At 34.7% G+C, this 72,089-nt stretch overlaps 5 protein-coding genes and 1 pseudogene across 7 annotated transcripts; 1 reads left to right on the top strand and 5 right to left on the bottom strand.

Moving 5' to 3' along the window:
* Window positions 1-23,879: 23,879 nt before the first annotated feature.
* On the bottom strand, window positions 23,880-24,149 carry LOC120141801 (precursor of CEP5-like). Its single transcript, XM_039156587.1, has one exon. It carries the CDS (start codon window positions 24,147-24,149, stop codon window positions 23,880-23,882), a length of 270 nt encoding a protein of 89 aa, XP_039012518.1.
* Window positions 24,150-29,074: 4,925 nt separating this feature from the next.
* On the bottom strand, window positions 29,075-32,121 carry LOC120141735. The gene is made up of 6 exons (XM_039156532.1): window positions 31,950-32,121; window positions 31,192-31,427; window positions 30,833-31,091; window positions 29,803-29,982; window positions 29,524-29,679; window positions 29,075-29,365 (listed from the first exon to the last, which is right to left on the bottom strand). The coding sequence occupies exons 1-6, from the start codon at window positions 31,977-31,979 to the stop codon at window positions 29,198-29,200; spliced, it is 1,029 nt and encodes a 342-aa protein (XP_039012463.1). The 5' UTR covers window positions 31,980-32,121; the 3' UTR covers window positions 29,075-29,197.
* Window positions 32,122-36,271: 4,150 nt separating this feature from the next.
* On the bottom strand, window positions 36,272-42,140 carry LOC120141682. Of its 3 annotated transcripts, XM_039156477.1 has the most exons (13): window positions 42,123-42,140; window positions 41,426-41,785; window positions 41,201-41,302; window positions 39,876-39,956; window positions 39,671-39,780; window positions 39,418-39,553; window positions 39,162-39,260; window positions 38,678-38,765; window positions 38,181-38,584; window positions 37,946-38,104; window positions 37,637-37,834; window positions 37,215-37,541; window positions 36,456-36,548 (listed from the first exon to the last, which is right to left on the bottom strand). In XM_039156477.1, the coding sequence occupies exons 2-13, from the start codon at window positions 41,678-41,680 to the stop codon at window positions 36,456-36,458; spliced, it is 2,052 nt and encodes a 683-aa protein (XP_039012408.1). In that variant the 5' UTR covers window positions 41,681-41,785; window positions 42,123-42,140. The 3 variants fall into 3 exon arrangements, with proteins under 3 accessions (XP_039012409.1, XP_039012408.1, XP_039012410.1); XM_039156478.1 differs by lacking the exon at window positions 42,123-42,140 and having other exon boundaries at window positions 36,272-36,548; window positions 41,426-41,848; XM_039156479.1 differs by lacking the exon at window positions 42,123-42,140 and having other exon boundaries at window positions 38,223-38,584; window positions 41,426-41,848.
* A 5,151-nt stretch (window positions 42,141-47,291) lies between these two features.
* Window positions 47,292-48,753, top strand: LOC120141740 (annotated as a pseudogene).
* A 32-nt stretch (window positions 48,754-48,785) lies between these two features.
* Window positions 48,786-49,484, bottom strand: LOC120141739 (calmodulin-like protein 30). The gene has a single exon (XM_039156536.1). It carries the CDS (start codon window positions 49,461-49,463, stop codon window positions 48,900-48,902), a length of 564 nt encoding a protein of 187 aa, XP_039012467.1. The 5' UTR covers window positions 49,464-49,484; the 3' UTR covers window positions 48,786-48,899.
* Window positions 49,485-67,870: 18,386 nt separating this feature from the next.
* Window positions 67,871-68,504, bottom strand: LOC120141723 (ethylene-responsive transcription factor ERF095-like). The gene has a single exon (XM_039156516.1). It carries the CDS (start codon window positions 68,477-68,479, stop codon window positions 67,886-67,888), a length of 594 nt encoding a protein of 197 aa, XP_039012447.1. The 5' UTR covers window positions 68,480-68,504; the 3' UTR covers window positions 67,871-67,885.
* Window positions 68,505-72,089: the final 3,585 nt, after the last annotated feature.

Raw genomic sequence — 72,089 nt, forward strand, 5'->3', positions numbered from 1 at the left:
TTATTGATAAATATACATGTTCAAGAACCCAAGTTTTTCCTCACCATAGACAGGCAAACAAAAAGGTGTTGGGTGGTTTTCTGGCTGAGTTAATGTTTTTAAATGGCAGGGTATATCGGAGACATGAAATTATGAATGAAATGAATGCTCGGTTCAAGATTAGTATCTCATATTCTCAAGCTTGGAGAGCCAAATGTTATGCCTTGGAATTGTTGAAGGGGTCTCCAGAAGCATCGTTTGCCCAACTGCCGGCTTATTGTCATAATTTAAAGCTGAAAAATCATGGGTCGGTAACTCATATCAAAACAGATAAAGATGGAAGTTTTGAGTTGTTGTTTATCACCATTGGTGCTGTGGTTAGTAAATTAATATAATTTTGTTGACTCATTTTTGTTAGTTACATGTATTTCACATTTAAATGATTATATTTCTTGTGTATATTATTTTGTTAACTCAGTTTTGAGTTTCTGTTTATCGCCACTATTGCCCAAATGTTCGTTTATTTCACATTTAAATGATTATACTGGAAGGCTGTAAAAGCTTATCGGGAAGTGGATTTTAATAAGCATATAAATTGTTTAAGACGTGTTTTGCCTCAATGTGCTCAAACACTAGAAGATGTCGGGTTTGAAAGATGGTCAATAGTACATCAACTTGGAGCAAGATATGGTTTCATGACGTCTAATAGTGCAGAATCAATCAATGCTCTAAGTCGTCATTCCCGAAAATACCCATTACTATGTTAATGGAGTTTTTTTAGCCTCTATTCAACAATGGTACTACAAGAAAAGAAACCATGCAAGTATTATTTCTTGAAATTCGTAACTTATCATATTTAATAGATTTTACTAAGTATTACTTATTTAAATTTAAAGGAACATTGGAACGTCGTGTTACACCATGGACTGAAAAAAAGATAACGAAACGTGTTGTGAAGTCAACGTCATGGAGAGTTGAACCATGTTCAAACACTTTGTTTGAAGTCTTGGATAATAACTTAAATGGGCTTGTCGATCTAAATGCAAAGACGTGTAGTTTTATGAAATGGCAAACATCTGGTTATCCGTGTGGTCAAGTTATAAAAGTTTCTCTTCATCTAAACCAAGATGATTCAAGCGCATACGCTATGGATTGCTACACTACAGAAGTATATTTACAGACTTATGCCGAGATTGTCTACCTTATTCCACATCCTTCTGAGTTGGACATACCAGATGACTTACAAACAGTTTTGCCACCAGTCATGGACAGAAGGCTACCTGGCCGACCAAAAAATCACAATCATATACCGTCTAAGGGTGAAGAGAAGAAGATATCGATATGCAGTCGGTGCAAGGAAAGTGGTCATACAAGGTTGACATGTGGATCACCAGTGCCATCACAATCATCTTTTCCTCTGCCAAAATATGTATCCTCATCAAAATCCAAAGCCCATATAGTGTTAAGCAAAAGGAAATAAAAATCGCAATCAAAATAAAAATCCCAATCACAACCGCCTTCACCTTTTGGGACTATTAACTTAGGTGATTTTTAAATGCAAACGTTGTATTATGTGTATTTTATGAGTGAATGCATACATTTTCAGTTAGGCATGCATTAGTGCCTTGAGTTTGAACATTGCTATGATCTGTTCAGTTGTTATCACTTATCATATTGTTGTCTGTTATCTTTTTGAAGGTGTTTGCCTTGAATTTAAACTAGAAAAAAGATGGTTATTGTGAACTTCTCTGATTCGCAACTCAAATTCGTAACGCGAAAATAAAAGTTGCAACGTGAAAATAAAATTCGCAACGCGAAAATCGCAACTTGATACTCAAATTCGCAACACGAAAATCGAATTCGCAACGTGAAAATAAAAATCGCAACACAAATTTTATTTTCGCATTGCAAATTCGATTTTCTTAAAGGTAGTGTGCTTTCAACAGGTCTTTATTGCCTTCAACATAATGCAGATTGAAATTAAACAACAAATCAATTAAACAAAAAAACAATTTTTATTTACACTTTACAACACATTGATACATCAATTTGCCCCAGACAGTACATCCAAATGCTCCTAACAATAGGGAGCTTACTGACATTGGTCAAAAATTAGAACATCTGGAAGGATTAACCTGCAGAAACGTTATGGCCATGAGATTTTCTACACATCCAAAACCAAAAAATATGAGCTGAAATTATTGAATTCTAGGTACTTAACCAAACATTTTCAAACTACTTTTGATCAATATTTCATCTAAAACAAAGAGTAACAGGTTAACAACCCTTGCTCAAACTTACTAATAACAAATAGTTATTTATACACACTTTCAGCACCCGGATGCAGGTAGGCAACGTCTCGCATATATCTCTCTAGCCATAAAATGCCGAAACCACAACCCTACTGTACCTCTATCTCTATCTGTCAGAGGTAGAAATTGTTTACCTCCTCTCATCATACGTTCCAAGCACATGCATACAAGAGGACCACAATCCCCTATGGTTCCCGACGTTTGTTGTGGCGCTGTCTCGTCTCTCATCATTGTAACTTTTAACTTATTTGGCTTTTTATTTCCTGAATTAGTCCAATAAGCAATCACATCCAAGTATTTAGCCAAAAGATCGTTCCATCCCTTACAAATAATATCTTTCAAATCAGACAATGATATGTAATTCAGCATGCTGTCATATACTATCGTCTTCAGGGATGGGAGCTGAAGCTCGACGAGAATCCAATAATGACGTTCTATAACAGGGATAAACACCTGCAATATAATAAATAATACTTCAATTGTGCACATCAAATAAATTTTATGAACACCTTTAAATATACAAAAATAAATACTAACCTTATCGACCTCCCACCACGCAGGATAAAGGATAGTTTTGCCATTACCCAACGCATATGAAGCGTCTCTCTGATCCTGCAAGTGAGATGCGTTAAAGACGAAGGCATAATAGTTCATCGCGTCTTTTTTATTTTCTTCAATTTCCTTAGAATCAGAAGACGTGACACCCATGCATCCATATGTTGTTTTATAAAAAAATACATATATTAGTGAATTTAATAAATTTTAAAAAAATAATCAAAATCAATATAAAAAGAATATAATACTTACCCCCCATTCGAAATAGCCATTCTCTTCAACCCCTAATAAAACACCCCACCAAGACCGCTCAAGAAACAAATCTGTATTGTCAATTTTGCATATATCAATGTAGCACCCCTGGCTCCGATCATGTAGATAAAAATTAACTGCAGTCTTAGCCCAAACGGTATTATCCATAATTATATCCGGTAGTGTGCATATCTCGTGCTGAGGAATGGTACTGGCCGGTAACTGATACGAAAGCCAACTCTGATCCATCATACAGGGCACAATAGGGGGTTTATCAATATGTCGAATGTCATATGGATCCTGAACGGTGGGAGGTTGATCCTGAACGATGGGAGGGGCCTCTTGAATGATGATAGATGAATCCTAAATAATGGGATGTGGATCCTGGACAATGGTAGGTGGATCGGGCTTCTTCTTACGCAGTCTTGGAACTATTGGGGTGAAAGGAGATGTAATGAGACGTCCACGACGTCTGATGCGTGAACCCCGTCGTGTAAGAAAAACCCGACGTAAAGCACCTACCTTATCGGGCCGCTAAAAATAAATTAATACATAAATCATTAAATAAATAAATAATGTCGAAAAAAGGTTATTTGTATTTTTAGTATAGTATTTCTTATAAATTTAAACAAACTTACCTCATTGTGTAGAGTATGAACCTCATTCTGCAACGATAAAACAATCTCACGTAGAGCAGCTACCTCATCACGTAAAACATATACCTCACCACGTAAAGCACCATTTTCATCACGTAAAACAGCTACCTCAAAGACCCTACCTCATCACGCCATGCACCATTTGTCACGTAAAGCACTGACCTCATCACGTAAAGCACTGACCTCATCACGTAAAGCACTAACCTCATCACGTAAAGCACCTAACTTATCCCATAGAGGTGGAGAACGGGAAGATAAATATCGTGGCATCTTTGTCGGTCGCCTATCATGAGGTGATGGTGGAGAAGAGGCTCGATGATGTGATGGAATAGGTGATGGCTCTCGGTGTCGAGGTGTAGAATCGGCTCGATCAGGTGATGGCTCTCGGTGTCAAAGTAGAGAAGAGGCTCGATGAGGTTATCGATCTCGGTGTCCAAGTGGGGGTGCTCATCATCTGTCCCATTAAAAAAACGCCTACTAGCTTGCCACCAATCAGTGGCAAGCTCAGCCTCTGTGGGTGTCAATGTCTGTAATGGATAGTTTGCCTCCTAATAATATAAAAGCCCAAACAAATTCAAACGTCTACTAGTAATAACTTATTTATATATGGCAGTATTTGTGTTAACTTACATCATTCATCGTCGTATATGGTAGTAAATCTTCTCAATCCAACAGCCGGATCCTCCTCCAAGTAATAGCCCTAGGAATATCATTTGAATTATTGATGACATAAGTACGCATGCTGGGAAATGTCTCAAATATCCAAATCTACAAACAATATAATACAAAAGCATTAATTTTAGTAATTGTTAAATAATAAATTTTAGAAACATTATATAGAAATTCTTACCTTAAAGGCCCAAATAAAGTCTGCCAAAGTGTATTTGGAACTATGCCCACGCAAACTACGACGGACTTCAAAGGCATACGACAATTTTTTCCAGGTAGCTTTCCATAGATATGAACCCCACAGAAACACGTTCCATGCATCTAGGTCATCTACCAATAATATTAAATCCTGAGAAATAGGTTGTCTGCCCTCTTTGGCTAAAAAACCAGCATACAAAAGTAACAAAAGGCATACTCGGACAACATCAAGGTCATCCATCCAAGTAAAACCATCTTTTAGAAGTAATCTTCTCAAATCGTTGACGTGTAAAGTGACCTTCACCTTTGCCAGCTCAGGAAAAACCCGAAATAACCATGATAAGCGGGCGATATGACTAGTGTATGGACCTAATTCATCGTGTCATCCAAAACGTAGATCAGTGACTAAGCAAAACTTCTCCCGCCCAAAACGAGTATACGCCGGTGGAAAATGAAACCATATTTCCTCATCACCACGTTGTATCCCCTCGGGTAGATCGTTAGTCATGGTCTGAAGAAACAAATGAGTCAACATAGCATCTCCACCTGGATGTTGTACTTTCAGCCATGGCCCGAAACAAGTATTCTCAAACAAATTTCTTTGGACAAGTGTAAGTGTCGATGCAATTGTAGTGGTTAGGCTTAATTTCTTCCTTAAAGTCAATGCAGCCGAAAAAAATTCCTAACAAAAACAATAAACATACCAAGTTAGATATACTAATAATATACCAAAACTACAAATTATACACAATAAACAGACATGATATTAAACAGGGAAAATATAGCCAAATATGTTTCAAACTAGGTCGATATTCACCCAAGTCATTATTCTATCACGGTTCACAAAATACATCAGATAACATCCTAGAAGTAAGTATAAACATTTAAAAGGACAACATATAGGTTTAGTGTAGGTTCAAAGACAACATTCTAGAAGAGTAGTAGTTTATTCTTGAAACTTAAATTCGCAACACTGTGAAGTTAGTATTTGTCTTTGTTTTTTGGTTGAAGTAATGCAATTCATTCAAGTTTCAATTTGCAGAAGAATAGTAGTTTATTCTTGAAACTTAAATTCGCAACATGAAAATCGCAACTCGAAAATGAAATTCGCAACACGAAATTCGCAACGCGAAAACTAAAATCGCGTTGCGATTTTCGTGTTGCGAATTTAAGTTTCAAACACTACTCTTCACAAGGTTAAAGACTAAACAGTTTAGCATTATTGGCAGCAACCGAATGAATTTACTAAGCAATCTAAGTGAAACGGTTAATCTATATATTGAAATTACGAGTAAATTTATCATCAATTTAAATATGAAAAATCTAATAATAATATAAAATTTTCAAAATAAAAATAATTAAAAAACTAACCCTCGGTAGTTGATTTTCCATTTGTGGCCGTGAATGGTTGTGAGAGGGTAGCTCTGAGAGATGAAGATAGAGGGGGTCGCCGGATATGGGGACGGATATCGCCGGAGATGGGGATGAATGTCACCGTAGAGAGTGATAGATGGAGATGGGACTGAGTTGTGATTTAGGGTTTTAGGTTATGAGTTACGATTTACGGGATATATTGTTTACATTTGTGTTGCGAAATTAATATTCGTGTTTCGAATTCGAAAATAAAATTCAAGTTGTGAAAATAAACGCGCTTTGCGAATTTGACTTCTGTGTTGCGAATTTGGAAAATTGAGTTGCGAAAAAAAAAATTCAAGTTGCGAATTTAGAAACTGTGTTGCGAATTTGTTGGTTATTTTTGCAAATCCAAAAAAAATTGGTTAAAATCGTATGTTATAAGGCATTTTCGGTCACTGAAGTTATTTTCTCTTTTTTAAAAAGTTCCTCTTAACATTTTTCTTACAATAATGAGGAACTATAGCATTTCCTCTCTTAAAGATTAATATATAGTTATAATTTGCATCTGTTGCAACTATTCTTCTCTACGTCCCACCAAATTCAATATTTGCTTCTCATGAACAATATCTTCCCATATTTATGTTGCATATCTTGTATGTATTCTTCTCACTGCCCCACTAGTTGTGATCTTTGTTTATCTTATTCCCTAAGAGTAATACTCAGTACTCTAATAACAACCTCAGGATGAATTATGCAAATTTAAAGATATATGGAATATGCATAAATGTATGTTTTTTAGTTTAATCATTGGTAAACGATTTATTAATTGACCAATTCAAATCAGTTACTACAAAGACCTATTATGGACAACTCCCTAACCCAGTTTCGTACATGTATATTTTAAACTTTTTTTCTTGGTATTTGAATCATTAGACATACTTAACATTAATTTCGAAATACGGATTAGCCAAAAAATGTGAATAAGAACAAATGCCTCGCTTGAAACTTGAAGTTGGATCCTTGACCTTTCATAGTGCTGAAATGTCTGATTTCAGTGAGTAGGGAAATATACTCAATCAAATATTTAGAAGCTGAGGGCGTTGGTTTGTGAACCCTATTCCCTACAGAATACAAATATTGAACTTGCCCCACCATCGAAATGCACCGAGAAGGCAAAGGATTCTCCTGTACTTCTCCACTTGCAAATGCATATATAAATAGTATTATTATATACCGATGGCTGTTGTGAAAGAATAGAACTCTTTTGGTTGTCAAATTATAGTGAAACACATCTGTCCTGTAGTTCTTTTGTCAAAACTCCGTTGTTGAGCATAATTGCAAACTTTCAAATTTCAACTAAATGCGTGGTGGAATTATTGCTTGACTGCTGAACGTTGAAAGGTTTGCTGCTGGCCTGGAAATCAATAATAATTTCAACTAAATGGTTGATAAGCTATCTTTGATTAAGTGCCTTGAAAATTATTGAACCAAGTAATTGTTTTAATGGAGTTGTTAATGTGATAAGAGCCGATTCATTATAATATCATTCTTGCTGATGCAGATGCAACTTCTGGTGAAAGCACTATACTGATTAAAATGTTCAGCATCTCTGAATTTTATGTTCTAAAACAGAATATTTTAGCTTGTAACATAAACATTAATTTAAGAAAAAGTTGGGAAAGCACTATAGTGATGAAAATGTTTTAATTGACAGAACTGAGTTGAGTTTAGCTTCCACTAAAGGCAAAAAGGAAAAGATAGGGTACACCAGTCTAAAGGATGGTTCATGACAGCCGAAATTTTACCAAATATCAGTGTCATAAGTTGATATTGATTTGAATCTTGCTTTTCCTACTTTATGGAATTTGAAGTACTAAAAGTTTCTCTCCTCCTTCCCTATGGCGCGGGGAGCTTGTCTTTATAAAACTCACGCCATCAAAGACATGTCACATCAACAATTTAGAATTGTCCACTATATGACACTTACATACATTGCTCAACTGGGTTACTTAAACAAACTAGATACTAGAGTATATCAAAGACAGTTTTCATGACTGAGAGGGTATAGTTTTACTACTGTTTAATCACATTAATATAATTCTCCACCATAATTTAACAGTGGATCCAGCCGCAAATTTGACTTATTTTCTCAACTACTCCTAGTAACCATCTGAGGAACTTCTTTAATCTAGTTAGCCATGCAATCAAAAGGCAAGAAATTGAAGTAGTTGCTGTTTAATCTGCAGATAAACAGAATCATCAATACTCTTCAATATTAGTTTACATAAACTTGCATATATAGTCTATTGTTTGTCTTACCTATTATGGTTTTAGTTTTTGTGTTTGTGGCAAATAAATCGGGACGCTCGTAATTAATCGAAAGGTGAAGAGCGCCAATCCCTCCACTTGCATTTCTTTATACTAAACACATATTGCATTTGTCTTGGTCGAACAAGTTAAAAATCAAAACCAAGGGGACCAATCCACCGTCCTAAAGCCGCCTTCAAGTTAAAACCCTCTCCTTGGAGAAGAATAATTGATTATAAAAGTAAAGAATCTTTCAAAAGTTTTTTTTCCCAATTAAAAAAAAAGATGGTTGGTTCCTGCATCTAAGGAAGTTCCCATCCTCTGGTAAGTGGTAACCCTTGAAAAACTGCTAGTAACATTTTTAACCCTTTGCAAAGTCACAAGAAGAGAACAACACTCGTTTGATTAATCCTTTCCATTCCATACTAGGCTGTAAATACAACTGTGCCCATGCGCAGTTCGTAATAGTTAAAAAATCATTAAATCAGTTCAAGAAGGAGTCTTCCATGCATATATTCTTTTGATTCCTAATAATAAACTGTTACTGGTATTATATATGGTACTCGGATACTTCGCATATATCACAGCCAAGTTTGTTAATACACAGTATTGCAGTTTATAAATACGCAAAGCAAATGCTAACTTGTGTTAATTAGTTCTCCCTTTAGAATAGAAAACCTTAAGAAACTGTAGATTTTTACATATAAAAGGAATGGAAATCGGAAGGTGGGTTTCTATCAGTTGTTCTTCGATCTTTTCAATCATGCAGTTAAGTATTTTTTGTCGTCTACTAAGCGGAAGAGAGTAACAAAAAGACAGAAAACCCTCGAATTTCTCATTAGCTAATTGACTTGACTAATATTTTACAAAAGTTTTCTTCCAAGATTTCAGCTACAAACATACAAAGTAAAAATGGTTTATTTTCCCAACTTTCAAACCTAAGGAACTAGAACTGAAATTAAAACCAAACACATACCAAATACAGAAACCTAAATGATCAGGAAGAAATCTTTCGTGGATCGAAGTTACTGTCACCGTGAATGATAAAATGATACTCTCTGTTTGCAATGCATAATTAACACGTACGGTGTGATCAAGAACTTTTTGAGCTAGTTTTGAAGGGAATGGCCCGCTCCTGGACTGTGGCCAGGAGCAGTAGGCCTGAAATCGTTTTCAGTTTTGGGTGGCGGGGCTTGGGTTCCTCCTACTGGTGTTGTTGGTGAAGGCGGAGACTGTGCATTGTTAACCGCTGCTTTGTCGACGTTAGTCCCTGTTTCCTTCTGGTCCAATAACAAATGTCTTCCTACATTGAACTGAATTTGTAGGAAGAAAACAAGCACAAGAAGAACTAGAAGAGAGAGTTGTTTGTTTTGTGCCATAATGTGACTTCTTTCCTTTGTAAATGTATGTATGGTAGATGGAGAAAAGCGAGGGAAGATAACCAAGCAATAACTCAACAAAGCTTGCTTGGAACATCTGAAACACTTAAACGAGGGAAGAAGACGCTTGATTAGCAGCTTTGCCTATAGACCTCTTCCTCCCCGGATTGCTATTTATACAAGATCCATGGATGAACAAATTGTAACAATATTTAACATGTTTAAAATTCATATAATAATTTGTAATTATGTTGAAATTACAATGAGTAATAATAAATAAAGCATATTTGTAAATATTGTTACAACTAACCACTCCATTAACCATCCAACTTAGAAGATCTATTTTTCAAAAATATATATCATTTTAATCAATAGTATTTTTATATTTTTTTAATTAATAATTATCACTTACAACAATGTAATATATAATCCGAGCATAAAAAAATGTCATATATAATATTAAAATGAAAATATAATTTATCTTATCAATTCATTCTATACTTATTACTCCATATAAACATGTTTTAAAAATATTATTTTTACACCTTGTGGCATCACACAGGAGTTCTAATAATAAATAAAAGCCTTAAATTACTCGTATCTTAATGCACATGGGCGCACTAATTAAAACTTACTGTCATACTCTCTTTAACAGTACTTTGCATGTGCCATGTAACTGTTCATTATTTATTTTATTCTCATTTCTTTTTCTACATCAATATTTAATCTCCTTTTTGTCTCTTGGTAACATTAAAATTAAGAGCAATATTTTAGTCCAACATCCCCCCTTATATTTTCTGGGGTGGACTTTTACTCCAACTAACAAGATGTCTAATGATGAGATCATTAATATTAGTAAAGGTAAATTAAATATAAAGATAGAATGTGCTTCAAATTTCTATATTTTTCGTGCATTTAATATCTTCCCATATTTTTTTATTTTTATACATTTAATCAATTTATTTTTTATTTAAAAATTTAGATCGAATTATTAAAAATGTTAAAATTTTTTGGTAAATTCAATTATATTATAATGTCAAATTTGTGCTTATATGTGACTATCAAGTTAATATTTTTATTTTAAGAGCTCATATTAAATTATTGATGAATCAAAAAAATTATTCTTGTTAAGAATTATAGTTAAATTGCATGAACCAAACAACTTCAGTGGTTAAGTGATTTGTTGTTATCCCTTGAAGTTTCAGGTTCGAAATGTTCATTGTCAAAAGTTAAAAAATCTTTGAACATATACTACTTTATATTCACCCCATATTTATATAAAAGAAATTGCATATAAAATTTTAAATCTGAAAAATTAAAAAAAATCTTTAAAATACAAAGAGAATAATTAAATTTCAAATATATAAAAAGACACATATACTTGGATTGTATTTTAACTTAAATATCAATATAATTAAAATTATTCACTGATCATCTATCATGATCCCGATTCCCAATATATATTCTAATTTATTAGAGTTTATTTAAATACATATGGAGAAGTATTTGTGTTCTGATTTAACTTAGCCCCTGGTTTGCTTACCAACTGGATATTCTTATTGTTTTAATTAATATTATAAAAATTAGATAAAAATAATAAGATTTTTAATTTTTAGTTTAACCATTTTGATCAATTGAACTATAGTTTGTTATTAAATTAATAGAAAGAGAACCTTTTACAAGTAAATTTGTTACAGTCTGGTTGGTTAAGGTGTTTAGCTCTTTTGTGTGAGTTGCGGGATTGAATCTTAAAAGAATGTACTTCTTAAAGCTTTTTCAATTTTGTAAAAAATAAAACACTTGCAGTCTATTTTATACCTAATTTGTTTTTTTAATTTTATTTTATAAAAGCCGTTAATTTTATTAAAAATAAAAAATATTCAAATTACAATGAAGGTTTACAATCATAATTGTAAACTAAACATATAATAAGAATATTTTCCTAAACACAAGAAAACTAGTCACTTAATATCACATAAGAGCCATACAAGGAAAAGGTTAAAAAGTATAACCAAATAAATTGAACAAGAGATGAATACGAATATATCTGACCGCATCGGTAAACGAACCACAAAAGGGAATAAAACTATTGAAAGATCACCGACATACCGCAAATCAGAATCGAGCGATGTGAAAATACCATCCACGAACACAAATCACATATCCAAATTCAATCCGATGGTCCAAAGCATAGAAGATCATCATGATAATAAATAAGTGTTATCTTGATCAGTCGTGACGATGTTAAATCTAACCCTGAAAAAATAAACCAAACAACCGAAAACGTGTAATAAAGGTAGAGAAAAAAGTGTCATAAAGGTAGAAGAATTCATACCAAAAAGGCAGAATTATTAAGAATAAAAAAAGAATAAACAAAGATACGCTATAATAAAGTAAAGGAAAAATAATGAATACCGACGATTAGCAACCAGTACCAAGATTGATGCCGACCGCTGATCACAAAGATAAAGAAGAAAATAGAGTAACGGTGGCTGTGAAAAAAAAAACACCTTATTTGTTTTCTTTAATGAGTTTGAGTTCGAACAATTGTATTCCAAGATGTGTTATTAATGATTAAGAAATATCATTAACAAATATTATTTTATAATCATCTCATACCAGTAAAAGAATTATATTATTATAGTTGAAAATTTGAATTATATAATATGTCAAATTTAACGATTTACCTAAATAATTAAATACTATTATTTTTTGCTCTTGATATATTAATATTATTTTTAAATTTGATATATATATTTTTAGTTATTTACATAATAAGTAAAATGTGATGATTTGCCTAATTACAAATTTTTAATTTCATATTTTTATAATTAAAATCTTAATGTTTAATAACATTATTAAAATTTATTTTTACCTAAAAATTACTTACTTTATACCATTTTTTCTTCCAAAAAATATTTTAAATTTCAAATTTAATTTTAGAAAACAAAAGAGAAGGTGGTCTTAAGCTTCGACTGAAAGAAAAAGAAAAGTAGGATCAGCATGTGTGGTTCAAAGGAAAGGACAGCCGGAATTTGGACCAAACATCTGTCATAGTTGATACTGATATGAATCTTGCTTTTACTTTTTGCAGGTTTCTAAATGACAAAATGTGACCCTTCAATACTAAATATTGTCGCTCATACTCCTATGGAGTGGGAGCCTCTGTCTTTATATAAAAAAGTAAAAGGCATGTCACATGAACAATCGAGATGTATGGAAAAAGCTGCGTAGATTGCTCTACTAGGCGACTTAAACAAATTCGATAGTACAGTATAAAAAACAATTGTCATGACAGAGTGTAGAGTTTTCTTTGTTGTTCAATTACATTAATTTAATACTCCACTAAGAGTGGAGAATGCTGCAATTAGTCCTAAATAACTATTTGGAACTATCTGTAACATATAATAAAACTTATTTTTGTTAACCTAGTTAGTCATGCAATCAGAATGCAAGAATGTGTCAATTACCAATGAAAAAAATGCAAGAATTCGAAGCCATTGCTCTCTAATTTGCAGAAACACAAAACCATCAAACTCTTCAATGTTAGTTTACATAAATTTGCATATAAAGTCTCTTGTTACTTAACATGGGTATTGTCAAAACATTAATTAAGCAAACGATTAGCACCAATTCACCGTCCTGAACTCGCCCTTCAAAGTCATGAAATCCTTCACTTAGAGAATAATTGATTTTATGTATGAAGAATCTTGCAAAAGTGCTTTGTTTTAATGGTTGGCTACTGCATCCTCTGGCAACCCACCCTTAAAAGACTGCAAATAACTTTTTAACCCTTTCCAAAGTCTCCAAGGGAACAAAACTCATTTGATTCCCTGTCATGCCATGTCATCCTAGGCTATAAAATAACTGCGCCCGTGCGCCGTTCGTAATACTTAAAAATATCAGTTCCAGAATAAGGAATCTTCCATGCATACATTCTTTTGATTCCTAATAACAACACTACATCAAAACAGGTTTTGTAGCGACGTTTTGAGGGCAAACGTTGCTAATTTTATATAGTGGCGTTTTTCATTTAAAGCCACAATTTTTTATAACATTTGTAGCGTTTGTAAATAAAAACGCCACAATAGTATAAATGTGTAGTGGCATTTGTTATCAAATACCGCAATTGGTAACACATTAGTAGCGTTTTAATGGAAAACGCCGCAAAGTTTCAGTTTTTTATCTCCTGACGCCCTAGCACTTTTTCATTTTTTTTTTTTTTTGGTTTCCGCCGTTTACAGTTTACACACAAAGCTACAGCAGGCTGCCACCATTTAACGCTGTCATGACCTTCACCGCACCCAGCCATCCTCGCCTCCAACACCATTCCTGGTGAGTTCTTTCTCCCTTCACATTTGGCAGCTCGTCCTGATCGATCGAATGGGACTCTCACTTTTGTATTTTCGATTTGATCGAATGGGACTCTCACTTTCGTATTTTCGAATTGATCGAATGCGACTCTCACTTTAGACAATGTTTTACTTTTCAACAGATTCAATTTAAATGCAAATGCTATAATTCCCCGTTGATCTGCACGCCGATATAAGTATTCGATTTTGTTTTTAAGTTTCCCGTTTTGTTCCCCGTTTTGCTATAAATTTCATTAGCTATAAATTTGTTCCCCGTTTTGCTTTTGTATATCAGAATTTTAGTAAATTCTTAGTAAATGTTTAAGTAAATGTTTGAATTCTTAGCATAACATTTTTATTTTAAATAATATTTGAATTTGTTCTAAATTATTAACTGAATATCAGCAAAAATTGAGTGATAAAAAGGTGGAGTATGAAGCTACGGCTTCATCTCATGGTTCTATTAATACAAACGAGACTGAAAATCAAGTTATTGATAAAAATTTCGGTCGTGAAAGATATGGTTGAGTTCGTTGTCAGGGATCATTCATTACTCTAACCAAATATTTTGGATCCAACTCGTCTCAGTACATGTCATTACACAGCCAGTCTTCTCAACAAGAAGTTAATCGATTAAAACAACAGTTGAGTCAAGTGGATGTAAAATTTACTCAAATAAAAGCCGAAGCTAAAGCGAGAGAAGCAGATGATGCAGCAGAATCAAACGAAGAATTCATCATCTTAGGTTATTTCTTAGGTTAATGTTTTGTTTATGTTAGTGAAAAATGTTGAACTACATTACATTTCACTTGGATGTTTGTAAACTTTGATTTATTTATGTTTTTATGTATTGTTGCTTAATTTGAATCGTAATTAAATTTAAGGTTGTTATTGATATTGTTACATGTTAAAGTTGGGTAATACAAAATAGGAAAAAATATTTTGAAATCAGTTTTGATTAACGGCGTTTTAGGTGAGAAACGCCACTAATGAAATACATATTTGGCGGCGTTTGCAGAAAATATGCTGTTATATTTTTGTATGATGTGTAAACTATTTATACTAGATTTATACACTGTTAATATAAAATAAAACTGCAGAGCTTGACTGCTTGACATCTGAAGTGGAATAAGTAAATTACTAACATGACCTTGATCTAGGGTGGAGTAGCTTTGGATCTTTTGCCAAAACGTCTATTAATTCCATATGTCCTGATTCATCCTAATTGAGCCATCAATAACGTAGGAATGTATTGTAATAATATAAGTACGATAATAATGAATATAAACTAATTATAAAATAAAAAGTATATAATGATTTGGTATGGAAAATTTATTTTTTAAAAATAATGGAAAAGGAGTAAAAAAATTGTTGTCTTAAAAGAATATCAGAAAAATTTATGTATAAATGTGATTTAGAGTTTTATAAACCTAATTCTAAATCTTAATTTCTAGTATCTATATATAGGGATAAGTGTCTTGTTTACAAAAGACACTTGTATAGACATAAATCTATTCAAACTGAGTTTCTTACTCGTGTAAAAAGGAAAAAGTAAAGTTTAACACGGATTGAATTGCTTTGCTTGTCACCACATATCTCTATTTTAACATCTATTTTAAATGAGTTTCTTTATAATCATCTCGGGCCTAATAAAAAATTTGGATCACACAACTTTAATAACTATCATGGTGGTCAGGGATTGACCGAGGGGGATTGGATGTAGTCACACCTCTGAAAATTTCAAATCCCTGTATAGTTTAGGTGTTTTCTTTTCTTTCTTCTTTTTTTTTTTTGTTGCCCTCCCAGTTCCAAGGCTTCGTCTTGATTAATCCGGACTGACCTGCATCAAACACCTAGCTTTGGAGGCTGAGTCTCCCAATAGAGATTTTTTGCATACACAAGGATTCGAACTCGAGACATTGCTTAAACGAATCAAGCTACTAATTCTGTAATTTCGTATCCCTTAAACTTTTGTAAGACAATTTCACATCTCATAAAATCTTAGGTAATGTCATTATAGTGGTGGTCGTCTTCTAATTTTCTAACATAGTTTGTGATTGTTTTCTTTAAGTATGCTAGAGTATAATGTCAAAAATAAAAACGATTTATGTTCGGGGGAATAGATCTTCTGGTGACAAAATACTATTAGTATTTGCCTGAGACCATATAACGTAGTTGATAGCATATTATTACATTATTTGTTCAAAGTATATAAGGTCAAATTCTTTTCCCGCTGCTACTTCAATGTACATTTTGATTCATGAAATTTAACTCTGTTGAGTGACTAATTATGAACATTGTTAGCAGTCTAATGTAAGTGGTGATGAGTATGAGTGTGCAGCAGATTGTAACAAACTTGTAACTAAGTCATGCATGTGGCATTAGCTGAATGGATCAGCTGTTAGTTAGTTAGTAATGCATTTAGAGTTAACTGCTTATATGTTGTTCATACTTGTGTATATAAACCTGTACATACCTCAGCATTAAATATACAAGTTTTGTAATATTACAGTGTGAAAATTACCATTTCAACATGGTATCTCTCGTCATAGATCTTGGGGTACTTTCTTTCGCTGCTTAAAGCTCTTCTTGATGGAGTTCAACGCCAACACCAAATCATTCACTCACAAGAAAGTGAATGTCATTCTTGATGAGATGAATTTTCTCCTTTGGAAGCAACAGATTCTGCTCACCATTCGGAGCCACCGTTTGGAACGGTTTCTTACCGGTACTGTGACAACTCCACCTGAAACAATTATTGATGATGGTGGCATTACTCGAGTCAATGAAGCCTATGAAGATTTTGTTGCACAAGATAGTTCTCTTGCCTCATGGTTATTATCCACCATCAGCAATCATCTGTTTCCTCAATTTGTTGGGGTTGAAACTGCAGCAATCGTATGGAACACAGTTCTTCAATTTTTTGCCAATCGATCCACGATTGCAGTAATGAGTCTCCATTACAAGCTTCAGTCATTAAATAAAGGAGGTGATAGTATGCACATTTATCTTACTCGGGTTAAGGAGGTATGCGATGCCTTAGCTTCTTGCGGCAGTGTTGTGCCTCAAGTCGAACACATAACAAGCATTTTGAAAGGTCTCCCTCGGGAATACCAACCCTTCATGGCAGTTATAACCTCTATGAGGGAAACACAATCCTTAAATAACATCTACACTATGCTTCTTGATGCAGAGGCTCAACTTACGAGCTTTGATTATCAGTTGGAGACCTTACCTATGAGTGCCAATGTTGCCCAGGGAGAAAATCGAAGTTCTACGATATCGTGTTCAAGCTATGATCATTGACCTGCAACTCGAACTGGTGGCAGGGGTCGTGGTAGGTCACGACGACTGCAATGCCAGCTTTTTTGGAAGATCGATCACCTTGTCAATCGATGTTGGCATAGATTCGATGAAAATTTTTCTTGTGTTACTACTGATCGAGGATCCAATCACTCGGACCGTAAGTCAGCTTCCTCTACTTACAACTCCACGTTATTATTCTCTGATACTGGGTGAAAGTGTTGTGCAAAGCATAAGTCTGGTTTAACTGTGGTCGGGCAACCACAAGCTCATGCATCTTCAATATCTTCTGACCTTTGGATTGTAGACACTGGTGCCACGCACCATGTCACTTCAGACTCCAATAAAGTATTAAATGCAAGTGAATTTCTTGGCCTAGGTAAACTGCTAGTTGGCAACGGTATGACACTCGATATAATCTCTACTGGTCACTCTCATGTTTGTGATCATTCACGTATACTCTTGCTAAATAATTTGTTGTTTGTTCCTCAAATAACCAAGAACCTATTGTCTGTGTCCAAGCTTGCTAAGGACAACAACGTTTTTCTAGAGTTCCATGCAAATAAGTGTTATGTCTGTGATGAGAAAGCCAGAAATGTTCTACTTCAGGGTGAGGAGCATGAAGGCCTATACTCGTTTGCCATGAATAACAACTCCTTAGGAGTGAATCTTGATGAAGCCAATACTAGTTCAGTCTCTTACTCTTTAGAAGATCTTTGGAACAGACGCCTTGGTCACCCAGCTGCTGAAACTTTAATGAAGTTTGTAACACCCCAACCCGTACCCGACCTGGATACGAGTCCGAGATGTCACATTGACTTTTTAAAACGATGTTCTTCTAAAATAACCAAATATTTGAACTCATTTTAAGAAAATATGATGATATATTATTGAATTATGCTTCTTTATAAAAATTTAAGGCAAAAACGTATTCATGAATAGTAAAATACATATGAACAGTAATGAACAGTACCGTGAATAGTGCTACAGTGCGTAAAAACTTAACCGTTCATTACTATACATTTAAATTTATATAAATACGTTTAAAACATTACAAAACTCGATCAGAGCATAAATACTTAATTTATCAACTTTGCTTACATGCCAACCTATTTTCACATATAAGACATACTATTTAATCTACTTCTGATCTGACCTTCAAGTGGAGTTATGTTATTCTGCCAAGCTTAGCTTTGATCTTCCTGCTTCTCAGTACCTACGTGTAAATCATTTACACGCTAAGTCATAGACTTAGTGAGACATATAAATATAATAATAATGTATTCCGTATAAATATGAACATGCCCATTCAATCATGTCATATGCAATTCAATATAAACAATAATAATATGGTAACATATAACTATAATAATGCACTTACCTTTGATAACCTTTTATAGGCCCATGTACATTTTTGAGAACTCAAGGTATTCGAGTACATTGAGGTTGTGCATTATTGTTGTCACCACGGCTCGTATGGGGTCCCACTAGGGGCTATGAAATTTTGTCCCGAATGACCACTCCTTAAGAACCATATACATATTCCAATGGATCAAATATGTCTCAAAAGACCTTGTAAATGTTCCAAATGATACATAGACGTCCCGAACGACCACATAGAACCCTCGACTCTTGGCATGCCAACTATACCTATAACTCTCATATCGTATACCATGGGCATTATTCTTATATTTCATATGTTCATGTATTCATGTCATTTCTCTTGTGATCACATATCTCATATCATTTATCATATCACATGTGCATTTGAATGTATTCACATATATCATTTATCAAATCATACGAACATATATACTTTATGCATATATCATAGTAATTATTATGTATGTATGTTCATAACTATTGTACTATGAAAATCAACATAGGAATTAGACTTATCACAAGTCTTATTCCATTGTACCATACTTATAGTATGCACTCACCTATATCCCTTTGCCTTTTCCTCGATCGATCTTACTTGTCACTTGTTCCGGAACTTGTTTAGGCTCAATATCTACATAAATATAATTTTCAAGACAATTATAAGAAGCCTAAACCTTATAATTCGATACTAATAACTTGAGTTAATTTAATGAACCCAAAAATTCAGTTTGCCTTTAGGGGTGTACCGATGCACTATGGATGCATCGGTACACAAATTGGGTTCGAAATTCCCATGCATCGATACACCCCTTAATGCATTAATGAACCTTCAAAATTTATCTTAGTGCATTGGTACACACTCATAGTGCATCGATGCACCAGCCCAGAATAGACTATTTCATCCGAAAATTCCATAACTTTTCATTAAATTTCCTCATATAAAACTCCTTTTATACCACTAAATTCAACTACAACCATTTTAACTAACTTTTATCATTCCAATACCTTATTATCTTCCATATCTCATCCAAATTCTTAAAGCTAAGAATCATACCAAATTTTCCATGTTATCCAAACTTAATTCTAACACTTATAACTTCTTATTCTCATAGATGACAAGTCAAATCCAACTTTCAATTCTTATTATAAGCTCTATTTCAAGATTTCACTCAAGAACTCCAAATCTTTAATCTTTCCTAACTCATTTATCTTTTGATTTTAAGATAACTTAAGTTTTCCTTAAGCTTAGTTAACATCTAATGATCAAAACCCAATCTTAAAATTAACAAATAATTAGCTAAACCGAAAACTTACCTTTAATGGAGACCTACGAGGAGAAGAAGAAGGAGAAGAAGGAAAAGAAGGCAAGAAGATAAGCTCCCAGATGCTTCTTTAACCCCCCATGCTTATCTCTTAAATAAGATATAAATATCTTTTTAATGAAAAGACCACTTTACCCTTCATACTTTTATTCCTCATAATTTAATCCAATACCAGAATTTATCACTTTAAAATTCTAAACTTTTCAATAAATTCTACTTTAATCACTAACTTTTGAACTTTTACGATTTGGTCACTAACTCGTAGTTTGGGATGTTACAAAGTTAGCTAAATAAATAGGCATCAAAATACATTCTAATGTAAATAAGACTTGTGTAGCGTGTCATATGGGAAAAAGTCATAGACTGTCCTTTGTTGAGTCAAATGCATCAATTGATTCTTCCTTCAATCTTGTGTACTCTGATTTATGGGTGCCACCTCATGTGACATCGAATGGATTTCAGTTTTATGTCTCATTTGTAGATGTATTTACAAGACATACATGGATATATCTATTAAAAACTAAAGATGAAATTGTGCTAGCATTTCGAATGTTTCAAAAACTTGTGGCAAATTAGTTTGGCAGCTCCATCAAAGCCTTACAAACGGGCTGGGGAGGTGAATTTTGCACCCTATCATCTATGCTTGCCGGTGAAGAAATATCACATCGATTAACATGCCCTCATACGTCTGAACAGAATGAGGTTGTCGAACGTAAACATCACCATGTTATTGATCTATCACTTGTTTTATTAGTTCAAGTATTTTTGCCAGTCAAATATTGATCATATGTTGTTGTTTTAGCAGTCTACTTAATCAACTGCCTCTCTACTACATTATTACAAGATGTATCTCCTTTCGATAAACTTTATGGCAAGAAACCACACTACACTATGATGAGGGTCTTCGGTTGCCAATGTTTTCCCCATCTGAGACTATTTTAGAAGCACAAACTTGCATTTAGATCTCAAGCCTGCACCTATTTAGGCATCATTCCTCGACATAAAGGGTTCCAATGCTTGGCATCAGATGGGAAAGTTTACATTTCTAGGCACGTTGTATTTAATGAATTTATATTCCCTTTTGTAGGTCAAGAAGCTTGTGAATCCTTGAAATCGCTTGCATTTATAAAATCACTAAGTTGGTCCTCCCAACCATTGCGAGTTGTTGCTCGAAATATGTCATCCATTATTGAACAACCTGCTGCAAATGATGGACTTAATTTTGATCCAAGCGATGCCGCATCAGGAAGTGTTATACCTACAGACACTAATGAAATCATTATTGGTACAAGCCACACTGAAGTCGACCATGTTTATGAAAGTACTAGTGCTGCTGTTGAATCTAGTACTAGTGTTACTACAGAATCTGGAAGTGTCGTGCTAATAATAGATACGTGCAGCAGCCCTGCTGAACCTGATGCTGATGATCATCATCAAGACATTGTTCCTGATTCCAGTGCTATGGGGCCTTCAGTGCGTGTTCATCCCATTATGACATGTAGCATGTCTGGAATTTTTAAACCCAAAGTGTTTTTTACTGCTTAAGAGGTGGATGTCCCAGCTACAATAAATGCAGCACTAAAGTCACCATATTGGTCTACTGTTGTACATGAAGAGCACGATGCTTTACAGAAGAATGACACCTGGTCATTAATGAAACTCTCAGAAGGAAAAAACCACAGTTGGATGCAAATGGATATTTCAAATCAAAAGAAATTCGGATGGTACTGTACTTCGATATAAAGCCCGTTTAGTCGCTAAAGGGTTTGCTCAAACACCTGGGTTTGATTTTGGAGACACATTCAGTCCAGTAGTTCATTTTTTTCTACGTTCAACATTGTTCTATCGATTGATGTTTCTAAGGGTTGGGAGCTTCGACACATTGATATAAACTATGCATTTCTGCATGGAGATTTAAATGAAGACGTTTACATGCATCAACCCCCTGGATTTGAGCAAGTTGATGAGGATGGCAAGCCTGTCGTGTGCAAGCTTCAAAAGGCTTTGTACGGTCTTCGACAGGCATCTCGTAATTGGCATGTAAAGCTCAAAAAAAAGTTTGCTACAACTTGGGTTCACAGTGTCTCGAGCAGATCCTTCCTTGTTTGTTAAACAATCAAGCAACGAATACATGTATGTGCTAGTGTATGTAGATGATACAGTTATGACGGGGCAATCGTCTACACTAATCGAAGAGGTTGTATCACTACTGCAAGCTCGTTTCTCTCTTAAGGATTTGGGGGATTTAAGTTTTTTCTGGGCATTGAAGTTCAGCGTATTGGTGGCTCGATACTGTTGAGTCAGAAGAAATACATCCTTGAGTTGCTTGAGAAGACAGGGATGATGGCAGCTGTAGAATGTGCTACACCTATGGTAGTTGCGTCTAAACTTTCCAATGAAACAGGAAATTTGTTAAATAATGCAAGTGATTACAGGAGTGTTGTAGGCTCATTATTGTATGTCTGTCACACGAGACCAGACATATCATTTAGTGTTGCACAATACATGTACGCTCCACATGAAGCTCACTTTGTTGTTGTTAAAAGAATATTTCGCTACCTACGTGCTACCCTAAACTTTGGCCTATTCTTTTCACCTGTTGACAGTGGATTAAATATAGTTGCCTTTGTCGATGTTGATTGGGGAGCTAGCATTGATGATCGAAGATCTATAACTGGATATGGCATGTTCTTGGGCAAATGCTTAGTCACATGGTGCTCAAAGAAACAAAAGATTGTCTCTCAATCAACAATGGAGGCCGAATACAATAGTGTAGCAGATGCAGCTGCTGACATAGCTTGGGTAAATGCTCTCCTATCTGACCATGGTTTTCAACAATGTCGTGAACCGATTGTGTGGTGTGACAATACCAGCACATTGGCCATGAGTGCCAATCCAATTTACCATGCTCAGTCCAAGCATGTGGACCTTGATGTGCACTTTGTTCGGGAACAGGTGGCAGCTGGTCAATTGCGAGTTAGCTATGTCCCTACAATGCATCAAATTGCTGATGGATTCACCAAACCATTAGCTCGAGCTGCGTTTGAGGAGTTTAGGTAAAAAATATGCATGCATTCCTTTGAACAAATGAAAGAAGAAGAAGCAGGAAAATGTTAGCAGTCTAATGTAAGTGGTGATGAGTATGAGTGTACAGCTGATCGTAACAAACTTGTAACTAAGTCATGCACGTGGCATTAGCTGAATGGATCAGCTGTTAGTTAGTTAGTAATGCAGTTAGAGTTAACTGCTTATATGTTGTTCATGCTTGTGTATATAAACCTGTACATACCTCGGCAGTAAATATACAAGTTCTGCAATATTATAGTGTGAAAATTACCATTTCAACAAACATTGATTAAACGTCAAGTAAATGGTAACTTGTGTTATTTCTCCCTTTAGAATAGAAAACCTGAATGAACTGCAATGGAAATTGGAAAGTGAATTTCTATCACCTGTTCTTCGATCTTTTCAATGACGCAGTGAAGTAATTTTGTAGTCCGTAATTGTATTGACAATAAGCTGAGGGGAGTAACAATATTGAAGGCAGATATATGAAAACCCTTGAATTTCATTGGCTAATTGACTTGACAAATATTTTTACGAACTTTTTTTTTTATTATTTTCAAGAATTCAACTACATCAGAGTACAAATGATTTATTTTCCCAACTTCGAAAAAACACTCGAACCTAAGGTACCTCAAATTGAAATCAAACACATGTGAAACAAAGAAACCTAATTAACCAGGAACAAATCTTTCAAGATTCAAAGTTACTGTCACCGTTCATGATAAAATTCAATCTGTTTTCGTTGCACGTTTAACATGGTGATCAGGCACTTTGTATGAAACTTTTTGAGCTAGTTTTGAAGGGAATGGCCTGCTCCTGGACTGTGACCAGGAGCAGTAGGCCTGAAATCGTTTTCATTTTTGGGTGGCGGGGTTTGGGTTCCTCCTACTGGTGTTGGTGGTGAAGGCGGAGAATGCGTGTTGCCAACCGCTGCTTTGTCGACATTAGTCCCTGTTTCCTTCTGGTCCAATAACAAATGTCTTCCTACATTGAACTGAATTTGTAGGAAGAAAACAAGCAAAAGAAGAACTAGAAGAGAGAGTTGTCTGTTTTGTGCCATAATGTGACTTCTTTCTTTGTAAATGTATGTGTGGTAGAGGGAGAAAAGGGAGGGAAGATAATCAAGCAATAACTCAACAAAGCTTGCTAAGAATATCTGAAAGACTTAAACGAGGGAAGAAGACGCTTGTTTAGCAGCTTTGCCTGTCGACCTCTTCCTCCCCGAATTGCTATTTATACAAGATCCCGATGAAGAACAAGTTGTAACAATATTTAACATGTTTAAAATTCATATAATAATTTGTAATTATGTTGAAATTACAATGAATAATAATAAATAAAGCATATTTGTAAATATTGTTACAACTAACTACTCTGAATCAGTGGTGAATCTAGAAATATTTTTTTATAGTGGGCACATATATATTAATAATAGAAATTTTTTTCGTATAAGATAAACAAAAATAAAATTCCAGAGTAGACACCTGAAGCAAAATTTACTGCTAACATAAATAAATATTTATACACTCATGGATGAACAAGTTGTAATCATATTTAATAAATTAAAATTTAAAGCATAATTTGTAACCATGTTATGTTGGCAAATTGTTGCCAAAAAACTATTTGTATATGTAAAATATTATTATATTAGTTAGGATATATACTTATTTACACTCTTAATTTTAATTTATATTCTATTTTTCTATTTTTTGTTGTTAATTATAGTTTATCCCATGGCCTTGATTTCTTACTATATTTTTTACTGACAGTCTGACATTAAATTATAATTATATTTCGTTGTCAAATTTATTTATATTAAATAATAATATATATTTATTACTACCTAAATTTATTTATTTTTCAATTTACTTATATTTTTGAACTTGTATATTTTCCCACATTGGTGTCTGGTCGTACCTAATTTTTTTATGGGTAAACTATACAAATGGTCACTAATTTTGAGTAAGTTTTCGTTTTTTCCTACTGAAGTTTTAAAACTAATAAATTGGTCATTAATATTATCGAATTTATGATAAATTGGTCACTAACGTTATCGTTTTATAATAAATTGATCACTAACGTTATCGGTTTATAACAAATCGGTCACTAACTTTATCGAATTATAACAAATGGATCACTAACATGAGTATAATAGACAAGTTCATATATATATATATATATATATATATATATATATATCAGTATAGATAAAAAAATAAGTACTAATATTATAAAAATGAGCATATTTAATCATCAAAATGTAATTTACTTTTAATTTTTAAATAAAACAAATAAAACTATTATTTAATATTCAAAAGTCATAAATCTATATACAAATTCACCTAAGATAATTTATTAGATATTTTTTATTAATATTTTTTTTATGTAAAGTAATTTCTTTCACGATAAAACCTAAGAATATATGAAAGCCTTAAAAATACAAGTTATCTTATTCGCATTCACAACATAGAACTTCGCATGGGCCATGCAACCTTTCATTATTTTTTGATTCACCTTTTCATCCACTGGTAACATGCAAAGAGACGGGCCCAGCTTTTTTAAGGACATTTAATAATTTTTAATTTTAATAATTGAAAGTTTAGGTGATAAAATCGAAAATTTAGATGATTAAAAAATATTTTATTTTTTTATAATTGTTATGTCGATAATCTATAGTAAAATGGATGGAATTTTAATATGAAAATTATTTTATTTTTTCAAAATGGATAAAGATTGATTTTTCTATTTTTTAAAAGAAAAATATAATTCGAGATATACGTATATTATTATCGTTTAATGACGAGATGATTAAGCTTAATAAATGGAAATTAATAGAAAATAAGAAAAAATGTAATTAATTACTGTACATATATCATGATCCCGAGTCCCGATATATATTAATACTATGATTTATTTGAGTTAATCATATTTTATTTTAAGTTACTTGATTATGGGGAAGGACTGGGGCTCTTAGTTAACTTAGCCGCCAGTTTCTCACCATTAAAAGATTCTGTTTAGAATAATGCTTTGGTCTTAATCTAGTGTTCAGCTTTCCAACTGGAAAGCCTAGCTGTTTTTAACCTTATTCTACCTCATATCTTTGTAGACTTTAAAAATGAACTGATCACTGGGTAGGTTTTTAGAAGCTAATAAACGCACTTGCAGGTGAAGTTTATTGTACTTAATCGGCACCGAATATTTATTTCTAATATGAAACAAATAAAAAATACAATTACTGTAAAAAATAACCAATATGGATAACATATACAAGAACTATTTAAATGAAACAATAACTTAATTCCTCAACACTTATTTTAAAAAAATCAAGAACAAAGGTGCCTCTTGAAACTTTAAGGTGAATCCTTGACCTTTCATAGTGCTGAAATGGTCACTATGGTTTGATAAATACGGAGAAGCTAAGTTAACTGTGTTGGTTTGTCTCTTCCCTAGAGATAACAAATATTTATGAAATATTGGACTCCCCACACACCACAGAATGCACCGAAAAGGTAAAGGATTCTCCTGTACTTCTCCACTTGCAAATGCATATATATATAGCGACGGCTGTTGTGCAAGCTTGGAACTCTTTTGATCGACAAATTATAGTGAAAACACATGTGTCCTATACTTGTTGGAACTTCATTGTTTATGATAGTTGCAAACTTTCAAGTTTCAACTAAATGCGTGGTGGCATGATGGCTTGACTAATGAAGAAAGGTTCCCTGGTGAAAAAGCTGTGAAAACCCTATACTAATGAGAATGTGTTAATTAAGAAAACGGGGTTTTCCACAAATGGAAAAAGAGAAAAGAAAAGTAGGAATCACCTGTCATAACGGATGGCTAATAGTACAGCCGGATTTGACCAAATATCGGTGCCACTAAGTTGATATTGATATGATTTATTTATTTATTTTTGCAGGTTTCTAAAAGCAAAAAGAATGACCCTTCAATGCTACTTTATGGATTTTGAAGTACTAAATATTATCTCTCCTATGGAGTGGGAGCGTGTTTCTTTATAATACTTATGCCATAAAAAAAAGTCATTTAAACAATTGAGATCCGTCCACTATATGAAAAAAGCTACCATAGACCGCTCTACTAGGTAACTTAAACAAATTTGATAGTACAATAGCAGAGACAATTGTCATGAGGGAGACAGTACTGCTTTTCTATCGTTTAATTATATTATTCTAATACTCCATTATAGTTTAACAGTGGAGCCTGCTGCAATTGGTCTCAAGTAACTATTTGACTGTAACTGTGCACATACAAAACTTATTTTATGGATTACTCTTTAACCTAGCTACATGCAAATCGTAATTCAAACTTGTGATGTCATTGTTGTTCAATTTGCAAAAAGAAAAACAGAATCATTTGTCATAGTTACTGTGCGTTAGTGGTAATAAATCGGGAAGCTCATGAACCAAAGAGAGGTCCCTCCACCCACTTTACATATCTTTATACTAAAGAAATCTTGCATTTGTCATAGTCGATCAAGTCAAACTAATTAAGCAAATGATGAGCACCAATTCACCGTCCTATACTGCTGTTTATTTAATGGTTGGTTGCCTCCATCCGAGGAAGTCCCCATCTTCTGGCAACCCTTGAAACACTCCTAGTAGATTTTTTAGCCTTTGCAAAGTCGCAACAAGTTAACAAAGCTCATCTGATTTCCAGCCATGCCCATGCTAGGATGTAAAATGCAACTTCAGTAATAGTTTGAAAATTAAATAGCAGAAGGAATATTCCATGCATATATTCCTAATAAATACCTCATATATACTGCTTTCTTTATCAATGATGTCGAAATAATAATAATAAGCATTAACTACGTACTGCTTGGCATCTCAAGTGGCATAAATGAATTAATAAATTACTCTTTCTAGTAACTTGAAATCTTGAACTACGGTAGACTAGGCTTGGATCTTTTACCAAAAACGTTCAAATTCGTCCATCTATATGCCCAGATTCATCCTAATTGAGCCATCAATAACTGATGAAGGCTATCATGGTGGTCATCCTCAATTCTATAATCAAGTTGGTAATTCTGTTTTCTTTTAAAGTATATATACTTTACGTTATATCCATTAATTGGATACACTTAACAGAACATTAATCAACAATAATGAACATATTCTGTGGTTTTACAATTGTTTTTGACAATTAGCTGATGAGGTCATAAGAGTTAAATATAAGACATAAAAATCCCTTGAATTTCATTGACTAATTGACATGACAAATATTTTCACCAACTCTTTTTTTCCATTATTTTTGCTTTATAATTTATATACAACACAATGTAAAAATGATTTAATTTCCCAACTTCCCCACAACACTCAGAGTCTCAAACCTAAAGGTGAAATTGAAACGAAAGACAAGTAAAACAGAGAAACCTAACCAGGTAGAAATCATTCAAGGACCAAAGTTACTGTCACCATACATGATAAGATACTATCTTTTTGCTATGTAATACACGAGTAACACGGCGATCAAGCACTTTGTAATACACTTTTTGATCTAGTTTTGAGGGGAATGACCGGCTCCTGAAATCGTTTGCATGTTTTTTCGTGGCCTACCACCACACTTGTGGTGCTGGTGGAGGCTGCGTCTTGACAATAGCTGCTTTATTGATCATTAAAATTGTGACCAAGAATAGTCCTTGTTTCCTATTCATATTCTAATCTATACCCGGACATAACTCTCAAACAGTTAAACAGATTTTTGGTGAATGCCAAGTCTTGCAATTCTACAACACTATTTTAATTGAGGGAAAATCTTTTAAATTTAAAACCATTATTTAAGGGTGAACAATTGATTCACCTTTTTTTTTTCTTCATAAGCTCACATAAACAAGCTGTCAATTTAAGGACCTGTTTCTTCTTCATAATATCACATATACAAGCTGTATATATGATCAAACAAAATTCAAACCAACAAAATAAATTTTCAGTGCTCAATTACCTGCCTTGTCAGCACGCTGAAACTTGAAACATCACGCCTTCGTTCATGGCAGCCATCAAACAGGGTGAACCTCCTTCTGGTTAGCTTCGGAAATAAAAATTAGCTGAACATGATATCCACACCATTATTTTTGTTAGCGACTCATTCTTAGTAGTCGTCACGAAGAAAACTTTCATACTCTGTTCCGCTTAGTGTCCTATTCACATCATCCCAGTTCTTCACAAAATCCGATAACAGACCTTTGTGTATCTTAACCTGGCGACTTGTTAATTCCATCTTTGGAATCCCTAGAAACTCTTGAACGTCTTTTAGTTTCTGCAACAAGTATTATAAACAACAACATCGAGCGGATAACTGAATTAGAGAAGAATGATGTTGTACAAATAACATTAAGATAGATATACAGTTAATGAAACACAGAATTACCAAATGAAATACTAAAAGGATATTGTTACAGGTTGTCACTATCTTACCGTATGGTTCATGACAAGATCCTCGTAGTACAAAACTATGTGACGGGTGCTGTTGAAGTATTCTAAAGCCTTGACAGTAGCCCATTCTACTTCATTCAGATCACTTATTAATGACTTAGAATTGATTACCGGCTTGTAACTTGAAAGAGCAGCGGCCTGCATTATGAAACAAGCAAGAACTTCAAGATTGACGACAAAGGAAAAAGACAAAATATGAAGGTATGCGCGAGTCAGATCGAGAGCAGAGAGAGAGAGAGAGACTGGGGTTCGGTTAGAGACCTCTTGATGAGAATGAACATGAGACTTGTGGGTTCCATTCAATAGCTTAGCATGGCGATCATATGAATTGGCAAGCACTGAAACCATCCTTCGTAGCAAATTCCTTCGGAAGAGAAATATGGAAGAAATGCCCCGGTGTTTGAAGTATTCCACAATTTCTTCATGGTGTGCCATCAATCCCTACATAAGAATACATCTACAGTTAGCCACTGACCATCAAGCGGGTACTAAAATGCAAATAATCTCCATCCATAACTGAGGTTACGACCATCTTAATTGCAATCTTTTGCATGTTTAACTACAGCCAATCACTGTAATATGAACATTTGAAAATCAGATATCAAGAAATTAGTCAGTTTTCTCAGCCGATCCAAAACAATCAAATCTGAATTGGACACATTTACCTTTATTCAATGGCAATCCAAAATCCCTTTGCCAAAGCCCCAACGATTCTTTTTCTTTTAGAAGGGAATTTATCGAACTTTTTAATTTATTAGAGAATAAGTAGACCAAACACATGCATCAATGAATCCTAGACGCCTTACGTGAAATTCTGAATACATCATGCCAATACAAAATCGACTATTAGCTTTGATCCTTTCTCATACAAGTGGCCAAGTGGGGACAATTTGATAAACGCCGCAACTTTCTCACATGAACTTCATAAAATATCTAGGTCAAGACAAACGGACTATGGTTCTCCGACTATTAATTTTACTTGAAAAACCGTGTCCGGCACATAATTAGACATCGATATGGGATATAACTTCCCAAAGACCCACCAAATACATGAAAACCTTAAAGGAAAATAAAACGAATATGTCCATATCTAACATTCATACCAGATTCCATGTAAAATATAATCATATTTCAAAGTTCTATGGCACCTTGTAACAGCTAATAATGATATTTCAGCCAAGAATGAACCCTAGAGATCTTACCCACATAGCTGATCTATAATAATTACCACCACAGTTCCAAATACAATCATAAACACAAATTTCCACCATCACAAGCTACATTATTTTACCTGATTTAGCATCCACTTGAAGCCAACGGCAGCAGAGCACTCATTCTTGGAAGCGCTATTGAGCCAATCTAAATTGTAAACCTTCTCCAAAGTTTGTATAATGGTAGAAATATTTTTCCTCCTCTCCCTAACAGAGAATATCTCCCCATTTGAGCTAACGTTAATATGACTATTTAACAATGTCTCAAACCATCCACTTCCCGACCTTTGCATCGACAATATGACAAAGAACCTTACGGGATTTTGTGTACATTCACCCCTGGAAAATGATCAACAGCAAAACTTAAGCAAACAAATTTGGCTAAACCCAAAATCATAACAAAGAAAATATGTTCAAAATAGAAGGGAATTTAGCTTACCTGCTAAAGGTTTTAGGTTTAGGATAATGTAAGGTAGGAATTTGAGGTTGTAGTTGTGCAGCAATGTTAGTATCTGGAGCTGGACTCCCAATGACTTGGATGTTCATCTTGGCTACAGTACTTATTTGCTTCCTACAGATTGTACAGATATAAACACCGCATACCATAGCAAACAACAACACTATTGTCCTCAAGAACAGTGGAGATTTCTTAGAAGGCTTTATAATTAGAGTATCCTGGATTGAAATAGAAAGCATACATAACCAAAATTATCATCAAATCGAAGGAGATAGCAAGAAATGATTAAAAGCGCTGGCAGTTTCTAGAGGAAAACAAAATATTATGCTAAACATTTCAAATGAGAAAGAAACAGGGAAATAGAAAAGTTAAAACAGTTATCAATTTAGTAATTTACCCTGAAATTATATATATTAAAAAAAGGTCTTAAAACAGGAAAGGAAGTTCAAATTTAGAGCATAAGAACAAGTGAAAAGAAAACCCAGATCCAAACATGCAAAGAGGTAAACAAAGCATTAACCTTCAAATCCACCAATAAATTAATTTACAAAATTGAAGTATTAACTTGAGAACAAAGGAAAGTTAGACTAGGAAATCAAGAAAAACAAACATTTTCTAGGAAAAAATGTCGAACTTTTAATACCAACCGACACAGCCCCGTGACATTTAACTGAAAAAATGAGTCTTTTTTAAGCATTACAAAAAATAAAAGAAAAACAGAAGCTGAAGATAAAGGGCACCTTGTTAAATACACAGATATACTCGGCCATTGCTATTTTTGCAGAAGCTGAAGCAACTGCAGAAGAGAGAAGAGCAAGAGATTTGAGTGTGTCTCTGTGTGTGTGTGTGTGTATAATCACGAAGACCAAGAAGAAGAGGTTTTTATTGGTATGAAAATTCACTTATTCTCCTTCAGATTCTCAGCTACTATAGAAACCCCAAAGAAAATCTAAAACCAAAGAACGAAAAAGAGAAGAAGAAGCCAAAGAGAAGATGCAGCAGAGTCTTCGTTAAGCTTCCTGCTTTTTGTGCCTCGTGGGAAACAATGGCCTGAAAGTGAAACAAGCATACAGTTGTTTTGTTTTTAAAACTAGTTTATCAAAAAATGGGTTCATTAATCCAAGTTTACATAGACTCCAGTAAGTACAGATATTTATTTTAATAAATGGAAAAAATCATTGTACGAACGAAGGACAGATGCCTGAATGAAATCTGGAAAAGGCCCCCATGAAAGCACGAAGCGCGAATCGAACCAAAACACTCGGACTTTTGCCGGGTCAAGTGGATGCTCCCAAAAATGTAATAAAAAATTATTTAACATTTTTAAAAATTTATATAAAGCATCAACAATTCAACGTTGTATAAAGACGTGAATTATCCAATGTTTATGACTCTGACTTTTATTTGTTGATTATTACTTTTCTTTTAAATGTTTTTTACCATCTTGTGACGACTTCCCTGATGATTTAATCTTTGAATGATTCAAACATTGTAAAAATCAACCAATTTTGTTTGTCGGAAAAATAATTGGAATTGGTTAGGGTTTTGTTGAGATGTCTTTTGCCTTTTATTCATGGGAATCCTGTTTAATCAGTCAGCAGTAGATTTCTTGGATAATATTTCCTTTTTTATTATTATTTCCTCCACAATTGTTTAACTAATCATAATAAGTAATGCTATTTGTTATTCATGATGACTCTTGCTAAATAGATGTCTTAACCAAATCTCTTTAAATTTGCAAGTTCCATATTAAATGCCTAAATGTTCAAATGTCTAACTTACTTTTCTAATAATTTTAGTTTAGAGTGATTAAAAAAGTAATATATATTCATAATTTTTTTTTAATAATTGATAATGCACACAATTATAAATATAGTTGCTTGAACTCTAAGACATTTAAAATAAAAAAGCACTTCCTTTAAATGAGTTAAAATGTCTAACTTTTCATTAATGTTTAATCTGTAAAAACATTTGAACAACACTTTAATGCTTTTAAAAAGGGGCATGGTGACAAAGGGTAAACATTAGGGGTTAATTCTACTATTTATCTATTTTGTTTATGAAAGATACTGTTACATTAAAACTAATCGATTAAAAAAGTAATTAAAACAATGTTGCCAAAAATATTAAGTTTCTTAGTTGATTCAAAAATGTCAAATTTGTTCTAATAAGATCGAAAATGTTAGATTTTAATTTTATTTTCTGAAAAAATAAATATTTTTAAATGTATTAAAAATATATAATGTAATAATTCTAAAGAGATAAACTCTTATATAAAATTTTTAATTATACTAGATATTAGATCACTTGTTTTGTAAAAATAATAATTGGTATGGGTAGAACTTTGATAAATCTCAACATACATATCAACTTAAAAGAGTCCCTTCACTGAAATTTTATAAACTATTTTTTATTTAAAGGAATAAATAATGTCTCCTTGAGTTTTGAACTCATCAATTAATAAAAAATAATAATAACATTAAATAAATTTGAAGCTTACGACCATAAATAAATAAAGTTGAAGGTGGGATTTACCTTAAAGTCCCCATCTTCAAAAGCTAGATATTTTTTCTTAATCAATCCCTTTTTTTAAAATTCTAACAAAGTAATCTAATCCAGCTAATTAGTGTAATTTCAAAAGCCTGCTCCGATGATATATATATATATATATGGGGTATTGGCACCCATGTTGTCCCGCATGCAATTGGAATGGCCATTATTAACGACAAAGAGTTGTTCTTCTGCTTTTCCATAAAGGAGTTTTAGGAATTGCACGAGTGTTGTTGATCATTCCAATTTGTTTTTATTTTACTTTCGTTATCTTCATCTGAACGATAAAATGATGAATCAAGAGTTAACAAATAATATTTTTTTAAATATTAAATACATTCTATCAATAATATCACAAATTATTATAGAAAGATCATCATAAGAAATTAGTTAAAAATTCAAAAAAAATGTTGATCTTATCATCGTATTAACTTTACAAATACCTTTCGCTTGAAAAAATGCACATATTTTTTAAGAAATGATTCTAAAGTCTCATCAGTCATGGAGCTTTGTATGATATATAAATATAAAAGCTGGGTTTATAGAAAAAAACATTTAAAGTAGCCCGTTTTGGAGAGTGTGCTTGGTTTCCTGTGTGTGTGGCACTGATATAATTAGTGAAAATAAATGAGAAAATGACCTTGGAGGTGGAGGATATAATAGTTCCCATTGAAAATAATTTTGAAAACGAAATACTTCTCTCTAATCTCTCTATTTAATAAAGGATTCTAAACCTGTTTATTTTAAAATCAATAATTTTAATTCTCGTCGATACACTAATGTCAACGGATAATAAATCATATAATATCAAAATAATTTTAATTTTATTAATTATCATCATGCTAATACTTGTATGATAAATTTTTAATACAAGTGATTAAAATATAATTCTTTAAAAATTGGACGATAAAAATAAATAAGTGAAATTAAGGTCCTCCACTATGCAAATGCAACGGTCTCCTTTGACAACCTATCCATTTCATGTGTGTTGTCAACTTTTTTTTTATTTTTTATTTTTTGCTTAAAATTGAAGTTTGAAGAAGTGTCCCAACATTATGATCACAGAAACCATTTATATATAAAATAAAGATTTGATATTAAATGTGTGCCGACGTCAACCCCACGCCGTCTATATTTGTGGCATCCAAGAGTTTTTAACATTTTCATATGTATTGTTTCCGGCAATCAATAATTAAGGACCATAATTAATTTATAACTGAGGCATTTGTCTTTTGGGATTAAAAAAGTTGAGACATCAGTAAGATTGTATAAAAGAAAATTAAGTAGGTTTAATTACGCATCACATTGTTGTCTATGAGAGATTCTATCAAAATTTATGGCATTTTGGACATCGGCTTGCGTTCTAAATTTCAAACTATCTATGGAACGACGAACATGAGACATTTTTACAGATAGATGTTAATAATAAAAATATCAAATGTTTGATGTTTGTTTGTGTCGGTGAAATGCTGTGCTGCTGCTTCTATGCTCAAAAAAAGAGACAAGTTGGATACAGAGCCATCACATTTATTTATTTACTTTGATTGAAATAATGAAAAAAAAAATACTACAATTATTTCTTACGCCTTTCGTAAATAAGATAGTAAACGAGTCAAATTGAATTAGAGTATCATTGAATTTATTTGAAAAGTTTCAAGTTAAGCTTAACTTGAAAGTTCACAAGCTTAAATTATCAAGATCAACTCGAACTCAAATTAAAAATTAAAACTCCACTTGACTCTAAAACGTGCAAGTTTAAAATTGTCAAGTTCGACTCAAACACAAAATAAAAAATTGAAGCTCGACTTAAGCTTAAAAATATTCTCTAATTTAACTTGATTGAAGCTCAAACTCAAACTCGAATATGAATCTTAAGTACATAAAAATTTTATATTATATCTTTTTAAAAAATAACACATATATCAATATTAGTAATAGTTTAATTTAAAATTTATATATATATATATATATATTTCAAGTTGTCCACGGACTTTTCAAGTTATATATCAAATAGTTTATTTCAACTTGTTAAAAATCAAATCAAATTTGAACTCAAAGAGAGTCTATTTAATTTGAATATTAATCGAACTCGAGTAACTAGTGATATGTCTCATCTCATTTATAACCCTATACGTAAATTTATTTGTACACTTCATTTTAAGGGAAATTCTTCTACTTCATTTAATGATCATAAGAAGCAAGATTTTGGAATATAAAAATAATCTTGTGTTGTCCTAAAAATATATGTTCTTACTACTTTGGCAAGTCTTTACATTTTTATTTTGTAATTTGTATATAGTTCAGCATTCCAGGTATGCATTTGAAGATACAAAAATAAATTTTGGACAAACTACAAAGGGCCTTAAATAGCAAGTTAGGGCAGGGAGAGTGCCTCTAGCTGATTCTTTGGTACCTTTATAAATATAATTGGAACATTGACCATAGATTCACAGCCCAGCGTTAGCCTCTATCCAAAATCCAATTATATAATATTCAATAACTATGAACACTGTTTTTTCCTGTAAAGAAATGCCAATGAGAGTAACCTTCTGAAGTCTACTTTTTGTTATAATATCTACAACCGATATATAAATTGAATAAAATAGTATTGTTTCTCGATAAAAAAATAATAAACAAATAAAATATCAGACTTCTTATCACCATCAAGTGTGTTTTTTACATCACATGTAAAATGTCTACGCAAATATTATCTGGATAACTGCCTCAGCATTTCCATTGTACTGTGCTAGGAGATGGATTGCATCAGCCCTTGGCAATGCCAGAAATTCCTGAATCACATTCAAATAATATCACACCATTATACTTATTGTCCAACTGTAAACGAACATAAATTAGAGGAGCTAGCTCTTCGCCTAGCTTACAACAAGAGGACATCATGAGTTGAGCTTCTAACATAATAAAACAAATGCTTCTATCATTTTGGTTAAAATATGCTCTATGTCCCTGTACTCTTCTTATATTTGGAATTCAGGCCTTTCAATTTTAGGAATTTGGTCCCTCTACATTTTGGATTTAAAAATTCAAGTCAATTTGTTAAACCGGTTAAAAATTTTATGGTAAATTCAAGTCCCATCACAATGTTAGTTTTTTGTTATATGACTATGGAGTTACTATTTTTCTTTATTTCAAAATGTCGCATTAACAAATTTAGCAAGAGAATCTTAACCATCATAACAACTGGACATGAGTTTTTAAATCTGAAAAGTAGAGGGACTATATTCCTAAAAATAAAAGTCAGTGGATTAAATAAAATGTACGAAGCGTAAAGGAACTTTGAGCATACTTCAACTTTTTTTTATATAAGTTAAACAAATGCTTTATTAACCTGAACATGCATGTTAAATTTCAAGCAAATTAAATAATAATAATTACCGCTTATATGAACAATTGGTATATGGCTGATAAAGCATAAAAGGAATATTTGTTTAACTTACCATTACTTTAAGAATTGCATTCTCGTCACAAATAACATCTCTTGATGATGCTTGATTGGGACTGCTGCCATCGTCCGATACACGGGTGGCTGAAGAAACAGTAAGTTGAGAGGACCCAAGGGTGCAACTTTCAGCATTTGACTTTGAAGCAGTCAAGGAAGTTAACACAGGAGTGCTATTTTCCTTCAATGAATCAATTCTCAGAAGACTCTCAAACCGATCTTTACACATCTGCAGTTTGAACCATTCGGTGTGTGTGTGAAGAGTTGCTCTCATTATCCTCATCAGCTGAGGCTCCTCGATACCAAGCCTCTTCCCAAAAGCAACCTAACCAAGATAGAAAACCGTATACTTAAGTTACAAAAATACAGAACAAGAAAATATCTGTATATAAATTGAGAGAGTTGCAAACTTTAATGTACTTGAAGTGAACTTGCGAGAGCATGTAAAGGCAAGCTTGTCACAAGTGTATCTTCACTTGGGCGAAGCAATTGTACCAAAGTCTCCTTCAAGGGCTTCAGCAAATTGGAGTCACGAGCAGCTAAGGGGCCTAAATGGGAGCATGCAACCCTTAGAGCACCGGAATGATCACCCAACCCAACCAGTTTCAGAAATTCAACCTAAAACAAACAGAATGGTCAAGCCAAAATTCTTTGCATCTTATTGGTAATTTAGATAAATTTACCTGGAATTTTTAATAATAAAGTACAGCCGGTACAAACTACACTAACCTGTTTGAGTTGGAACAACAAAACAGGATTTTGCTCAAAGAAGTTTGGATCCAATGCATTAATTTCCTCCACGACCTCAGCAGCCATTCCTCTGCTAGCTAGCTCCTTCATCCGAAGAACAATTTCATATTTGTCTTCCTCGTTGGTATTTTCCACTCCCTGCATAATAAAAATTATGCTATTATCTATCAATTATAGTAAAATACAAAAAAATTCCAAAATGTAACTGTTATATCTTTGAGACAGTTGTACTGGCAATTTCTAATGCAGTGCTAACCTCTTGTTTTCCGTATCGATTATAATGATTATCAGAAATAAAATCCAGTTCATCACATCTTCCCCTCCATCGCTTACGTTTACTTCTTTCACCGGTTCCATGGTTTCTGTTTCTCAAGAGATTTGAATTTTCAGAATGATGTGATCCACTGGGGCTACAATCTTCGTGGTTGTTGGTGGGCTCAGAAGAAAATCTTAATTTGACGTCAGTTCCTTGCATGTTGCTCACATCAGTAGTAGCAGAAGTTTCACTATTTGAACGCTTAGCACCTCTATGATCGACATCAATGGAAGATTCTGGTGATGAACAACATCCAGACTCTAGAGGATTACCTTTCAGAGGTTCAGAAAGTGTTTTCATTCCTGAGAAAGGACAAATTGATCAGCACTCCAGTGAAGACATATATAATGAAAAGAAATTGATGTTAAGAGTTTTACTAGATGGAATGAAAATACCAGATTCAACAATTCCCCTGTAAACACAGTACTCACGAACAAGTTCATCAAGCACTGCATCATCCAATCTCATTCGACATATTTCATTCTGCATGCAAAGTCATAACTTATCAACTGATAACAAAAAACGCCAATTAGAGACTCTAGGACAGACCCACAAAGATTAAGTGATATATGGGAGAGAGATTTAGAATTTGAAATATTAACTGGACATCATCATGTTCAGTGTAAATCTGAAGATATAATCAAACAAATACAGGAAGTCATTTTCAAACTTTTATCCAACAAAAAAACTTGGTACTCTGTCAACATTATACATCATAATTATACAATAACGAGAAAACTTAGTACTGTGTCAAAATTCATCTCTGAATTAAGGGAAATAGTATCACAGCTGATTCAGTTGAGACAACAAAAAACCTGAATTTCCAAAAGGTATTGGGGGGAGGAAGGTATTAGATAGATTGTTAAAAATTTCAAAAACCTGAAATGCCTCAAACAGATCACCCTTGGCAAACCTCAAGCTATCAATAGCCCCTTGTCTTGTAAGCTCTACTGCATGTGCAAGAGCCTGTATATCCACCTGAATTTCAAAATCAACATGCAACTATAAGAGGAATCCATATAACCTAACAAATACACACATAGCATCACAAAGTCATGCATCAAGCCAGACTAATATATGACTATTTTCTCCCCAAGAAACATCTAAAACACACTAGCCAGGAAAAAGAAAGCACCTCATCAAACGCAGGTGCCTCATACAAATTATCTGGAGGTATTGCAGGGAAGTCACGTTCCTCAAGGAGCAATCTCTCAGTAAGACTTGAAATGGGTGATACAATTCTTTGTCTAAAGCAAAATACTTTATGTATGCTGAAAAAAGAAGGGAAATCGTTGCAAATTTATCAGAATCAAATATCAATACAAATGACCATAAATTTCATAAGAGTACTTAATGAATTATATATATATATAAAGTTGTAGTAATACCTCATCAGATAACTCAACGTCATTGAAAAGATGGGATTATATGCATGAATGTGAGCTCTTAAAACAGAAGACACTAATCCAGCAATCTCGTACCTCCTCTTCTCAGCCCACTGTACACAAAAGATCACAATATTCCTTAAGCACAGGATTCCTCTTCTTCAGCAATCATACAAAAAGTTGTTTATAAGGCCGAACTCCAACTTACCTCATTTGCAGCAGGGGAAGTTTGATCATCTTTGTCATATATAAAGGCAAGAAGCACATGCTTGAATTCCTCATAGGCTTCCTATACGGATACACTGATCTATCAGCAACCCCATGAACAGAATACATATGAACTAAATTGCTTGTTTTCTAGGTATCTTTTAAAAGCAATAATTCTATTTTTAAAAAATGATATTATAAGCAGCAATTAAATTGCCAAAACCACCCAAAAAGAAGTTAACAATGTCTACTTGTAACAGAATGACCAGATTTGGATCTCATTTCCCACCAGATGGTAAAAATCAACATTTTAAGGGTAATATGACACAACATCCAAGTCTAAGCGCAGTAGTGTATAGTAATTTTTATGAATATATTGCACATTCCCTATGGTCAATAACATAGATGCTTATCTTGGAAGTTATTCATCTTTCAATCCATTGTCTGAAGATTTGGGCTAATTAAGCCTCCAAATCTCAATCAAGTATTCAGTAGAAGACAAACGTATAAGGTGACAGGAAGACAATTAAGGACAGCTACTAGAAGAAAGGCTTATTTAGTAGATGCCACTTAAGAAAAGAGTTCTCAACACATAATAACAGCACATTGATCACTAAGACACTTTATCAATAATTCCCCCCATCAAATATCAATATCACAATCTTTTCAAAAGATTAAACACTTAGCAAAGACGGAAATGGGAAAGGTCAATAACATAGATGCTTATCTTGGAAGTTATTCATCTTTCAATCCATTGTCTGAAGGTTTGCGCTAATTAAGCCTCCAAATCTCAATCAAGTATTCAGTAGAAGACAAACGTATAAGGTGACAGGAAGACAATTAAGGACAGCTACTACAAGAAAGGCTTATTTAGTAGATGCCTCTTAAGAAAAGAGTTCTCAACACATAATAACAGCACATTGATCACTAAGACACTTTATCAATAATTCCCCCCATCAAATATCAATATCACAATCTTTTCAAAAGATTAAACACTTAGCAAAGACGGAAATGGGAAAGAATGATAACTTGTTACTCCTATCTCTCCATAATTTCTCCAAAATCAACCAATTCTTTTTCTAGAAATTTTATAACAAACCCTGTATTCAACTATTTCCTTAACATCATTTATCAAAAAACTATTTCCTCAACATCAATTCAAATAAAAAAAATGACGATGAATAAATGAATGATAATAATCTCACGCAAATAAAAAATTAGCATCACCGGGGTCAAAATAGTTGTCATTAATACCGTATTAAATTCCAAAATCAAACAATAATTATCAGAAAGAATAATATATTTACTAAAAGAGGAAGAAGTTACCGGATAGGCATTGAGAGCACAAGGAGCAAGAGACTTCCTTAGGTAATCAATTGCGAAGGCACGATCGTCCCTAGTCCCTTTCCTCAATAGCTCAATAAAATTCTTCAAAAGGAAAGTGGAAATGCGATCAACGATATAAAATTCAAAATCCGAAAACAAAAGAACTAATTCCACCCAAGCACACTTTTATTAGCATAAGAAAATAGATAAGACTAGGAAATTAACCAGTTTCTGTAACCGAAAGAGAAGGCGCTGATCTTCTAGGACAAAAGGAGCGTGAAGTCGGAGGAGATCAATGGCAGCGTCAATGTTACCGACCTCTAATGACCGCCGGATGTGGCGAATGATTAACCTCGAATGATAAGAATAAGGGAGAGAAGGAGAAGAAGGTGGCGAAGAGTCGTCGATCAAGTTCTCTGATTTGGCGAAATCGATGATGAGAGCGTCCAGTGCTTCCCAGTTAACAGGCCAAGAGTCCATGGATTTGATTATATTTTCTCGGGAAAGTTTTTGATAGAAAGAAAATAAGCAGGAGATGATGGGACGTGTAAAATATAAATTCCTGATCTGTTTTTCTTTTTCTTTTACTAATTTTCGTGTTTGAGAAGGGGAAAGCAAAAATTCCCCCGAAAGCAAGAGAGGCGGCGATGAGAGGTTAACAAAAAAATTAGAGAAGAAAAAGTAAGGATGGAATTTGGGGATTATAGAGGTGCCACGTGTCAGATAATTTCGTTGAGATAGCTAGTTTTATCCCCCGCAAAGTTTAACTGCCACGTCACTGACGTCAATGTGGAGTCTATCCTAAACAATTTGTAAAAGTAAAATCCTTCTTTTTCCTTTTCTTTTTCTATTTCTCTCATTTTATTTTCATTTTCATTTATGCTGTATCTTATTTTCATTTTCCCACGACAAAGTATATTGAACTTTAATTTTTAATTTTAAAACTTTATTTTCTGATTTTTTTTAATATCAAAAGTTTTTTAATTTCTATGTTAACTTCCATTAATAATTAATTAAAAGTAAAATAATTTATAAAAATATTTAATTAACGAATAAATAATTAAAAGTTAAATATTTTAATTCTTTTAATTTATTTTTCTATATTTTTTATTTTTTTATAAATTTATAAGTTAAAATCTCATTCATTATATTTTTATCTATTATTATCTAATGTAAAATTAGTCGTCATTTGTCTATGAGTGTTGGTATAAGTAGTTGAGATTCAAGAACTTAAGTTTGTAAGGTCAAGTTCAAATCCTACCAGTGTAACTCTTTGTGGACAATCTGTAAATTTTTATATAAATCTTAAATGATAATTATTTATAGATGGGTATTATTTATATGTATGTTAATAATTAATATACTGAAAAATAATTGATAAAATATTAATAGATTAGATTAATAATCATTAGGTAATACAAATCAAATTATATTTTAATGATTTTTTCCTTTTTAAATTATTTTTACTTTTAAATTTATTTTATTACCTACCCAGTAGGATAGTACCTACCCAAAAAGTGAATAAGATTTCTTTATTTAGGAAATACTAAAAGGGTCCAAACTTTTTCCCTTTTCCACTAGTTTGGAATATTCCATTTTCCTCTATCTCTAACATATACAAGAAATGGATGTTGCACGTTAATAGATAATATTTAAAGCTGAAATATTTGACTGAGTGGTTGAATTAAATAGATATAAAACAAGTTAATCAAATTAATGAATAATTTATTATAATTTAAATTTTATTTATTCTTAATTAAATCAAATGTATAAACTTTAAGTCTAGTTAAGTCAAATTAAATATATATTTATTTTAATTTTTATTCATAATTATTTATAATATTTATGATATTGATTGGCTCTAAGTTAAATGACTTCCTGTAATCATGTACGATATGCATATATATTTTTTCTCATATTCCTGTTCACATGTATAAATAAGATTTACAATGTTATTTAATAAATCAAATACTATCTCAAATTATATAATGTATTTATAATATTATTTTTAAAGAATGGATTTTGATAAAAAAATATTTATGACAACATAATAGAGTCAAGGAATTGATGAAAAGAAAGGATTTGTAAAGTGTTAAAGTCGGAGGATTAAATTAAATAAAATGAAAAGGTTAAGGAACATTAAATAATTTGAAAATATTTTTTAAATTAGTTTTTTAGAAAAAAAAAGATATTCAAGTTTTGCATATATTTAAAGTTGAGGGAGGAGGCTAGGAGTCTGTTATGTCCTAGTGTTAGCTGGACTCAGACTAAAGGAAGCTGGATTTGGGAGAATATACAGGTTAGGAAGGATAAGGTTAGCTGGCATCACTTTCTTTGGTTCCCTAATCATATTCCTAAATTTTCCATTATTTCTTGGATGGCCATCCTTGATAGATTGTCTACCAAGGACAATTTAGTTCGATTTGGAATTATTATTGATGGTGTATGTGGTTTGTATTGTGTTAGGTTGGAATCTAGGAATCGCCTATTTTCGGATTATTCTTATGTGAGGCATGTTTAGGATGTTGTTTTGCAATCTTGTGGTATGAGAAGTGTCCTCCTTTGTTGGGAGGATACTCTTCGTTGGGATGTAACCAACTTAAAGGGTAAGTCTCTTTTGATACATATTCTTAAGTTGGCTTGAACTGATTTTGTGTATTTCAATTGGGAGGAGTGTAATCGAAGGCAATTTAAGGGGTTGATTCGTTTGGTTGATGAGATTGTTAGGTGTATGAAGGAGGTTGTTAGAATTAAATTGTATAAATGTTACACGAAAAGGCAGGATGAGATCAATAAGTAATTGTGCATGGATTGGGAGTTGATATAGGTTTTTGTGTAAATGTTGATTATAGCAGTTTGTTTGCTTCTTTTTAGATAAATATAATTTTACTTATAAAAAAAGTTTTACATATATTGTATTTGGAGTTGAAAAGCATGAAATCCATTTAAAAAATTAGCATAAAATAAAAGAAAATTTGAGAAAACAAAATGTTGAGAGAGTAAATCAATTTTTTAAACTTTCAAAATTTAAACACTGCTAGAATATAAAAATCAAATCACTAATTCAAGTTAATTCAAATAATTTAAATTAAACAACTCAAACTAAAAAAATTAAATTAAAAAAATTTTATTCACTCGTAATTATACCAATATCTACAAAGGAAAAAAATTTGGACAAAAATTCATAATGTATGGACTGAATCTCTACCACTTAATAAAAAAAATCTATTGGGTCGTTCCAAACTTCATTACCATCGTCAGACGCCACGCCGGCCGCCATAACCGGTGACCGTTGACCATCGAAACTTCACAGTCTGCTCGCCTCGAAGTCAGCAACAAGGATTTAGGCTTCGTTTCATGAGACACAACCTACTTCAAAGTCGATCTCAGTCGAAGGTCACCGCAGTTGCATCCATCAACGGTGATTTTGTGACAGCATTAACCTTGATAAACTCGCTCCGACACTGGGAATCCAGAACTGAGTTCGGATTCTGAAGAAAAAGCCCTCATCTACACAAAAACGACAGAAATCGCAGCAGCTTGGAATGTTCCGATCTCATTCTATAGCCGTTGGATCGTCTCGAATCCGAGGTAGGTTGTTCCCGGGGATATTCTATACCTTCTCACCTTTGGGATTAACCAATGGACATCACAGACTACGGTTAATGGCTATGTCCGAGAATTCTGGTTCAAAGAGGGTAGCTACGAAGTGACTACGTGTTCTACAAACACAGTCCGGAAATAATACTTGCGCTGATTGTATCCAAAAGAATACTCATGATGCGTCGGTTTCCTACGGTGATTGCAAAGATCCACCTGTTACGAAGAAAAAGGTCAATGGTGGTTCTGGTAGTAATCGACAGCAGCCATTGAACAAATCTTTGAGCAACAATATGAGAAAATAAGCAGCAAGTGATTTTAGATCAGGGAATTATCACGATGGTGGATTGGGAGGTGTTCGGGTGAAGTCGAGGTCGATTACGAATGAGTTAAAGAGATCCCATTTTTAGGCATCGTCGGCGAATAAGGATATATCACCAGCTCAAACTACGGCAATAATTATCTATGATGGAATCAAGGAGGTAACCATAAAGGGTTATTGTGATGAAAAGCCTAGTGAAGTAGCAAGAAGTGGGAGAAATGGTCTTAAGAATTGGTGGAAGGAAGACCATCCAAAAATAAGTAAAGGGTATAGAAGCGGTTGCTACACATTATTTATCGAAAATCTATCGGAGAATATCCATTAGAAGAGGTTTGGATCTTTATTTTGCATCCATGGTCGGGTTATTGGTGCTTTCATTCCAAACAAAAGGAATTCGAAAGGGCTTCGCTTTGGTTTCATTCGTTTTGCAACAATCGAAGAAGCAAGGAAAGCGATCTCATAAATGAATGGATCTCATATTGAAGGGAGCAAAATTAGTGTATCTTTGGCTAAATTCAAACCTCGACAGTCTTTTTGGAGAAAGACCTCTACATCTATTCACCGTAAGTCTGAGATGGAAGGTGTTTCGAGGAATAATCTTTGTGAAATTCAAGGTGTTATGGACGAAGATAAACTTCACGTGTTGAGTAAATGTCTAGTGAGGTGGTGCAAGGACTTTATCAAAATTGGTAATCTCGCTAGACAAATACAAGCCAAGGGCCTCACTGATTTCTCGTTAATGAGAGCTGCTGGAAATGCAGTATTAATGATTTTCGAAGACTCTGTTTCATTGAGAAGTGTGAAGAACGATAAATCAGAGACTCTCGCAAAGTGGTTCTTCAGAGTCGAAGCTTGGTCAGAGAGTTTGGTAGTGAAGTGTTGTCGAGTGTGGTTAGTTTGCGAGGGTGTTCCTTTTCACGCTTGGAATTGGGATACTTTCAAAAACATTACAGATAAGTGGGGTTATTTGTTAGCAATCGACGAAAGCTGTCAGTCACCATCATCCTTTGATCAGGCAAAAATTCAAGTCCTCATAAATGCTCATGTGAGAATTGATGCGACGTTGGAATTGAAAGTCGGTGACAACTCCTTCAAAATCATGGTGCATGAGATTGAGCCTTCATTCAAGCCAAACTCTTGGGTCCTTAACGAAGTCGATTCTCATTAGATCTCGTCCCTTCAATTATGTCTTTGATTCAGGTGTTGGTTTTCTTTTGTGTTATGTTCTTTTAAGTTGTTTTTTATCCTATTGTTGGAGGTGTAACTTAGAAATAAAGTGATTGTCGATTGTGGTTTTTTGTTGAGGATGTGAGAGTTTAAGGTGTTTGTTGTAATTGTGTATATCACCATAGGAGGATATTTCGTGTTTTCCTATATATTGGGTATTATTATTAATAACTATGAGGTATTTTTTTCTTCCTTCCAATGTTCGTTAACATATTTCTTAGCATGTGAACGAATACGAATGGAATTTTTAACGAGACCTCCAACTTCTATAAAAAATTTTGCTTATATCTCATTGTGCAAAAATTGACTTGTTCTACAACTTCAAACAATTCCACTGATAAAGACTCGGCAAATAATGCGTCAGTTAAGCAAAAATACAGCAACTCAAATTCCATGAATTAAACTAGTTTTGGTTAATTGAACCCAACACATAATATTTTTTAACAGTAAATTTATCATTGATTGAATATATTGTAGAATAACTTAGTAAATTCCACATGAACGTACAATTTGCAATTCCTTTTCCCTATAAGAAAAATATATCAGTGCATTTGAAACCATGCAAGGGATATTAGACATCAATGATTTAACTTTCAGGTGATTGTCAGATGGTTTACAACGCTTGGAAAGTTGGACATTGTCAATGATTACTACTATTATCAAAATAAATAGAAAGAAAATTTGCAGCGGGTTAGATTTTTTAACAATGCTGACATGTACATATAAGTTCAGTTCTAGCCAGTTTCTTTGTTGGTGAAATGTGTAACTATTGCAAGTATAGGACCCCAAATCACATTCAATTTCATAGAAAACCAACCCAGATTTTTGCAACCTTGTAAAACCATTTTCTTCTCTCCTTAGGGATACTTCATGAGGAAGGTTCAACTTCCAAAGCCTTTAATCTGGAACTCTGAGCAGTACTTTCTTGGATATTGTGTTCAAACTCTTAGCAAATTCCATGACTTCTTTTTCAGCTTCACGTCTCCTTTTTCCCTTACCACAAACCCCAAGCTAATCACCGGTATTCAACTAACTTAACAAGAAAGAAATGTATTCTTTAACTCATGGCAATTCAAAATATGCGGCAGCAGGGTTCCCAACAGCCCCCATGAACATGGTCTACCGGCCTGTGCTATTGTTGTGATGACCCTGCCAATTGTTTCATCACCTGTTTCTGTCCCTGTGTTACCTTTGGACAAATTGCTGAGATTGTTAACAAAGGGTCCATCTGTAAGCTTCTAAAATACCCAGTTTAAGACCATTTTATGAACCTGCAAGGTCTGAAAAACTAATTTTGGTGTTATATTTTGTATGCAGCTTGTGCAGCAAGTGGTGCGGTTTATGGATTGCTGGCTCTGACAGGCTTATCTTGCTTGTAATCGTGTGTTTATAGGTCGAGATTGAGAGGACAATACGACTTGGAAGAGGCTCCTTGTGCTGATTGCTTGGTTCATTTCTGTTGTGAGACTTGCTCACTTTGTCAAGAATATAGAGAGCTCATGAACCGTGGATTTGATATGGGGATCGGTATAAGTTGCCCAAGCTTTTTTTGTCCATTTTCTTTGATCTTTATATCTCTATCTGCAACATGTTTTTTTTACCCTCTCGATCCCAAAACTTCACCTTAGTTAAAAAAATCGGTATTTTCATATTTTTGAAGTTATATCATATCCATGTGTGGTGTATAAGATAATTTGTAGATATTCATGTGGAGTAACATAAACAATTAGAATTGTTATTGGTTAAAATATTTTAATTAAGTCAAAAATAAAATAACAAGTCCTTTAATTCATATAATCATTAATTTAAAACTTAAATATCACTCAGGTTTAAGCTGAACATAATTAAAATACATTAATATGTATATACTTATTACGTTGACAACTCAAATCTAATATTTTAAAAGAGACATATAGTTTTATCCAAATTTAAAAGAAATATTTCTTTTATTCTTTTTAATAAATTAGATCCAATTTTTTATACAATTACACGTGTCTAAAATTTGATTCATATTTTAAACATGCACCATGTTAGACCTGAACTAGCGTTAATTTAATATCCAAACATATGGTTAATGTGATTAAAAAAACTTATTGATACAATATTAAGAATTCAAGAACTTAATTATAATATTTTAATATTTAGGGATAAAATAAAAATTGGTTCATAATTTGAGAATGTCTAGTGTAGTATAATTAACTTTAATAAATAGGAATCTAGTAGGAATGACTTGGAATTTTATGTTTTGCTTGTTTTTCAGTCACAAATAAAAATTTGGGTTAAAGGTTGGAAAGCAAACATGGAACGACAAGGAAGAGGAATTACAGTTGCTCCTGTCGTAGGACGTATGGCCAGATGATAATACTCAAACCTCTGCAACATTAACACCATTGTCTTTGTGTATTTGTTCTACTTTACAAACTATGTTTTATTCAGTTTTATGCTATTTGTTTTATGCTCCTTTTTATTCTGAAAACCGCAAGTGTTTATTACAAATCTAGGGGGAAGGAAGAAAACGTACTTAAAATAACACCAGATCAATTGCTGAGGTCAAGATGGCTTCATGGTGCGAGTCATCATGGTCATGAACTCATTCATGTCGATTAAACCATCCCCGTCAACATCCAGCCCTCGAATCATTTTACGACAAGCTTCCAAGCTACATCTTTCTCCCATCTTCTTCATCACCGCCATTAATTCTTCGGCGCTTATTTTACCATCGCCGTCCAAATCATACACCCGAAATGCGCTTTGGATGTCGTTGCCATTGATCCCTTCTCCCATGTTATGCATCATCTCAGTGAATTCCTTGTAGTCGATGAAGCCGTCCCCATCGGCGTCGATGGCAGAAAATGCTTTCCCCATTTCTCTTTCTGCAACTCCTTTTCCCATCACTTTCAAAGCTGATTTGTACTCTTCCTTGGAGATTTTGCCATCTTTGTTGGTGTCAAACTTGTTGAACACACACTTCATTTCTTCCATGTTTGGCTGGTAAGTCCTTGATGACATGTTCGAGTTTTGCCTTTCCTTGTTGATGCTCAACTGGGTTGGTTTTCTTGACAACTTTCTCGAGAGCGAAACACATTTGATCTTGATGAAACTCAAAATCGACATTCGGATGTTTCTGTGAATTTGTGGAACTGTTTCTGATATGATCTTCAATGTCGGGTGCCTTTCTTTATATATAATCTTACTTGCCTAACAAATCATGTAGAATATCACTTTAACTGAATTTGTTGATCTAAACCAATTAAAGGGAGTGTAATTGGGTTTGATATTCTTATTCCAAAATTTTCATTTTTATCCATACAACTTGACATTCGACGCGTAGGAATCATTGGCACTACACTACCATACAAGATTCCAGTTGGACTCCAAAATTTTCCATTTTCTCCTAGACCCGCATCTGACATACATGTTGGCATGGAAATGAATTTCCAATATATAAAAGATATAATTAAATGTAGGAAAAGGTCGACTGTTGAACGAAGATTAAGGCTGAGAAAAGGTTTGATTGAGACATTTATTAGATATTGTCCTTAAAGATATTTCACGAAATCTTTCAAGATTCAACAATTTTTTATATTTAAATCAAACCAAGTGGTTTTAACCAAGAACACGTGATTCTTTTGAGATACCTACACATGTTACAATAATCTCTTCCTATTTGAAAAGAATTGTCGGAACTGTCTTTCGGTTAGATCCGGAATTGAGTTTCGACTTGAACTAAATGAATTGGAGTCGCCACCGATAATTTATTTTAAAAAAAATTGGTTGACCGAGTACCTTATTTCTTACCTGACTTGCGTCTTACCAGTGATGTGTCGGATTCGGGAGTCGGTTACAGTCAAGGAAGGGTTAGCACCCTTGAAATGCCCTTTCGGTACTATGTAATTTACAGTTGTCTTTAGTTAAGAAAAATGTAACTTTAAATTAAAAGGTAAAATGACGATCCAAATTTTTTACCTCTGATTGATTGAAAACGTACCCTTTAAAAGTCAAAAAAATGTGTTAAGAAGAAAAAATGAAAATAAATAATGAAGAAAATACAAAAACGAATGGAATAAATGAAGTAATATAAAATAAAGAAAATACATGAAATAAAAAAGTAAAGGTAAAAATGAATATAACCAATGTGTGAAGAATATATATATAATGTAATAATGTAAAAAATATTACACAGAAAAATTATATATAAACAATAAAAATAATAAAATAAATATATACGTACGAACTAAATAAATAAAAGTGAAAAAAGTAAAAATCGGTAAAAAGATAGATATAGAGAAAATAAAATAATAAAAAATATATAAACATACATATTAATATGGAATGAAATAAATAAATTAAGGAAGAAAAATATATATCTAATAAATAAATAAAAAATATATACATAAAATGATGATAATAATAATAAAAAGGGAAAAAATGGGAAATAATATATATATATATATATATACGTTAATAGTAAAAATAAATGATAATAGTAATAGCTAAAAAATATATACATATATATAATAAAAAATATAAACGTATGCTAAAATATATATATATATATATAAGGGAATAAAATATAATAATGAAAATATGATATATAATAATAGCAAGGATTAAATTAAAACAGAAGCAAAGCTAAGGGGTAAATTAAAAAAGGAATCAAATTTGGTTTGGGGTAAAATTGAACACTTTAAAACAACGGGACCGAAACAGGATTTATCCATTTTAGAGGTAAAAACACGCAGATCCTCATCTGGTGCGGGTCGGGTCCTGGATCAGCCATGGGCCGAGTATATAAGCTACTTTTCATAAACAAGTTTCATAATTCTCACCTCCCCTCTCCAGGATCAAAACGCCAACCATTGTTTTCTCTGAAATGTTCTTAGGCTGTTCTTCAAGATGAAGAACAACCACCGTACGAAACCCAGATCACGGTGGCCACCGCCTCGCCGACCGCCGTATATCGACGCCGGCCACCGCTAATCGGCGGTGGTCCACCAAAAAAATATTTTTTTAGCCCTTTTCACCCACAACTCAAAAATCGTGTTTGTTTTTTGAAAAATGGCCTCAAGAGGGGTAGATCTGGAGTTGATCGTTTCGAAAACCCCCTCTCCGGGTCCTCGGCCAAACGTTCTTTGGGTTATTGTGCAACCAGATAATGAAAGTAAATTCAATCGAGACCATACGCATGCAAGGAAACCAAAAAAGGTCAGAACTTTTTACCTTTCCTTTCGAAATATTGCAAGAATAATGCTTGGGTTGCTTCGAATATTCGTATTTTTACTCGTATGTTCCTAGTATTTCCGCTAAAAAAAATTGCGTATGCTTTGTATATATCAATCGTGACCATTACAGTAAGGATTACATGTTATTTATAATATTCAAGCCATCCTATTTTTGGGTATTTGATTCCTAGTTAAAAACTAATATTTGCTATTGGTTTGCTGTTGAACCGAGATGATCGGTTGTGGGTTGTTACTGAAGGGTCTTTGTGCTCTCCTTGCGCTGAAAGAATCGGGGTTGGTGTCGTGCAGCGTGGGGGAACCTGGGTTGCTTGGAGATGCAGCGCTGGTGAGAGAGAAGCTGTTAGGGTTTGACTTGGAACTGGACAGCTTGGACCTTGTTTGGGCCGTTGTTGGGCCATTTTATTTGATTTTGGGGCCTGTAAAAATGTAAATAAAGTTAATAATATAATTATACACTATGGTTTGTAATATTACATAATAATATAATAATATTAATAACAAAAGACGAAATCGAGTGTCTTCAGTTGCCCCTCTTTGCTCATTATCGTGTAATGAAAATAGAGCAAAGATTAAAAGACACGAATTTCGGTCATATCGAATATCTTCCATCATGGAGTTAAAATCTGATATTAGGACTGGTTTGTCAATCTGGATTGAAATATAAAATGACTCCCTCGTTGTGAAGTCGAGTTAAACTGGAGGCTCCTAAGTACGAAATCCTAAATCGAACTCGAAGCTTTGAGTAGTAGCTCATGGATCATCTTCTGGCTCAGGATACTTTGTCGTGAAGGTAAAACTTGCCCTGAAGACTTCGGTATGGCTGTGTTACAGATGAATCCTTCGTCGTGAAGTTGGGTCAATCTGTTAGTGAAGTTGGAATTGTACATGGCCCCTTCGTCGTGAAGTTGAGCCTAGGATTTGGATATCATTCATCGTGAAGTTGAAATCCAATGTAAGTTGCATTGTTTCGAGGCCAATATCCTCCGCCGTGATGTTGAAATTGACTCTGAAACTGGAAAGTTTATTGATAGCCACTCATTCCTTGAGTTGGATATCCTTCGTTGTGAAGTTGAAAACCAATCTAGAGATAGATATTGCTTGTGTGTATGATTCCCTTCGTCGTGAAGTTTAAACCGCGGGTGGCCCCTTCGTCGTGAAGTTGAGCCTGGTAATTGGATGTCCTTCGTTGTGAAGTTGAAATCCAGGTAAGTTGTATTGCTCCGAGTCCAATATCCTCCGTCGTGAAGTTGAAATTGGTTCTGGAACTGGGAAATTGTTTGTTGACAGTCAGCCGCCCCTTCGCCGTGAAGTTGAGCTTGTGCCGTCTTGAGTCCAATATCCTTCGTTGTGAAGTTAAAATTGACTCTGAAAGTTGTTTGTTGACAATCAGCCGCCCCTTCGTCGTGAAGTTGAGCTTGTGTTGTCTTGGGTCCAATATCATTCGTTGTGAAGTTGAAATTGGTTCTGAAATTGGGAAGCCCCTTCGTCGTGAAGTTGAGCGCCGGATGGCACGATATCCTCCGTTGTGGAGTTAAAATTGTGGATGTGTGGGTACGATATCCTTCGTCATGGAGTTGAAATCGCGGATGGCCCCTTCGTCATGGAGTTGAATCTTGACTTGAATATCCTTCGCCGTGAAGTTGAAATCCATGTATTGTATGTTGCGGGTGAACACGATTCCCTTCGCCGTGAAGTTGAAACTGTGGATGACCCTTTTATTGTGACGTTTGGCTTTGAGTTAGATATCCTTCGTCGTGAAGTTGAAATCTACTCTCGAGCAAATTGCGTTATTTTTTTAGTCCAATATCCTTTGCTGCGAAGTTGAAATTGGCTCTAGATAAGACCTGCAAAGATATGCATATATGCGATGTTATGAATGCAATGCTCTTAGGTGTGCCTAAAATGCATATGCAACATATGTTATCTTGGGACTTTGGAGGGAAATCTCGATCTCCGGTTGCCTGTCGTGTTGACTCTTGATTTTGAAATCTTGAAGTTCTGATCCTTGATCTTGGATTCTTTAAATGTTTCAATCTGGTGTGCACATTCTATTTGCTTCTTGATTTGGGAAATACTTCTCGACCATCTCAAGTATGTGCATGAGCCTTGATCGACTTCGGGTACCTGTATTTTTCAATGAATCTTTGTACAGTAATATGCGATTATCTTTTGCATAAGTAAATAAATCATTAAGTTTAAGCTCAATTCAAGATGCTCAAAAGGAATTGGTTTAGAGAAACGGATTGTCTTTTATTCATGAGAAAAAAAAGAACAAATAATACATGACAAGCATTCTGAAAAATGAATACATGATGAGGTGTAAATGAATGTCTTAGATCACGATAATGTGGGCACTTTTGAGCTCGAAAGCCGTTAAGTGACTTTGAACGCAGCCTTTGCCAAGGGATCTTTGAAAATACGACAACATTCTGGAGAGTGCAACCTTTCTCCAACTTATTGAGTCTGTAGAAGATTCAGATGCCGGGACACTTCCATTGTCTGTATTTCTGATGTCCAAATCTCCCTTTCGGGTGTTCAACTTGGACCCATCCTTGGTTGCAAGATGCCCTTTGCGGGTTTTCATCTTGAACCCACCTTATTTTCTTTTATTTTTATTTTTCTTTTGTTTTTTTCTCTTTTCCTTTTCTTTTTTTTTCAATTTAGGGTGCCTTTTCGGGTTTTCACCCTAAACAATTTTTATTTTTTTCCTTTTTCTTTTTCTTTTTTTTTCCAACTTAGGGCGCCCTCTCGGGTTTTCATCCTAAGCGAAGTACTTTTTCCAAGTTGATGGGATGTGGCAGTTCAGGTCCGTCCATTTCAGCCAGGACAAGGGCTCCTCCAGAGAAGGCCTTTTGCACGACATAAGGTCCTTCCCAATTTGGCATCCATTTTCATCGGAAATCTTTCTGGACTGACCAAATTCTTTTTAGCACCAGATCTCCTTTGCGGAATATTCTCGGGTGCACCTTTTTATCATGTGCTCGGATCATTCGTTTTTGATAGATTTGACATGATGAATGACTTTTAGTCTCTTTTCATCTATCAGATTAAGTTGATCATATCTGGATTGTACCCATTCTGCATCATCAAGTTTGACTTCTGTCAAGACCCGAAGTGAAGGAATCTCTACTTCAATGGGTAGTACTGCTTCCATTCCATAAGCTAGTGAAAATGGAGTTGCCCCAGTCGAGGTTCATATCGAGTTTCGATAGGCGAACAAAGCGAAAGGCAACTTCTCATGCCAGTCTTTATAAGTTTCAGTTGTTTTTTCCACTATCTTCTTAATGTTTTTGTTTGCTGCTTCTACTGCTCCGTTTATCTTTGGTCTGTAAGCAGTAGAATTGTGATGCTTTATGTTGAACTGTTCACAAGCAGCATTCATCATCTTGTTGTTCAAGTTTGTAGCATTATCGGTAATGATCCTTTCAGGTAGACCATACCGACATATAATCTCTTTCTTCAGAAACTTGCAAATAGTGGATTGAGTGACACTGGCATATGATGCAGCCTCTACCCATTTCGTGAAGTAATCAATTGCCACGAGAATTAAACGATGACCATTTGAAGCCTTCGGATAAATTTTCCTGATAACGTCCATGCCCCATACATAGAAAGGTCATGGTGACGTCATTACATGAAGCGGATGAGGTGGAACATTGATTTTATCTCCGTAAATCTGACACTTATGACATTTTCTTGCATAGTTGATGCAATCACTTTCCAGTGTGGACCAAAAATATTTACATCTCATTATTTGTCTTGACATCATATGTCTGTTTGCATGTGCTCCACAAACTCCATTATGTACTTCTTCCACTATCATTTTTGCCTCTTCAGTATCGATGCACCTTAACAGGACTTGATTATGGCTTTTCTTGTATAAAACCTCTCCGTCAAGGATATATCCAGCTGTCATCCTTCTAAGGGTTCTCTTATCAGTTTCAGTGGCTTCTTCTGGATAACTCCGATGCTTGATGTATTGTAGAATGTCGTAGTACCAAGGCTTAGTGTCTTTCACTTCTTCAATTTGGTAACAATGAGTCGGGTACTCATACGACTTCATGTCGATTGACATCATTTTAGCCTCCCCGCCAGCCTTGAATGCGGCTGCCAAGGTAGCTAAAGCGTCAGCCATTTGATTTTTTTCTCTTGGTACATAGTGGAAGGTGACTTCGTCGAACTCTTCAAGCAGATTTAGTACTAGTTTTCGGTACTTTAACAGTTTTACATCCTTGGTTTCCCAATCTCCGCGGAGCTGATAGATTACTAATGTTGAATCTCCATATATCTGCAAGGTCTTTATGCTTTGCCCCAGCGCAGCTCGGATTCCCAAGACACATGCTTCATACTCCGCCATGTTATTGGTGCAATCGAAGTTGAGTCTGCTAGTAAATGGGTAGTGACTCCCTTCTGGAGAAATTAAAATTGCCCCGATGCCATGTCCTAATGCATTTGACGCACCATCGAAATGCATTCTCCATGAACTATCCGTTGAAGTCCCTGCTTCTTCTAAGGAGATAGCCATCAAGTCTTCGTCTGGGAAGTCAAAGTCCAAAGGCTCGTAATTCTCATCGGTTCTACTAGCCAAGAACTCCGATATGACACTTCCTTTGATTGCTTTCTGGCTCACGTACTCAATGTCAAATTCCGACAAGAGTATCTACCATCGGGCTAACCTTCCAGATAGAGTAGGTACACCCATCATGTACTTCAGGGGATCTAACTTGGAAATCAGCCAAGTAGTGTGGTACAACATGTATTGTCGGAGTCTTTTTGTAGCCCAGACTAAAGCACATCAGACCTTCTCGATAGGAGGATATCTAACCTCGTAATTGGTTAACTTCTTGCTTAAATAGTAGATGGCTCTTTCCTTCTTCCTGGATTCATCATGTTGACCTAAAACACACCCCATTGAGTTCTCGAATATGGAGAGATACAAGAACAGAGGTTTGCCCGGGATATGGGACATCAGGACAGGAGTGTGAGACAAATACTCCTTTATTTTCTCGAATGTAATCTGACACTTTTCATCCCACGTTCCAGCGTTGTTCTTTCGGAGAAGACGGAAGATTGGATCACACTTGTCGGTTAACTGGAATATGAATCGTGCTATGTAATTCAATCTACCTAGAAAACCTCGAACCTCCTTCTGTGTTCGTGGGGGAGGCAGATTTTAGATAGCTTTAACTTTATCAGGATCGACTTCGATGTCTTTTCTGCTGACCACGAAGCCTAATAGTTTCCCAGATGTTACCCCGTAGGTGCACTTACTAGGGTTCAATCTTAGTTGGAATTTTCTCAATCTCTGGAAGAGCTTCCTCAAATTCTTGACATGATCATTCTCGGTTTGTGCCTTGACAATCATGTCGTCGACATAAACTTCTATCTCTTTGTGCATCATGTCGTGGAACAGGGTCACCATAGCTCTTTGATATGTTACCCCAGCATTCTTTAGTCCGAAAGGTATCACCTTGTAGTAGAAGGTTCCCCACATTGTGACGAACGTGGTTTTCTCCATGTCTTCATGATGCATCTTGATCTGGTTATATCCCGAAAATCCATCCATTAACGAAAAGAAAGCGTTCCTGGCTGTATTGTCTACCAACGTGTCAATGTGAGGCAGAGGAAAGTTGTCTTTAGGGCTTGCCTTGTTAAGATCACGGTAATCGACGCACATGCGAACCTTCCCGCCCTTTTTCGGAATTGGCACTATGTTGGCCACCCACTCCGGATACTTGGCCACTTGAAGAAAACCGACATCAAATTGCTTCTTGACTTCTTCTTTGATCTTAAGGAGCATTTCTGGTCGCATCCTTCTTAGTTTCTATTGCACGGGTTTGCATTCTGGCTTAATTGGCAGTTTATAAACTACCATATTTGTGCCTAGTCCCGGCATATCCTGATACGACCAGGCGAACACATCTCTATACTCTTGAAGTAAGACTATCAGGTTTTGTCTTGCTTCAACCGATAGAGTTGTGCCGATTTTAACCTCCTTTCTGTCATCTTCAGTGCCCAGATTCAAGATTTCTATTGTCTCTTCATGTGGTAGTATTTGTTTTTCTTCTCTTTCTACCATCTTCAATAATTCGGTATGTAAGTTACACTCCTCTTCAGTGTCGCATTCATCAAATTCCCCAAGGCAAATGGCTGATTCAAAATCCACTTTCAGATTAAGATCATCAGTGCCTACATTATCGTTATCTGGGGTCCTGAAGGAACAAAGAAGGTATGGGTGTGTGAGAGGAAATATCCCACACAAAACGGTCAAAGAATTAAATTTGACAGGAATGAAGTGCTGAAATGAATAAAATAGACAATGAATTTAAAAAGAAATAAAAGAAAATTTGTTTGCCATGGATATAGAAAAAAATGCATCCTTTATTGAATTTAAACCAAATGTTTTTCGCTTTTACAAAAGATCACCTATTGCCCCGGGTATAGGCAAATAGGGATAGTTTGAATATTACTCTGAAATACTCTTGTAAACCACAGGTAGTTCTTCCACCGACCAACTGCTAGGCACGAACCCAGGTGGCAGAGGGCATATCCCGGATCTATCTCCGTTGTCAACATCTTCTGTGGTCACGGCATTAATGTTCAGATCTTCCAGAGCCGCTTCTAAATCGGATGAGGTGGTCTCGAACACATAACCACCTGACTTGAATGTGCGGTAAAGAGATGGGAATGCCATGGGTTCCCATTGAAGTTCACCTCCAGTTAACCTGGCTAGTCTTCTTTCTCAGTTCTTCTGGACTTCCTTCATCTTTTCGTTGTAACTGGGCTGAAAACCGAGCCTAAATTGATCTAACTTCAAAACAGGAAGGACTGGATTGATCCTTCCTTGCAGCTGTTTCCCTAACCCTCTTCCAATTTTAGCACCACGGCCTAAGGTTTGCTTGATCTCTATCTTTGTACATTTAGAGAGTCGGGGTTTAGGAATCTTCTTTCCCTCTTCCACGAATGTGGCATTCACAAATTCCAAGGAGCGGAATGAGCACTCTACCGCTTCCTCATCTATTTCGATGTATGGGCCTCTGTGGTCACGCTTGCCACGATGTCTTCTTTAGTATTGATAATTACTAGGGCCCCGTCAATAACAAATTTAACTTTTTGGTGCAGCGTGGAGGGTACTACACCTGCTTGATGAATCCATGACCTTCTCAAAAGATAGCTATAGGACGACATGATATCCATCACAAGGAACTCAACATCATAGGTGGTTGGTCCGATGGTCAAAGGTACCTCGATCTTACCGACTACCTCTTGTTTGGTCTTGTCAAATGCTCGGACCACGTTCTGACAGGCTCTCATATACGAGGTATCTATTGGCAGCCTCTTCAATATCACCAAAGGCATCACATTTAGGGCTGAGCCGTTATCAATTAATATGCTTGGTAAAGCGTGCCCCTTGCAATATGTAGTAATATGTAATGCCTTAGCTCGGCCTCTTCCTCCGGATGGAATCTCATCATCTGAGAATGAGATGAGATTATCAGCTTGGATATTGTTTACCAGTCGATCCATCTTGTTGACTGGTATGTCTTGTGGCACGAACGTTTGATTAAGGACTTTCAACAATGCTTCTCGGTGTGACTCTGAATTTAAAAATAGTGCTAGCATTGAAGTACGCGTAGGTAAGTTATGGACTGTTCTACAATGTTGTACTCGCTATGCTTCAAGATCTTGAGGAATTCTTTAGCTTCTTCCTCCTTTATGGGTTCGTTGACAGCTAACATTTCTTCTTTGAATGGCTCAAGTGGTCTTTGTCCCACTTTGTCATCACATCCTTTAGGAGTACTCACTTGGCATTCGTACTTCCATGGCACTTGTCGATTGTCCTTGTATTGAAAAGGCCGAGGTGTTGTGATCACCACCCTGGCTTATGTTGTTGTTGTCGTCTTCGCTTTAGGGGTAATTATCAGAAGATCACCCCTGCCATACCTCTTGTCAGATGATTCTTCGGTAGTGCAGATGTCTTCTTCTAAAGAATCTTGAATTTCCTCGTAAAATTCCAGCTCTTTCCGGTCCATCATGAGCTGGACTAATGATATGAACTCTGGGCATTCTTGCACATTATGCCCCTCTTCGTTGTGGTAACAACAATAGTTACCATCTCATATCCTTGTTGCCTATTAATGGGGTGTAAGAAGCCCCACCTTTACCATTTGTCTCCATACGCAAGCCAAAGGAGCTTTAACTTCTGAAACACAAGTTTTGACTCTCTTGACATTCTCTGTGGAGATTGCGTTGATTCCTGTCTCCTGATGATTTGGCAAAGGATTCTGGGTGACGTTTGGTGCTCCGGCGTTGAAATGAATCCAATTTTTTTTCCGCATTCGTTGTACCAGTCTCTTAAATGCGAGACAGATTTCCAGTGAATGCCCCTGCACACCTCCATGATATTCACAGTGGGCGTTCTCATCAAACCATTTCGGATATGGGGACTTTATCGGATCCATTGGGTAGTGTGATATTGTGTGAGTGTCGAAGAGTTGTTGATATAACTCTTTATATGTCATGGGAATGGGATCGAACTGCTCCCTTTCTCTTTCCCTCCTTGGTTCTCTCTGAGTTTGGTTAGAAGTATCGGATGGTACAGCTGTAGTTGTTTTTGAACTTAAGACCGTAACACCTTTGCTAGCGTTGTAGGTGTTGACATTGTTGATCTCGCGATCCTTGTTCTTTACGGGAGGCTTTCTACTAGAGTCACCTCCTTCAATCTTTCTTTGTTTTATGGCCAGTTCAACCATCTCACCAGCCATGACTAAATCTGAGAAACTTCCCGACGTTATTGCTACCAAATGCCTGAAGTAAGGTGTCTTTAGGGTTTGTACAAACAACTTTCTAGTTTCCTTTTCATCCAAGGGTGGATGAACTTGCACAGATAAATCCCTCCATCTATGTGCGTACTGTTAGAAACTTTTGTTATGCTTCATTTCCAAGCTCTGCAGCATAACTCGGTCTGGTCTTATATCATTGATATGTTTGTACTGCTCTAAGAAAGACTTGGCTAAGTCTTTCCACGTCTTGATATGAGTTCGGCTGAGCTGGTTGTACCACCGGATAGCTGAACCGGACAGGCTCTTCTGAAAGCAGTGAATTAAGAGTTGGTCATTTCCCCCGTACCCTATCATCTTCCGACATAACATAGTGATATGGGCTGAAGGGAAGTTGTTCCCGTCGAACTTCTCAAACTCAGGAACCTTAAATTTTGGTGAAAGCACCAAATCGGGAACCAAACTCAGTTCCATTGCATCCACACCATAATAATCATGGTCTCCTTAGACCATCTTTATTTGGTCTTCTAACATCCTGATCTTTTCTTCCATCTTCCTTGCCTTATCATTCTCGTCAAAATCCGGGATAGGGCAGTCGTCCGGATGACTATCAGGTTTTATCGCAGAAGTCTGTAAATTTACCACTGATACAACTTTCCCTTTGGCGGCAGATGAGTCACCTTGCAATTCGGGTAAGGTCCCGGATGAGATAACCACTTGTGGGGTTGGTGGTATGGTTATCCCCTCAGATACACCTTCTCTGGATGCACTTGTCTGTTGTTGTAAACCATATAACTTAGCCACGATCTGGTCGACTAAGGACTCCGTGCTTTTCTTAATAGACTCCATGGTACGTTGACTGTTCTGAGCCATTTTGTCCTCCAATTCTTTCTGCAGTCTTGCCATGTTCTCCTCAATCTTCTCGATTCTGGCATCCATTTGTTTCTTTTTTGCAAGATTGTTGTGAGGGTGATGCGTATCTAATGCTTGCGGTGGTACGCTTGGTGTCTGAGACATGTTCTGTTAGTTAATACGATTGTAAAAACATGGAAAATATATAAAAAAAAACAAACATGAAATATAAAATGCAAGAAATGCAATGCATGATGTATACAATTTGGAGGCATTGATCCAAAAAAATGTCCATTATTATAAACAATCCTTATTCAGACAAAAATGTTTTATCTTTTAAGAGACATAAAAACAAATTAAAGGTATATTCGGACTAAATCCTCTAGACCCCTAACAGCTTCTAGTAGGTTGACTAGTCTTCTGTCTTCATCTGTCACTGGTTGAATGCCTTGTCGAACCACTCCTTCTTCCCTTGCCAGGCCATGAAGATGGCGAGCTGCCTTCTGTACTTGTTCTAGGAAATCTCGGATGGTGGCGTCTCTAGCCCTTACCCTTTGTTGTGCTTGCTCCCAACGGAAACGCCACTGTAAACCTCCATCGAAAGGCACTATCTGGAGCTCGTTCGCTTGCCTCTTGAACCCATCTACAATAGCTTCTAATTCAACTATTGTCTTGCCATCCTTTTCATGTTGTTTCTCTAAGTCAACCACTCGGATTCTGAAGCGTTGGTTATGATGTTGACTATCTGCCAAACACCTTTGAATAGTTTTCCGCTGTTCCTTCCAATCTCTTTCATCAGGCCCCTCGAACTTCCTTTTCAGACTGTGAGCCTCGTCTTCCCAGTATTCAGAGGTTACTTTCAACTTGGAGTTATCCTTTACTTTATCCTGATACCCTTTTCTCAAATCTTCGAGCTCAAAACGGACTCTTTTATGTTCTCTTTCCAGTTTGTCTGCTCTATCTTTATGAGAGTCGGCATCGAGCTTCCATTGATAACGTTCAACTTTGAGTTCCTTAACCCTCTGTTTCAGCTCGTTATTCACAGCTTCAAACTCTGCCTTGGCTATCTCAAGTCCGGAAGGGACAGGCCTGAGATGTTCCTCCATGGTCCGGGTGTTCTCACAGTCTGGCACCGGGATGTTATCATTCTTTCTCAGCCTTCGCCACTCCACATAATCTGGAGTAAGCATGTCTTTGGCTGCTACAACATCCATCCGGAATACTTTCTTCCACGAATCAGTTGTTTCCTTGATCATCTTCTTATAGCTGTCACCACTATACACAAACTCTGATTTAGTTAGTCCGCTTGTTGTTGGGACAAACTGACGTGTCCCATACTGTCTAAGTGCTAACAACGAAGCATACCCAACTGTACCCCAAAGTCCGAGTAAGGTCATAGTGTCAGAATCTCCACATCGAAAAATAACGTCACCGAGGAACAACCAAGGGGCTCTCCAGGTAATATCTCGATCCTGAAGATGTGTAAAGACTTTCATCCACTTTTATTTTGAAGCACCTTAATGTCATTTCCTAGTGATGAATTCTTCCAAAGGTGAATAGTTAGTGTTGAACCGGCGATAGGCCACCCCGTTAGTCTTCCAAAAGTGGTTGTGGATCCAGACTTGAAGGAGCTGAGTACACCCAACGAACCTTCCTCCGCCAGCTCTTCTGTAATGGTTGAGAGATCGAATGGTTTCGGCTAAGATGGATGGTGCTGGGTTGACTCGCTTCGGGAGTTGTTCAAACAGCTCTACCACAGCAACATCAATGTAACCCAAAGTATTTGGGAATATAATCAGACCATACAGACCCAGTATAAACAGGTCTATTGCCTTCTACTCATCGGGATGGTTATTCATCAGTTGCTTGATATGAAGCTAAGAAATTCCCTCCTCATTGCCTTTACATCGAGCCCAGCCAGTTACCCATTTTTTGTCAACCCCGACAACTTTGGCTAGTGCATTCTTGAAAGGCTGGCTTTTAATGTGTTTAAGGTAGGCCCTCTCTAGTCTGATACTTTCACAGTGTAACAGTGTAGTGTATTCTTCAATGGTGGGCACCATGTCCTCCTGATTAAAAGTAAAGCAACTGTATCCCGGGTTCCATAATTGAACCAAGGCTCTGATTAAGGGCTCATCGGTCTTGATATAAAGCAAAAGTGCAATGTCACCGTACCGTTGGCTGAACTTCTGTTTCTGATCATTCTTCCAACTGTCCCAGATGTCTCGAAGCTCTTGCACGTCATTCTGTTTTAAGCTGATAGAGGCATAGCTGACCATCTCTGACACATAGCTTCTTTTAAGATTGTCTTCATTTTCCTTCTGAGTCTTCTCGGACCATAGTCGTACCTCAGGGTTTTTAATCTCTTGTATTACAACACCTTTGTCCATTTGTTCAGATTATTTTGTGTGTAATAAACGCTTTTTAAGGATCAATGACCTTGTGTTATGATGTAAATGCTAAAAAACAAACACAAGCAAAAAGTTAGTACAATAAAAATAAATAAATAAATATAAAATGACAAAAGGGAAAGAAACAAAAAAGAAACATGGTTAGGGTAAAAATATCCTAGGTTTTGGAATGTGGTTTCGGGATAGGCTTTAATTCTCCAAAGTCTCCCAGTTTAGGTTCTAAAAAGAGGTACTCGAGTTCTCCTTGCTGGCGCCCCCTTGGGCTTACCAGACCCTTAGTCCTAAACCCATCACAGGCTTGTGTGGACTAAGTTAAACTCGAGAGGACACATTCCCTTATGTCTATGCGGAGAATAAATTCACACGAAGACATAAGGTATATGAATCCCGAAGGCTACTTGCTAGGCATATGCGGTGAATAAATTCACATGAATGCGTCGCTTTCACCCCCACTTAAAAAACGGGTTCGGAGCTCGGGTTTAGAGCCTTAAGTGAAAAAAACTTTGAAGGCTGAAATCGTGAGAAAACGATTAGTACAACTATTTACTCGAAAAATAATCAAAAGTAAGTAAAAAGGATCGAAATATTACCTAAAAATTTAAACTTACCCTTTTCGTTAAAAAAACAACTGGAAATTACCTTAGCCTGACTAACTATCCTGTGTCCCCAACGGAGTCGCCAAGCTGTCGGAACCGTCTTTCGGTTGGACCCGGAATTGGGCTTTGACTTGGACTAAATGAATTGGAGTCGTCACCGATCATTTATTTTAAAGAAAATTGGTTGACCGGATACCTTATTTCTTACATGACCTGCATCTTACCAGTGATGTGTCAGATTCGGGAGTCGGTTACAGTCAAGGAAGGGTTAGCACCCTTGAAATGCCCTTTTCGGTACTATGTAATTTCCAGTTGTCTTTAGTTAAGAAAAATGTAACTTTAAATTAAAAGGTAAAATGACAATCCAAATTTCTTATTTCTAATTGATTGAAAACGTACCCTTTAAAAGTAAAAAAATGTGTTAAGAAGAAAAAACGAAAATAAATAATGAAGAAAATACAAAAACGAATGGAATAAAGGAAGTAATATAAAATAAAGAAAATACATGAAATAAAAAAGTAAAGGTAAAAATGAATATAACCAATGTGTGAAGAATATATATAATATGTGATAATGTAAAAAAATATTACATAGAAAAAATATATATAAACAATAAAAATAATAAAATAAATATATACGTACGAACTAAATAAATAAAAGTGAAAAAAGTAAAAATCGGTAAAAAGATAGATATAGAGAAAATAAAATAATAAAAAATATATAAACATACATATTAATATGGAATGAAATAAATAAATTAAGGAAGAAAAATATATATATAAAAAATAAATAAAAAATATATACATAAAATGATGGTAATAATAATAAAAAGGGAAAAAATGGGAAATAATATATATATATATACATACGTTAATAGTAAAAATAAATGATAATAGTAATAGCTAAAAAATATATACATATATATAATAAAAAATAAAATCGTATGCTAAAATATATATATATATATATATATATATAAGGGAATAAAATATAATAATGAAAATATGATATATAATAATAACAAGGATTAAATTAAAACAGAAGCAAAGTTAAGGGGTAAATTAAAAAAGGAATCAAATTCCTTTTGGGGCAAAATTGAACACTTTAAAAACAACGGGACCGAAACAGGATTTATCCATTTTAGAGGTAAAAACACGCGGATCCTCATCTGGTGCGGGTCGGGTCCTGGATCGGCCATGGGCCGAGTATATAAGCTACTTTTCATAAACAAGTTTCATAATTCTCACCTCCCCTCTCTAGGATCAAAACGCCAACCATTGTTTTCTCTGAAATGTTCTTAGGCTGTTCTTCATCTTGAAGAACAGCCACCGTACGAAACCCAGATCACGGTGGCCACCGCCTCGCCGACCGTCCTATATCGACGCCGGCCACCGCTAATCGGCGGTGGTCCACCAAAAAAATATTTTTTTAGCCCTTTTCACCCACAACTCAAAAATCGTGTTTGTTTTTTGAAAAATGGCCTCAAGAGGGGTAGATCTGGAGTTGATCGTTTCGAAAACCCCCTCTCCGGGTCCTCGGCCAAACGTTCTTTGGGTTATTGTGCAACCAGATAATGAAAGCAAATTCAACCGAGACCACACACATGCAAGGAAACCAAAAAAAGGTCAGAACTTTTTACCTTTCCTTTCGAAATATTACAAGAATAATGCTTGGGTTGCTTCGAATATTTGTATTTTTACTCGTATATTCCTAGTATTTCCGCTAAAAAAATTGCATATGCTTTGTATATATCAATCGTGACCATTACAGTAAGGATTACATGCTATTTATAATATTCAAGCCATCCTATTTTTGGGTATTTGATTCCTAGTTAAAAACTAACATTTACTATTGGTTTGCTGTTGAACCGCGATGATCAGTTGTGGGTTGTTACTGAAGGATCTTCGTGCTCTTCTTGTGCCGAAAGAATCAGGGTGGTGACGTGCAGCGTGGGGGAACCTGGGTTGCTTGGAGATGCGGCGCTGGTGAGAGAGAAGCTGCTAGGGTTTGGCTTGGAACGGGCCAGCTTGGACCTTGTTTGGGCCGCTGTTGAGCCATTTTATTTGATTTTGGGGCCTATAAAAATGTAAATAAAGTTAATAATATAATTATACACTATGGTTTGTAATATTACATAATAATATAATAATATTAATAACAAAAGACGAAATCGAGTGTCTTCAGTAATAAAAGGAATGTAAAAGAATTTACTTGTATATTAACATAACGCATTCATTTTTGTGTTTTTTTTGGGGGACTATAAACCAAAACATAAAAATAAAACAATGAGACAAAGCATACTGAATTATTGGTGAAACTTTCTTGTTGTTGATTGGCAAAATTTCACAAGTTTTTAAAAGAACTTAACTGCGACTTGAACTTGCCCAGTAGTCCTGCCACTATCTTTCGTGAGATACCAACTTAGGAAACATGTCTTACTAAGAGCATTTGCTAATCACTAATATACCGTCTCATTGAGATTTTAAAACGTTGACATTGAGAAAGCCATTCACACATTACTTCCAGTTTGTTCATGTCATTATTTGCTTTCACTGTCGACTTGTTCAGATTACACAACTAAGTTGTACTGGCAGTGGAACAACTAGGTAATAGATCAAGCCATCTCTTTTCGAATACTATAGTTAATGAAAGTGGAAGGCTTGACACGGCATAACGTTGCTAGTTATCTCCAGGTCGGTATCAGTTTTCCTTTTGTGACAAACGCACCAACTGATTCTATAATTCAAGTGCCTTTCATTCAATGTGTAATGCACTGCTTGTTCATGTTCAAAATTAATTTCTCGATACATTTTTGGTTCAAAATTATTGTTTCGTTAGTTATTCTAGCCAAGCACAGTGAATGTACGTAGACACAAGATATTACCCTTTTCACCAATGAATAGGAGTGCTCAATTTTCGGTTTTAGTCGAATTAATCGATTAAACTGAATTAGTTCTGTTAATTCGGTCTGTCACCAAATTAGTTCGGTCGGAAAACGGTTAATAAATTTTTTAGATATCGGTTAATTCGGTTCGAAATCGATTAATTAACTGAATTAACCGAAATTAAATTTTAAATATATTATATATAACATATAGGCTCAACCCAAACCATATAAAACTCAATTAATAATTTAAGATCCAATAACTTTTAAACATAAATCAATATTAATTAATTAAAAATCCATATAAAATTTTTATTTTATATTTTTATATTATTTAAATTAATTGTAAATTATTTTTTTGAATTAAAAAATATTCAATTTTTATATAAATTATAAAATTTTAAAAAATTTTGGTTAATTCAAAAATTAACCAAAATTTATTCGGTTCAATTAATATTTTCAACAAAAATCGATTCAATTAACGGTTAAAGAAAAAAAATTATATTAATTCAATTAATAGTAATTTAATTTGATAAAACACCGTTTTAACCGAATAAACACTCCTACCGATGAATAAACTTTTAGCCGAAAATGATTCGTCTTTGTTTCCACCACATAATTCGAATCATGTTGTGCTGGTTGGTCCACCCTATCCCATCTGGGGACCACCTCATCATCCATCCATCCACACATTAATGATTTTATATTAAAAACAATAATTTGATGATTAAAATAATATAGATGACGTGGTATTATTTAGCTGCTGATGCTCATTCTTCGTCTGTAAACTGCAAAAGTTCCCTAAGCTCCTCCTCTGAGAATATTTCCAATGCTTCGTCTTCATTTTCTTTACTACTCTGTCCTTTTCCTCCATTGCTCTTCTCTTTCTCTTTATGCTCTTCACTTTCTTTCTGATCATTTTCTTCTTCTTCTTCTTGCACCATTGTGTAATCTGATAATGGGAAATTGATCTTTGCTTTATTTCCACGGAACTGAATAGCCGCCCTATCATAAGCCCTGGCAGCAGCTTCCGCCGTGTCGAACGTCCCCAGCCAAACCCGAACCGCTAGTTTCGGGTTTCGAATCTCCGCCGCCCATTTCCCCCATGGCCTCTGTCGTACTCCCCTGTAACGCCTCCTCTGTGGCGCCATTGGGACTCTTTGCTGGTTGTTGCTTGGCGGAAAAATACCGTTGATTCCCATTGGAGGACACGCACTGTTAAAACTAGAAAGGCCATTGGTGGAATCAAACACTGAGGTGGAAGTATCAAGTTCAGTACCGTTGATAACATGCAGGAGGGTGGAGACTATGATGTCATGCTCCTTTTCACGACTCAAAGGCAAGGCTCTATTGTAATTTTCCATGTCGTTAAGTTAATAGTTTTGACTACTTTAGATTCGCAAAATTGCAATGATTTTGTCTTTCTGTTCTTCTGCAAAGAGCAGGAAGTGAGTTGGTTTCGAGTATATATATATTATGGAGTCGGAACTGACGGCTGTTAGCTGTCCTTGTTTTGAAGAAGTCCAACTGATGCCACGTGCATAAAAAATAAACAGACAGATTACCTATTGTATTGCGTCACCTCCCACGCCGTTTTGCAAACATAAATTTGTCACTGGAGACAAATAAAAATCTGGACGCGTGAAAATTCAGTTGCCAGTCTTATGGGTTTTTGACATTCTATTTTGGAAGTAAAAGGTGTTATGTTTTAGTTCACATCAGATTCAGACGTAGAATTGTACGCGTTGACATGTAGCAGTGGAAAAGCTGTGCTTTTATAGTTCACATGGAACTGCTGGATGCCCGCCTCCAACCGTCCATGGCTTTGCCTTAAAGCAATCACACCTCGGCTTTCTCCTTTTTAGATTTTATGAGTTGTATATTTCACCCGTCGATCCAACTAGGATGTTACCACGTACATAATATTTTAAGTTGTAATTAAGTATTGATATTTTTAATTAAGTATCGATATTTGTCGTAAAATAAGTGATGGATCACATTTAATATTTTAAGTTACAACCTCATAAATATAGTCGTGAAATATAATTATTTTGAAACACTTAAACACAAAAATCTCATAATTTTCTTTCTTAATCACCCGAAACCTCATAAATGACATATGAATTCTAAGTTAGACTCTAACTATAGCTAAAAGAATTATATTTCTTACCAGTTGATTAAGATATTTTGATTACTTCTTAGATTTGATGAATTGTATATTTCACCTGTTAATCCAACTAGGGATGGTAACAAGCGAACTCTCAAGGTAGCAAGAGAGTCATCTTCTCGTACGGTGCAAAACCAGCAACTTCCCTGATCAAGTTCCTCACAAAGTGGACTCTCTTGCTCGTTTTCTGAAAATAACAAAGAAATAAATACTTTAACTTCCACTAAGAAGCAATTAACTAAAACCCAGGCTGATGATACAAGACCTTCGAAATAATAAATTACAAGGAATAACTAAATATCTAATATTGGCTATTTTAAGGTAGTGCTTCTTTTTCCCATTTTTCTCTCCTTTCTTTCAACAAAAGAATATTATTCTACGAAAAATACTTAATTAGGCATAGAATACACTTACTCCTTTTCTAATAGATGGACGTGGAGCCAACTCCTCCTTGGTTACAACATGGCCCTTGTTCAGTCCTACAAAGAGGCCTGTATTTGGCTGCTTGGTAGCCGTGTCTGTTTAAGTATCAACAAATCACATATATAAATACAACAAAAAGCGGATTGGCATAGTGGGAATCATCCTTTTTAATCCATTACTAATGAAACCAGAATTACAATTACTACTAAAATATCCATATAGTTCACTCAAGAAACATTGACATTGCCAAGCTCAAAAATGTTATTTTCACTATCAAAATACAGGGAATGACTATTTCTGAGTACCATCACTAATTAAAATGGTGTCATTAGAAATGAAATTCTGAATGTCCTTGAAGCCAACTAAAGGACCAATCATACTTAAATAAGAAGAATGTCTCAACAATCCTTCAAATCCAATAACCAATCATTCAGATTTAAGTTCGTGCTTTGAACAGGTGTACTTATACTTAGAACTCAAACCCTTTTAACTTTTAAGTTACAGATCTTCATAAACCTCTAAAATTTCACAAAATTTACAAGCATCAGCAGTTAATCAAAGAAAAAAAGACGGTGCATACTAATCTCCAAATATCACAAAACCAAGATCTGTAATTGCATAACGCGAAAGTTTTACTGCTAAGCATTGTGTTTAAGCTGATCCAAATATCTCATAGTTTTCTTTCTTGGCTATTTATTGAAGTTCTAATTTTAATTCATTATTTTCTTTTCACAATGTTAAGCATGATTCAATCCATGCTTGGCTAAACTCCAATTAGTCGAAAGCTGAGCAACAACTCATTCTGTTTCGTGAGAATTGAAAAACACTTCATACCTTCAGGTATCTTTCTTGATTTTCTGCAAACTATGATTGGCAATCGGCATTTCCTTTAAATATCTTAACACTTTCAATTCAAAGAGTGCACTTTGGTTTGAATGTTGTTTTGATTTATCGTTGGGGAGAAGAATCAACTTGTAACAAATTCAACTTCTTAAGAACAAACTTAGTGGCGGTTTGCTTCATAAAATTAATTAAATCCTGTAATTACAATCCCATTTCTCTTGGTATTGAAATTCAATTTGCTTCATAATCCCAATTGCTCTCAATCTGAAATTCCAGTTCTTAACAAACCTAAGTTCAGTTTCCGCCTTAGGTTTACATTCGGCTATAGCTTCATGTTGATCCCAAATTCCAATTTTTAAATACCATACTGAAATAATTCTTCCGAACCATTATTTCACGAATTTTTTTTCCCAATACCATTATCTAAAATAATTTGCCCACACAAAGGTAAGTTCTCATCAATTAATTGCAGTTTTATTCATTTAATCTGAACACACACTCACAGAGGTAAGTTCCCACCAATTAATTGCAGTTTTATTCATTTAATCCGATTTTACGGTATCCAGTTCTACTCGATTCGTTCGTCCTACTGATTTTACATTTATCTTTTTCGATATATTTAAAAATTTTTCATTTATTTGTTTTTGATCGATTCTTAATATAAGAAGTATTTTATTATTTAAGTTTCTTTGTTAGAAATGTTGCTTGGTTCTGGGATTCGATTTGGCCAATGAGAAATTGAAGGAAGATGAATAAAAAGGAACTTTAACTTTAAATTTTAACTATAATCTGAACCATTTCTAACCATTCAAGTTCAATGATCTGTCACTTAGCTTTTTTAATTTAGTTAGGCGAGGCAGAATTTAACTATCTATTCTGAACACAACTTTGGTTTTGTGATTTTACAATGACGTGATTAATATATATTGGTAGATTGTACGAAGATTAACAGTGTGTTTTAAATAATCAAAAAAGTGGTTGAGAGAATGAAGCCTGACATGTCTAACTAATTTTCAAGTTTCTAGATAATTTTCTGGAGTGGTTGAGACTGGAAATCTCGTCTTTTGTTTTAATCATATTTTGTTTACTTATTTATTTTATTTTCTCCCAATAATTAAATCTCTTTCTTGCTTTATATCAGCTGCACGATCATTATAAGCAACTCGATTTGCTTATTTTAAAATTAATGTTTCCTATATGATTTGAATGTTCCGTTTAATAACGAGAGAGAAATTATTGATAACACTTTGGTTAAACTGCCACCTGTGTTTCAATAAGAAGGGCTCTGTTGCATGAAAGAAGTGTTATCACTAATAACCATCTTTATTTTCTTGAGTTAATTGTAGAACATAGAACTATTTCAGAGTTGATGGGCCATTGGTAATCCTTGATAAAGTGAAGGCAAGTTCTGTTTCTCTCACTCATTATCTAGTAACCTATGTTGCTTTGAATCTTCACTTCGTGAAGTATCTGGGTTTGATACCTGTATCCAAAGCATATCTAGACATAGGAATGTTGATATGACCCTTTCAGAACCCTTA

The sequence above is a fragment of the Hibiscus syriacus genome, unplaced genomic scaffold (assembly GCF_006381635.1).
Source record: "Hibiscus syriacus cultivar Baekdansim isolate YM2019G1 unplaced genomic scaffold, ASM638163v2 tig00110813_pilon, whole genome shotgun sequence".
Classification (NCBI taxonomy): Eukaryota; Viridiplantae; Streptophyta; class Magnoliopsida; order Malvales; family Malvaceae; genus Hibiscus; species Hibiscus syriacus.

What these genes read in the sequence shown, in the direction of transcription:
- LOC120141801 (XM_039156587.1), bottom strand. Translation starts at nt 24,149, where the DNA reads ATGGCACAAAACAGACAACTCTCTCTTCTAGTTCTTCTTTTGCTTGTT.
- LOC120141735 (XM_039156532.1), bottom strand. Translation starts at nt 31,979, where the DNA reads ATGGCCGAGTATATCTGTGTATTTAACAAG. An exon ending in ATATCTGTGTATTTAACAAG is followed by an intron (nt 31,428 to 31,949) that starts GTGCCCTTTATC and finishes ATTTCAATCCAG; the next exon opens with GATACTCTAATTATAAAGCC. An exon ending in ATCTTGTCATGAACCATACG is followed by an intron (nt 29,366 to 29,523) that starts GTAAGATAGTGA and finishes TACTTGTTGCAG; the next exon opens with AAACTAAAAGACGTTCAAGA.
- LOC120141682 (XM_039156478.1), bottom strand. Translation starts at nt 41,680, where the DNA reads ATGGACTCTTGGCCTGTTAACTGGGAAGCACTGGACGCTCTCATCATC. An exon ending in ACGTTGAGTTATCTGATGAG is followed by an intron (nt 39,554 to 39,670) that starts GTATTACTACAA and finishes TTCTTTTTTCAG; the next exon opens with CATACATAAAGTATTTTGCT. An exon ending in CTCTCGCAAGTTCACTTCAA is followed by an intron (nt 37,542 to 37,636) that starts GTACATTAAAGT and finishes TATCTTGGTTAG; the next exon opens with GTTGCTTTTGGGAAGAGGCT.
- LOC120141739 (XM_039156536.1), bottom strand. Translation starts at nt 49,463, where the DNA reads ATGTCGATTTTGAGTTTCATCAAGATCAAATGTGTTTCGCTCTCGAGA.
- LOC120141723 (XM_039156516.1), bottom strand. Translation starts at nt 68,479, where the DNA reads ATGGAAAATTACAATAGAGCCTTGCCTTTGAGTCGTGAAAAGGAGCAT.